The 69,817-nt window shown below is 43.5% G+C and overlaps 5 protein-coding genes and 4 long non-coding RNA genes across 12 annotated transcripts; all 9 read right to left on the bottom strand.

Moving 5' to 3' along the window:
• Positions 1-24,025: 24,025 nt before the first annotated feature.
• LOC129110864 (proline-rich protein HaeIII subfamily 1-like) lies at positions 24,026-25,546 on the bottom strand. The gene is made up of 2 exons (XM_054623110.1): positions 24,281-25,546; positions 24,026-24,204 (listed from the first exon to the last, which is right to left on the bottom strand). The coding sequence occupies exon 1, from the start codon at positions 25,450-25,452 to the stop codon at positions 24,319-24,321; it is 1,134 nt and encodes a 377-aa protein (XP_054479085.1). The 5' UTR covers positions 25,453-25,546; the 3' UTR covers positions 24,026-24,204; positions 24,281-24,318.
• A 145-nt stretch (positions 25,547-25,691) lies between these two features.
• Positions 25,692-28,001, bottom strand: LOC129111086 (adhesive plaque matrix protein-like). The gene is made up of 3 exons (XM_054623382.1): positions 27,974-28,001; positions 27,157-27,926; positions 25,692-27,012 (listed from the first exon to the last, which is right to left on the bottom strand). The coding sequence occupies exons 1-3, from the start codon at positions 27,999-28,001 to the stop codon at positions 25,777-25,779; spliced, it is 2,034 nt and encodes a 677-aa protein (XP_054479357.1). The 3' UTR covers positions 25,692-25,776.
• Positions 28,002-28,023: 22 nt separating this feature from the next.
• On the bottom strand, positions 28,024-28,469 carry LOC129110863 (uncharacterized). Its single transcript, XR_008532297.1, has 3 exons — positions 28,374-28,469; positions 28,242-28,288; positions 28,024-28,173 (listed from the first exon to the last, which is right to left on the bottom strand). It is a non-coding gene; the product is annotated as an uncharacterized LOC129110863 (long non-coding RNA).
• A 4,461-nt stretch (positions 28,470-32,930) lies between these two features.
• On the bottom strand, positions 32,931-33,382 carry LOC129110788 (uncharacterized). The gene is made up of 3 exons (XR_008532290.1): positions 33,285-33,382; positions 33,153-33,199; positions 32,931-33,080 (listed from the first exon to the last, which is right to left on the bottom strand). It is a non-coding gene; the product is annotated as an uncharacterized LOC129110788 (long non-coding RNA).
• Positions 33,383-35,024: 1,642 nt separating this feature from the next.
• Positions 35,025-37,795, bottom strand: LOC129111085 (uncharacterized). Its single transcript, XM_054623381.1, has 4 exons — positions 37,725-37,795; positions 36,955-37,435; positions 35,300-36,861; positions 35,025-35,109 (listed from the first exon to the last, which is right to left on the bottom strand). The coding sequence occupies exons 1-3, from the start codon at positions 37,793-37,795 to the stop codon at positions 35,338-35,340; spliced, it is 2,076 nt and encodes a 691-aa protein (XP_054479356.1). The 3' UTR covers positions 35,025-35,109; positions 35,300-35,337.
• Positions 37,796-37,817: 22 nt separating this feature from the next.
• LOC129111106 (uncharacterized) lies at positions 37,818-38,268 on the bottom strand. Its single transcript, XR_008532307.1, has 3 exons — positions 38,171-38,268; positions 38,039-38,085; positions 37,818-37,967 (listed from the first exon to the last, which is right to left on the bottom strand). It is a non-coding gene; the product is annotated as an uncharacterized LOC129111106 (long non-coding RNA).
• Positions 38,269-41,299: 3,031 nt separating this feature from the next.
• On the bottom strand, positions 41,300-42,782 carry LOC129111084 (adhesive plaque matrix protein-like). The gene is made up of 4 exons (XM_054623378.1): positions 42,756-42,782; positions 42,535-42,618; positions 41,844-42,214; positions 41,300-41,699 (listed from the first exon to the last, which is right to left on the bottom strand). The coding sequence occupies exons 1-4, from the start codon at positions 42,780-42,782 to the stop codon at positions 41,300-41,302; spliced, it is 882 nt and encodes a 293-aa protein (XP_054479353.1).
• A 73-nt stretch (positions 42,783-42,855) lies between these two features.
• Positions 42,856-43,309, bottom strand: LOC129111107 (uncharacterized). The gene is made up of 3 exons (XR_008532308.1): positions 43,212-43,309; positions 43,080-43,126; positions 42,856-43,006 (listed from the first exon to the last, which is right to left on the bottom strand). It is a non-coding gene; the product is annotated as an uncharacterized LOC129111107 (long non-coding RNA).
• Positions 43,310-44,974: 1,665 nt separating this feature from the next.
• On the bottom strand, positions 44,975-47,361 carry LOC129110954 (uncharacterized). Of its 4 annotated transcripts, XM_054623230.1 has the most exons (6): positions 47,264-47,361; positions 47,132-47,178; positions 46,901-47,059; positions 46,739-46,812; positions 45,252-46,546; positions 44,975-45,175 (listed from the first exon to the last, which is right to left on the bottom strand). In XM_054623230.1, the coding sequence occupies exons 1-5, from the start codon at positions 47,278-47,280 to the stop codon at positions 45,290-45,292; spliced, it is 1,554 nt and encodes a 517-aa protein (XP_054479205.1). In that variant the 5' UTR covers positions 47,281-47,361; the 3' UTR covers positions 44,975-45,175; positions 45,252-45,289. The 4 variants fall into 4 exon arrangements, with proteins under 4 accessions (XP_054479205.1, XP_054479203.1, XP_054479204.1 ...); XM_054623228.1 differs by having other exon boundaries at positions 45,252-46,812; XM_054623229.1 differs by having other exon boundaries at positions 44,975-45,061; positions 45,252-46,812.
• Between the last annotated feature and the right edge of the window lie 22,456 nt (positions 47,362-69,817).

The raw sequence follows: 69,817 nt of genomic DNA, 5'->3' as shown, positions 1-69,817 counted from the left end.
GCGCTCACTCCCACTAGCACCAGCGACGTGTGCTCCATGGAGCAGACCTCGACGGGGTGAAGAATCAAAACCCTGCAAAGTCAATTTCTCTCCGCTCATTAAATCACCCAGGGCACAATCAGCAGCAGGGTGCTGGAAAATAAACATCCTGCTGATGGGGTGTGATGGACGTCGTTATCAGGCTCCTGGGGAAGAGATTTTCTGACTGAGGAAACGCATGTTGGTTCTTTACTGTCGTGGAAGGAAAACTTGTGATTTTAAAAGTATTTAGGAAGGTTTTTGTTGTTTTTTTCAACAGTCAGAGGCCTTCAACAAAAACGATTGAAATATCTCAAACAAGCACGATTAGGTTAGGTGTATCTATGTCAGACATCACAATCATATCAATGTAGTTTTAATATGCAAAAGTAAATACTTTATAAACCAGCCCTTATAGAAATGTTTGATTAATTAGTATATGTATGAGGAATGCATATTTGGGATACTGGGGAATACTTTGATAAAACATGAGAATGCATCCTTCTCTCGATCCATCTTGCCCCCACTTAGTATTTCTCTAAATGTTTCTAATAAAGTCGCCTCAAGTTGTGTTATTTCCCTTTTCGACCTTTCAAGCATAAAACTACTAATATTTTGGTGCTGGTTCCATTATGGATCCTTCCTTGAGCCGGAAACTCAATTAAGATGCGATTCTCACATCAATTTTCTCTCAGAATGCTTTCCTCAAGAAAAAACACCACAGGCAACTAATCCCGGCATAATAGCAATATACATCTGTTTTCATGATTAATATGCATAAAAGAAAAATCACATATATTTCCATTTCCCAGTTACCAGAGATTAGGTTTTGATAGGTCAAATATCTAATAGGTTTTGTACAGGCAATCAAGCTGAAGGCTTCATTTCTTTTTCTTGGCAATTTGTGTGAGAGGAGAAATTTAGCAAGTCCCATACATATTAAGAAGACTAGGACAAAACACTGATTTAATGGAAACCGCAACAGAAATAACTTGATGACAAATGCCTTTAATAACTCGTATACATGTTACTGCTTTGTTTCAATGAAGAATGAGTATTGGTTCTGATAACTTGTATGTACAAATCAATCTAATCTTCGCTACTTGTTAAATAACAGCCAACTCATTTGTTTTATTGGCTTAGATAACATCAGGATTATTGTACAATGAGGGAAAGACAACACAAGGATTATCTCATTAATTACACTGCCAATAAAATGTCATAATTACTGTAGAGGTTGTTTGATTAGAAATGTGTAGATGAGATCATTCATGAAGAAGAGTGTAGGAGTATCATCCAATCCTATTAAATATTTAGCATTTTGTTTCATTTCAGCGAAACATATTAGTGAAATAACAGTAATTAAAATAAATATTGGTACGCATGGTTTACAATCTTGCTTATTTGACATTGTAAAACAACAACATCGAAAACAACTTTATCAATTCATGCTGCACTTGTTGACAGGTTTGCCAAGTTAAGAAAAGTACATTTTATTTATAGAGCCCAGTATCACAAATTTGCTTAACGAGGCTTTACAATCGGTACAGCATACCACAATTCGGAATATATGTTTGTAGAAAAAGTGAAATGATAAATGTTTTAAACAACAAAAATGATGCTGTGGAATAATGTAGGGGTCATTCTGGAACATCTACAATGACTTCTACAGGTTTCAAGAGAGACATGAAAGCGCATCATGATATATGTAGACTTATGAAAAGGCCTTTTTAATTGTGCTTCAAATTCCATGGAGTTTGGTTAGAATGGGTTGAGTGGCATTTCAACCCCTGCTCATTCCCAACCTGTGACATACAGATGATTCGTCGGGAACCCTTTGGCGTCACTTTTAAACGCATTGGGTTCCCCTCGGCGTCAACTATGTTTAGGCAACAAAACTACTTGGGTTAGGTTTAGTAAAAGTTTTGTAACGCGCGAACGTAATGTAAAGTTAGTCAACTTGTTAGGTATGTATATATAAATATGTATATTTATGTTGTTTTTATATATTTATATTTTGTAACACGTGAACGTAATGTTGGTGAACGTTAATATATATATCATGTTGTTTATATATATATTTTGTTGTTTTATATATAAATAATAACATATATTTATTTATTTATGTATTTAAATTTTATATGTATTTATATATAAATGTATATATGAAGATCTCAATAGATAAAGAGAGGTAACAGGCTTGAAATGAAGGCACAAAGTGGACAGACTCATCTCACATTTACAGACTACAGACCATGAATAGTATATACGAGTAGGTTGAGGGTAGATTCATGATTATAGTAATTACTTTAAATGAGACAATAATTGATGATTACTTATTTTAAGGGAATTGAATCTGCAATTACTACCATTAGCAGTCAAATGATTAAGAGGGTTACCCATAAACCAATAATTACTTTATAATTTGACAACTTTTTCCGATGACTGAATTGTGTGCTTTATCAGGGTCACTTAGTGACACAGGGAGATTCCTCGACACCTCTGATTTTGCATTCTGTTGTTGGATCTAAAATGTAAAACCGTCACCTTTCTTCTCCCCTTACTGTAATTCTTTGGCTGTGGGCCAGATCCCATTATCCCGGTGAAACCTTTTTGATTTGTTGCGCTATGACCCACTCCGCTTTCCTCAGCTTCAAAACCTCATTATGGACCTCAGCTTCCTCTGTTTAAAAAAAAAAAAAAAGGTTTCTCTTGATGGGCCCAGCACACAGTATGAGTCTCCAGGACGGACAAAGCCCCCTGGCACAGATTGCTGAGAGCGAGCAGCGGAGCCGGCGAAGCAGCAGACGGTGGCTAAGCCTCGCTGCTGAGTGAACAAAATTGTTTCATTTAGTTCCGGTTCATGTGAACGGGGAAAGACGCAAAAACACAATGACACATTCAGAATCAACCGCGTGGTGTGTTGCAACCGCAGCAGAGTAGCTTACTTTGTTTTTTAATTTGCAGTCATGCATCATGCTGCTGCCATTGTTGGTGGTGTTTGCATTCATGCCTCCAAATCAATGCCAAGCACAATGTAAATCCCACATTCTAAAGGCTGACCTGAAGGGTTCTCATTTGTGAAAAATGTCACAAATTCATCTCGACCACCCAGTAATGTTGTCTATTAAAGCAGGCACTTTACACTTATATACCTGCACCATGGGCGTAATTATTTATCACTTTGGGAGAATAAATATATGTAATATTAACATATCTAACAATATATTGCATAACATTTTTTTTAATTCCATTTCCCTCATCTCAATGTTTTTTGGTTAGAGGCCTGAATTTTAGTACGATAAAGATTATTGTCTGCAATAATCCAAAACCCAATGGAACTATCCCATTAGCTTTTTGTCGATGCTAACTTCCGAGGTTGGCAAATATATATATTTAAATATGGCAACCCTGCACCTCTCTATTATGAGCATGTTCGCGTTAGCATTTAGCTCAAAGCACCTCTTTACCTTAGTACAGACTCACTGCTGCTAGCGTGCCTGCAAACTGTTTTTTAGTTCTATTATATGTGCTGTATATCTATATCCTGCAAAGATGAAATCAGATTCATAAAGGGAGCTTTGCAATACAAGGTATTATATTTTACCCTGGCAGATGAACCCTGGAGCAACATATTCACAAATTTAGTGCCAAACCCTATAAATATTTAAAAAACACCTTTCACTAGTATTCATTTAGAGTTCTCTTGTGCTTTTGAATATTTCAGAGGGTCTTGAGAATGTGGAGGTGTGGATTTCGTTCAGTGTTATTCAGCGCAAAAAAGAACAGTAACGATTGCTCCTCTCCGGCTGCACAGATGGTAGCAGCAGGCTGACCTCACCCCGTATCCTCCCAAGTTCATTCTTTTTCCAAGTGTTAATTATGCAGGGAAAGGTTTGCTGAGCACACAAGCTTGGGCACAGCACGACTGTGGTTTTTCTACCCGATAAGGTTACACATTGTCACACTTGGGAGCTGCCCCGTACAACCACGGTCTTCTGCTTACTGCCCAGTCGAGCAGCTCAAGGCCAGATGTCTTAAGGGCACTTTGACTGAAACTCTCTCAACCTCAGCAACCAGATTGGTCGGCGAACTGGTCGGATTCGAACTCTTGACATTACAGACACAAGCCTGCATCACTTTGGGCTACAGCTGTCCCTAATGCGCAGCTGTCTTTTTCACTAAAGGGGCTGGAAGAGACGTTGTTGTTATTATTAGGGAGACCTTATTCACCTCCTCCAGCTTCTCAACATGTCATCCTTAGCTGACCATAAAAGACATCACATACGGTATGATAGAGTGCTCATTATACTTTTACAAGCGCAGCCAGAAGGCAACAAAAAAAACCTGGGGAAGAATTCACACATGCATTTCTCGTTCCTCCGCTGCTATTTTAATGTAATGTATGCAAGATGTGGCCCCATTACAAACATGCATCTGTCACATGAGGAGAATTCTCAGATTAGCTGGAAGAAAGCTATTCTTAGAGGATAATGTAGTGGTATATAGGGCTGCACGATTATGGCCGAAAAGATTTTTCACGGTTGTTTTGATTGGGATCAATATTATTCATTGATTTAAGGGACCTTTAAGGGATAATTGCCCTGTGATAGGCTGGCGACCTGTCCAGGGTGTACCCTGCCTTCGCCCATTGACAGCTGATCGGCTCCAGCACCCCCGCGATTAACTGGATAATTGGATGGATGGATGGATTTAAGGGACAACATATTTTTATTGCACTTTAACATTTAAATAAAGAGAGCACTGCTTTCACCTTCACGTTGTGCTACATTACGGCTAATTACACATCTTTGCATCAAAATTGTAGTTAAAATTTGGTTATTTTTCATCTGAATTCAGTGCATTTTTGTGTTGCTTGTCTGACGGGCAAAACAAGTAATATTCAGTATATTATTCTACTCTGGACCGCAGCAGCAACATTCAGTAACATTTTTCCCAGGCATTCGATCAAGTTCAGATGATTGTGTGATGCCAAAATCGTAATTGCTATTACTATTCGATTAATTGTGCAGCCCTAGGGGTAAAAAAATGTAAAGCTAGCTTATATTTAAAAACTAAAATGTAAATATTCATAAATTATACATGATGTGTCACAAAAGGTATCTAAAATCCAACCAGCAGAAGAATATCGCTTTTGGAAATGCATGGATTGTATTTTGTAATGAACAAATTTTATTTGAAATAATGAAAAAAAAATCCAGTTAAGTTTAGTATCATTTCAGGTATCATCCACATTAGTATAACTAGGTTTCCTTCTTTACATTCCTCATACGAAAAAAATATCACCACATGGTCTTTTTAGTAGTTTTGCTTTCAGTAATATCACATAACCTTCATTTACAGACAGGGTTTGCCTTAACGTTTGTCCTTGATGTTTTGAAGGGAAAAAAACGAGCTGTCTCTTCTTCCCTTTCTTCCCCTCAGCTGTCACCTTGCACTTGATGGCTGTATACATGATTAGGTGGTAAAAGACTGAGGCTAAAGCTCATATGTCCTCACCAGCTGATGATCCATGTCGAAATCATGGAAGTAAAGAAGCAAGAAGTTAGATAAGGATGTGCTACCTGACCTCCAAAGTAATGATCCGTTATACTGTGGGCAGTGGGCATACGTTATCTGGAAGTTTGAGCAGAACATCCTAATTTATTTCTTAAACTTTTTCTGTTTAGTATTGGGTCCTCCTTTAAAGAAATATAGTATCTGTTTTATTCAGCCCCATGCACAAGGCTTCCTGCCTAGTAAAGGTTGCTATGCTGTGATTGTCACTTGAGGACTAAAGTTCACTAAGACCATTCAAATTGAGTTTCATGTGCTCAGATACTCAAAAAGATTGGAAAGAAGAGTGGAGATTAGGAATAAAGAGATGAGGTTGGATAATCCCACAGAAAATTACAAATAGTGTTTAAGAGACTAACACATTGATTCAGCAGATGCTATTCTATGTTAGTATATTTTCCTTTTTCTTGTTGGTTTGTGTTACTCAGTGAATTTCCTGCTTTATTTCGTAAATCTGAACCACATGAAACTGGACAACACCCTGGACTAAGAGAGAAAGATAGACCGAGAAAGAGGGGTTAGAAAGCTAAATGGTCCAGCCTCCGGTATTGGTCTAGTAATGGAATATAATTGGAGAATAAATGGAGCAAGTCTGTGGGAGATGGAGAGGAGGTGAAAGACAGGTTAGTGAAGTCAGGTAAAGCTGCAGTTGGAGAGACAACCTTCATAAGAGGGGTGAAAAGACAGAAATGACAAAAAGCTATGGTGCAATAGATAGTATATGTGTTTATTACAAGCCATATGTCATTATGTGTCAGTACAGAAACAAAGGGGAATATCAGCATGTAGTATCCTTCCTTTTTTTGAGAGATTTTTCCCTGCACCATATGCCCTGTATAATACAGAACTTGACAAAGTAAAAGTCTTTTGTAAAGCAACCAGCAGCCATTAAACCTTGCAGCTCCCAGCAGAGACCTAAACTTGAGAAAATGTGCACACTCTTATTTCCAGATGTTGTAGGCTCATGTGGAGACATCCCCGACTCCAAATTCATAGTGCAGCTTCACACTGAGATTTGTATTTCATTAGTCAGATGCTGTATAGCCGCTGAACAGCTTTTTATCTGACAATGTTCAAATTCACACTTTGCCCTTGAGACTTTTTGAAAAATCACCTCTATTTCTGCACCACAGGAACACTGCGTGAGAGGAAAAGATCCAATGATCTCAAGATATTTTCTTTTGAGTAAACATGGTTCCAGGTAAGATGTTCTGCATGATATGAGGGGCTTTTAGTAACTGGCAAAATGTTTGCAGTCCCACAAGTCAAGCAGATAACCGGAATATTTTTGGAGAAATGTTCTTGAAGAAATTGTTATTGTGTAGATTGATGATGTACAAAACTTTGAGGACACAAAAACTTTGCCAGAAAACAACTGCTTTTTGCAATAATTCCACTACAATTACACATACATATCATTAAAACAAGACTAAGAGTCGACATCCAAGCAGCTCTGTGAAACTGTACTTAGGCAAAGTATTGTCAGCTAACATGCTCATAATTACACGCTAAAATGCATATATTAAGCAGGTAATGTGTACGATGTTTACCATCTGACTTTAGCATGTTATTATGTTATAATAACATGTTAATGCTATAATGTTGTTGTTGTTCATTAGTCTTTCTGAGGCTATTGCCAAAATGCTGCTCTGATGGTCCCGCAAATTTGGATAGTGCAACTAAGTCTACATGTTTATTTATTCATGCTTACTAGTAAAAATAATTATTTTAATTACATTTTTTAACCAAAATAGGCTTTATGTGATGATTTATTGGGAGAAACCAAGCAATTCTATGTAATATCCAACATTCAGCAACACTATATAGTCCAAATGAAATGATGTCTTGTTTCATAACCACATATCACCAACCGATGCTTTGACAGTAGAATCAGGCTCCTTATCTAATTCTCGAACATTCAACTTCTCCGGGTCACCACTACTTATTACAACCAACGTACGTATAGGACTGTCAATCACAGAGATACATAAAGTTAGTGGCAGCATTTAAATAACATTATTTAAAGAACTATCCAAGAACTAACTCAATTGTATTAACTGAGTTAATGCATTATACTAAAAAAACAGTTTTTACTGTAGTATCTGCAGCCCATCCGAAAAAAACAACCTAATATGTGCATTGGCTGCTCTGCTAGTCTATACCTTTCACATGAAGGACTTCAAAGTGGGTATCAGAGTTGAAAGACAGAGCACCGGTATAGAGAATGGGGAGCAGAAGGCAATTTAACTATGAACTCACCCTGAAAGAACCTTCAGTCTGTCAATCAGCCGGCCCACCGCCTTCAGAGAGCCTCTGCTGGCAACACTGAAAGTGTAATGCTTAGCGTCCCACTCCACACCTGTAATAAGATCTCTGGGCAATCTGATTGAATTATTCTGATGGTTTTCAGTAGGTTTGTGCCTCGGGCCCTGACACCCCTCACTGATAAAGCCTGGCTATGAAAGAAAATAAGCTTATGTGATGGACGTACAAATACAATCTGAGGATGGTCTATTTATACAGGATTGTGGGAGGTCCTCAGTGAATGGCCAGACCAGTGGGGTTTCTCGTATTAGGATTAACCTTGCAATGTGTTCTTTTCAACTGTTATTTTCTATATAGTACATTACTTGTGGATTTATAAGACCAGTGTTACTGTATTATTCTCCATCTCTGCTGCCAGGTGTTCAACCTTTGAACTGCCCTTTATTTTAGCATCTAACTAGAATTGGTAATGAGTCTCTGAGGACCAGAGTGAAAGACATAAAAGTTAGTGTTGCTTGATAAACACTGAATAGCAGCCATCTGCTGGCTGCCTCTGGATTCTTTTTGGAAGCTGGAAATTGTAAGGAGCTTTAAAAATGCAAATGAACAGAGGCTCACAAACAAACTTAATCAACAACTAATAACGCAGCTGTTTCAAAGACTGAGTGTGCGAGCCAGAAATAGGTTTTTGCCTCTTTAATTGGATCAAATTAATGATTTAGCTGAGCATTAGCTGACTCAAGGCACTCATTGTGACTAATCTTTATCAAGCTATGCACTGATGGATGTGGAAACGGTAGCATATGAATGACTAGATGGAATATGTAGATGCGTATTTAGATGGGATGCATTTCCATGTTCAGTCTTGGCATGTCTTCTAGTTTATAAACTAATTCCATTTGATTTATGGCTGAGGCGACGTGCTGTTCCTTGGCTACTATATTAGGAACTCTGAGCTAATTGAAAGAGCTGTGAATCATAATTTGCTTGCTGAGCAGCAAAGGTGTCAGAAACGTCTCCCTGCAGCTATAGCACACGGCAGAATTTATCCATGATCATTTTAGACCTTATATTACCAATATTTCAGCTGCACTTAGGAAATACATAGCAAAACAACAGTTTGTTGGGATGTTAGTCAATCTATGGGTCATTTAACCTGCATCACATCTACAAGCCAAGGAAGTTGGTTGAAGTATTCATGGTCCCCAGAGGATGATTCTTGGTCATTTTCATGACATTTTGACCATGTGTTGCTAACCACCTTCATGTCCAAGTTTCCTCTTGAGCAACACTTGGGTCCACGACAAAGTATCTCAAGCATCAATGGCCAAATTTTCATAAAATGGTCCCCAGTGGATGGACCCTGATATTTTGGTGACCCCCTTTTAATCACTACAAATAGGCCAGAATTTTCTGTAGACTTATAGTTTTATAATCTCACTAACGTACTCTGAAAGTTATTCAAATGCTACATTTACCTCACCACAGCCATGATTCCCATATGATCAACTCATTCAACCCAATTTTAAGGAAATTGAGGATCACTGCTGTTAATATCTTTCACTGAAAATGCTTTATTATTAAAGGTAGAAGCTCCATTGTATTGGGGTTAAGCAAGAATTCCCATAGGCAGATCCATGGAAACCCCAAAAACAAACTACTACTTCTACATACTACTAGGGGTGAAATTAGTTTTTTAAATTATTATCATTCTTAATTTGGTTGAGCTGACCCTTTACGATCACAACAGTATAGTAAACATTGACAAAATAAACAAAAATAAGTTATTAACATCTTGTGATAACCTTTTTAATTTCGAACTTGACATCAATTATTTTATCCATTACTGAGTAATTACTACAGCAGAACATGTTGTATCACCCAGCCTTTCTCCATTCATTCCCTTTCTATTTGCCTCTCCTTTATAAAAGAGTGAATGTGTGAGCAATTTCATTCACCTTCAACATCAGTCGCTCCATTTTCAACTCCTTTGGATTTGGTTTCAGTCAGAGAAACTTCAGAGGCACAAATCCGGTGTTTGATCATATGCAGCCTGGGACCGTTACTTTGGTGATAATGGGATTGGATCATGGGATTGGACACGTTCCTAAAGAATACAGTTCATCCAAGGATTGGTAGCTTTAATATCTGGGCATTCATTGCTCACCTGTGATGCCGGAATTGATTAGGTGCTCTGATGTTTGAAAAGAGCAAACTTCCATTTTGGCGAGATTCATCAGATGATTTAGACATTTCCAAGCGGTTATCAGCCGCTAACGAGCAAACTGGAGACTGTAATTGCTTTTCAAATTGCCTCTTTGAGCAGTGGCTGACCCAATTAGTTTTTGGGATTGTGTTTGTTACAGTATCACCGTCTAACTGTTGCGACTCATCTGTATGAATATTTCAAATTCACATTGGCAGTCAATTACATCTGTATATTTAACATGTCAGCCAGCATGATTAGTTAATTATGTTTGCACTCTAACGATGGCACTGCCAAGTGTCTCTCAGCTGATTCTCCAGCTCTCAAGTTACACTTCTGGCACCAACACCCCTTTGGTTTATTCCAATGTTTAAAAGCATGGAGGGAAAATCAATAGAAACAATGATTTACATGTCAACATGTGGACTGTGGCTTGCGGCAAGATGTCAACAATTCATTAAAGGAGAATTAGTCGGACTCAAAATTCAAATGAGAGGAATGGATGAATATATTTACAAAGATATAGATGCTCATATATAAAACACAACAAAACCATTTATGTCTTTCAATAGATACATGTACGACATCATGGAGTATGGCAGCAGATATCAAGTATAGTTTGCAGTCAAATTAAAGTATCCCATGCGGCGCCTCTGTAGGGTTCCAGAAAAAAGCAGAAAAAAATTGTTTTAAGATTGAGTATCTAATTTGGATTTAAATATAGGTCATAATTAAGCCTAAAAGCCTCTGGCCTTCATCATTTTGGAAGTTACATTGATACGCAAAATGACCACATCAGCAATAATCATCAGTCCCTCAGTGTGCAGGCAGTCATGTTCCAATTAGGTTAACAGTGTTAGCTGATGAAAAGATAGAGGCCTCGCTGCATGAGTCAGAAATGAAATGTTTCCAATCAGCAGCCATCAACACAAACTCTCTACCCTCTAATCAGTTTGTTTATAAAAGGTTTAGTCAGTTTATTCTTAATGCTGTATGTAAACACATAAAATCATTGAGGAAAAGGCTCAGTTCTTATACTCTTTGACATGAACATTTGAGGTCAGTTTAACTGCACTACACGTCAATGAATTGAAAGTGCTAACAAAGCACCTGATGTATATTCATACATTAATCCAAATCTTGAAAATATTCACCCCAAAATACACTGTTTACTCTTGTTCAGTGGGAACAAATGGGTTTGGGACTAAGTAGTATTGTTGTATTTGGTCTTGCAGGGGATGTATCAATTAAAAACTTTTTTTTAGATACACACCTTATTTTTGTATTAATGAAGATGCAAACATAATTTTCCATAATTTACAGCAAAATAAAGTCTACTATATTAAACTATGATAACTAGTGTGCAATCAAGACACTTGAAGTGACACAAATTGACAGAAATCATCTTGTCAAAGTCAGAATGTTTCGTATCCACCAGCTAAATTACTAAAGCTGCCTACAGATCTATTAGAATGACTTACATAACTGGTGTATTACAATGCATGGTGCTCTAGCAAGAACAACACAAACATGGGACTGTCAAGTCTGCTGCAACCCTTGAATGACTCCATGCTAATTTATTGCTTCGTCAACAGGAAATCATACAAGAAAGCGCCAGCCCTTAGACACATGTTGTTTGACAACATGTGTCTAAGGGCTGCAGCTCAGACACATGACTAACTAACACAAAAAAACATGTATATCTAGCTCCTTTTTGTTTTGATGCAACAGAATACTTTACAGCACATTATCATTTCCTAAATGGATATGTGACATCTTTGACATGAATATTTGATTTCACAACACATAAAGATGTTTTCAAACCTCTGTTTGGGGACAGATGAGACCTTGGACCATCAGGAGGACAGTGGGAACAGCTGATCCCTGCAGAACCAGCTTGGAGCTGACCCAGATGAGACGCTCCACTGTAATCAGGCCCCGGAGGTAATCTAGGCAGGACATTATCTGCTTCGCTGCTCCTCCGCAGCATCTGGACGCCTCTGCCACCTGACCAGGAAAGGCCTCACGCCTCTCCTCTGCCTCTTTTTCACATTGTTTGTTTTCCTTCTCGCCCTGATTTGCTAAACGTTAGATTTAGCCGTGTCAGATGTGCTCACAGGAATCATGGATCAATTTTGTTGGTTATTTTTGGGCATTATTTTCTTTGATTTATCCTTCATACCAGGTGCCATTTCTTGGATTACAAATAGATTTTGTAACAAGATCTTTTTTCCCTTGACATTGTTGAAGTGATTTATCAGTGTCTTTTTAGATCTGTTATTGGTTCATCTGCAAAACAACAAATATTAAACAAATAATTGCTTAGAAGAATATTCAAAAAAGATTTCAGGAGTTTTTGAGGAAAAATATACGATACTAGTGACCATTTTTTACTGGGCTCACACCAGCTGCGATGCCAGATCTGGCTATGGGCGTAAAGTGGTAGGCCAATGACCCCTTCACCACTTCCTACCCCCTTACTTCCTGCGCCCTTGCTTTGACCACACCCATATTCAGACTCTGCCTACATTTTTATTTCAACTACACACCTGTTATGTTTTGTGATTGCCTCTTGCACAGTTGCGATGCTATCACAGTCACAAAATCTTTCCACACACAGACAGAAAGATAAAGAAACACCTGTTTTAGTGCTCAAAACCCCCTCTGTGGTGGACGCATGATGACACAATCACAAGGTGACAACAAGACTCACACTGTGAATACAATACAAGCTGTCACATCCGGTAATGAAAGGTTCTTCAAACACTCCAACCCACGACAAGAAGACAACATAATGTCTGAAATATTAGTCTGATCTTGACAATTTGTCTCCAGATCAGATTTACAGTCAGTTTAATAAACCTTTCTACTTTTAAATATTCTGCAGCTTTGTTTCATAAATCAAGTGTTCTGCCAAAGCTTATTTTTCTGTTGCTTATTTTTCATACATATTAACATCCTGTTTAGCAAATGAGCACGCTGACAGCGAAGTTAAAGGCTATCACTAATTAGCACCATTGGTTGTGACACTGGAGTAATCACTGCCTTCTTTTGAATCAATCCTTGTTTGTCTGGTGCTAATTTTAGCTCACAGTTTCTAATCTGTTTGTGAAAGTAATTGCACAAAGATGCGTCAGACATTTATTTAAAAAAATGGCCTTTTAAATTCTACATAACTTGTCAGCTTGTCACAACTTGTCTTAGGAGGCTATTTGACCCTGTGTGCTGTGATTATTTTGGCATGCAGTTAACACTTTTTTTTTATTTTTTATGAAATCTCCTGGCAGTCGTTCTAAGTTTCCTTTACTCTTGTTTTGGAAGAGGGAAAATTGAGAGGAACAGGCCAACCAGCTTTAAAAGTAACACACATATATATATACAGTGTATATATATGTATATATATATATATATATATATATATATATTTTAAAGAGGTACTATGTGGTGGATCTTATTTATTCCCAAGTGAAGAGTGGTTCATGAAGATTTCCAAAAATTAATTTGTGAGGAACATCTGATGTAAACAAAACTTATTTAGTTTTTTTACTTATTTTGGTATACAAGGGCATTGTTAAAAATGTAATGGTATTATTAAATATTCATATAGATACTCAGTTTCTCAGGTACTCAAATGAAAGTACTTGTACTTGGTCTGGCTTTGGTGCATCCCTACCTAAACCAACAATTAGCTCCAGTTTCATAACGTTGCCCCCTCCAGTTGAACACTCATTCGTTGGCTCTATATTTATCCATTGCTGATAAATGCCATGATTTAAAAATATGTGCCGACTTATGAAAAGAGAAAGCGAAGCGGCAATGTGTAGTTGTAATGTCACTATTGCTTCTGTATGAACGCCGTGTGCACTCACATCCTGTCGGCTTCAGGTGGCAGACACATCATCAGCATCCACACAGACAGGGAGCAGTCACTGTCAGCCCGCAAATCCATCAAAACAACAACCATCTTCAAAACAAGTCAGTCATACTTATGGATGACTCTGGAAAGAAAAAAACAGCCCTGATTGTTATTTCCTGAAATATTTATAGCCGGTTCAGCTCGAGCAGTGAGTTCTGCAGTGCTTTCTGACAGATCCTTAGTATTCCACGTCTGTCAACACTACAGTGTGTGAAAAGAGAGACTGCTGCTGTCATCCGCATCAACGCCGGCCCCGCTCTCCCAGGAGACCCATTGCGAGCCTTTTCGCGCTAATAAAGATTTTCCGAGGGCAAATATGATAAACTGAGGAGTGTAGGTACAGTACGCGGGGAAAAAATGCTTGTGCACTGAGACAAATCATTCACCAAAATGACATTCAGACTGATCTTGCAGGAGGATGCTGCTGTAATACACTGTGAAATTGATTCCATGAAGTGAATCATGATCTAATCCTGTTTACCAAAACAAGGTGGCTCGTTCCACGGATACAACACCTAGACGGAAACAAACCACACGATGTGCCATCCCATTTCTGCTTCTGTTACAAAGCTTTTTCTGTTTTGTTTTTTTAAATCACAGAAAATAGTTTCCTGCACTGTTTTTGACTGGGTTATTTTTCCTATTCAGATATGTAAAAGTACTATTATTATAAACTCTTTTAAAATGTAGACATAACTGCTGTTTGTTTCTTTAAGAGTGAATTAAATTGAAGTAACAAACTTCCAAAAAAAAGCTTCAGCTTCAGTCATTTAAAACCCTTATTTAGTTGCAATCGCATCATGCTGTTCATTTTTTGGAAAGCAACGAGTGACTAAACCTCCCATCATGAATGTCTAATGAAATCGGTCAGTGACATGCCCGTAGAGTATTTTCTCCTACTGAGCTGTGATCACACAACTGACTCACTCGCTTAAAAAAAAAGTAACTCTGAGAGATTTTGAGGGTCCACATATAGTTTGATAGTTTCTGGACTTGAGGCTTTCTATCAGTGCAGGGGAAATATTCATCACTATTATATGAGACCCGGCCGACCCAGCTGTCAGGAGGCGATGACGTTTGACGGATCTCTGTGCACTGTGGGCTCTGCTGCCTGTGTTTATCCAGCTGTTCAATAGCCTCATAGTTCTTCATTTGTCATGTTGGGACGGAGGGGGAAGTGGCCGTTGGTGGTGGGTTTGATCTCAGATCAGACAGGTCGATGTGCCCACGAGCCTTCCTGCTGCTTTACTGAATTAATTTAGAGAAGTTAGTGGATCATTTCTTTGTTTTTTTTGTTTTTGCAACCCTGATCTTTCATTTTTTACTTCCTACTAGTTTTAGCCACCAACAGGACAGGAACTAGAGGTCTTGCCAGTATTGAGACCCAATCAAATTACACTATGTTCAGTCTAATCAGTTGAGGCAGGGTTACATTGTATTGTTGTAGGTTTTGGGTCTGTGTGTCAGTAGGTCCACTACCGGAGGGGATCCAAGCAGCACCTCTGATCATGTGTCTTGTTGTAATCGTTACAGCAGAAAACCTGTTTTTTAGAGGTGAGACTGAGGGTGTGAAGTATGAAGTGCAGGAAAAACAACAAGTATTGCATTGTTTCTTCATGGATGTCCAATAGAGCCGCTGGCAGTGTGGTCAGTTCTCTCTCTGTTATGGTCTGTTTGGGTTCACCACGGCTTTAATCAGGTGTGTTCTGACCTTTGGCCCTCTCAGATTGTGTCCCTTGTTGAAAAGAAGAAGAATTATACACCTGAGACTTGGGTTTGTTGTGGGATTTGGTCAAAAATGTTGTACCCACTAATGCTATCATGAACATAAGCTTCCGAAATGTTTAAAACAAACCTCCCTTTTTACCATACTTATTTGGAAGAGAAACAAAAGGCAAACATTAAAGGTGATACACACTGTAGTTTGGAATTTTGCAGTGACTCCCTAATTCAACTATGACATATTCGCACTTAGCAAAACAAGCTTTGGCTGACACTTTTACGCATTGAAAACCCTTAAAATATAAGGAGTAGAATGTGAAGTGGGTTTTAACCAAGAAAAAGCAGGTAACATGGAGTGACGGTGTTGCAAAATGAGTTTGAGGAAAATATTTTTTTAGCAGTGGCATTATTCTCAATCGATGTACGCGTTTATTAAGCAACCAAATAGGCGCAAAATATCCTCATACAGCTGTCCATATCATATCTTACAAAAGTAATTTTCCATGCGTTTTCCTGCAAATATCCAGCATTACGAAAACAGTGTTTTTTTGTAAGCCCCTTCATTGCAGAACCTGTTTAGTTACACAAAAAAAAGTAAGTCTTCTGGGTGAAAGTCCTGTGTTTGTTTAACCCATCCATCCACCCCGACCTGCAGGGAATGAGAATAGACTAATTATCATAAAAAGTGGGTCTTATGCTAGCTTTTCGGTACATTTTATGCATTTCATGTTGTATAACGATTGGTTGGTTTATAAACATGGATTGTAGCAGATAGTTGACGTTAATTCATTTTTTTTTCTCGCTGGGTTCTTTGTACCGAAGTCACCAAATTCTCAGATCCCGGTAATTAACTGGGTGAGTAAAAATGTTTCACAAATGATGACCAAAACTACAAAAAGGTTGTTTAAAGAACAAATTTCCCTTCGAGAGAATATAAATAAACTGAGTGAATTTACAATGGACATCACCTCAGTGATAGAGTATGTCCCACAGCGTTTAAATTTAAATGAAGTAAAGATTAAAAACCACGTCGGAGTATCGGCGATGGCTCTCTGACAAACAATGGCTCATTTCAACAGAATATTAGACATTAAGACAAACGGTTCCACATAATTGGCAGTAAAAAGCCCTCCAGACAGGCCCTATTCTTCAGATATGGGTTTAATTGTCCAGAATATGATTGCTAAGTGAGAGATCCCCTCACTTATCAAATTAACGGCTTTGAAAAGTGGGACAGTGGAGTACTCAGTGCTTATTAAAGTGGAATGGGTCATGCCAAAGGTAAGCTGTTTATCTGCAGAGGGAGAGCATAGAGCAGAGGAGGAACGCTTCATGGAGAGAATGAAAGAAATATAAAGAGTTCTTTCCTCCACAATCCAACCTCTCATTAAGATATGACTGGAACTGCAGAGTGCCATTATAATACAAAATGGGAGTTTGATGCCAAAATAATTTGAATTTTGTATGTTTATGGAACAGGAACAGGGCTAGTGATCAACACACAGACACACAGACCCTCATAAAATTGGACTCATATTTCTTGCATAAACGGGTCTATACTTCCTCATCTTTTATTCATGAGAGTAAAGGTAGTGTATGGCCACACATGAGCTATCACATTTGTCAGCGCTCATTTATAGCTCTCCTGTGAGAGCCTGGCTGGGCCCAGATAACAGTGAAACCGCCTGGAGGGCAGACACAACACAGTAATACAGCCCGTCATAACACCCAGCAAGGAACATGGTAATGCAGGTAAACTCAAAACTCTTATCAAAATGCCATACACCTTTCAGCGGGGTGAGTGAGCGGTGTGGACCGGCTGCCAGCTGGCCTGATAACGGCCGAGACATCTCAGCTCCAAGTGTCCCAGTTTTACCAATACTGGTAAGGCAAACAAAAAGAAGATATTTGTGCCTTTAAGTGCATTGATTTTCTATAAAAATCTCTCATGACAGGAGCCTGAGGTTGTTATTCTCAAAACTATTCCCCCAAAGGCCTTTGGTCTTGTAGTTTAAATGACTGGTCGTTCTCCAGACCACAACTTAAACCTCAAAACAGCTGTCTGACCCACCAACTTTATACCCACATGCTACAGTATGCTTTAATCTACAAATCTAAATCCAATCTTTACCTTAGATACCTTATACCTCAAATATTCTTCAATGAAAGGATTCTATCCAAAATATTCTGTTTATACACAAGATTTTCCTACATTTTATTGGAAATCACATGTTACTTCCTTTCATATTGCTTTCTGGTCATGCTAATAGCTGATTGTCATATCTGACTAATTTTCTGTTTATTTCCCCCTCAAAACTTGTCTCTTGAATATATAACGCAACAGCTCATTTCTCCTGCTCCACACTATTGTGATTATATCAGCCTTTATAAATGTACCATTTGTCGACCTCCAGTTTCATGTTCATGCTAGACATTAACAGCGCAAAATGTTGAAATGTTAAAACTACATGCAAAAAGTAAAGAAAAGATCATGGCTTAATGGAACATAACTTACGTTGCGTGCGTAATTAAAAAAATTGTCAACATAGACTTTTGATCTCACACGATTCACAAACCCAAGTCTCCTGAATAAAATACTTCATTTGACCCATCATCCATCCATCCATCAAACAAACTAAAACATATATCTGTTGAGCCTTGGAATTTTAATTTGTCTACCACAACAAAAGTTCCTGATTGACGTTCCATTCTCACTGTTTCTTTGGTGCTGGCACAAAACTTTAACACATTACGCGCCACCACCTCATTATACGCTGTTAAGAAGTCGTGGTCATTTTATGTATTTTTATGAGATCAGACTTGTAAAAATGGAGAAAAAATAATGGGGGCAATCATGTGCATGTTTAATGTAATTGTTCATTTTGCCTTCGGGTCACACTAGAAGAGCACTTGAGTTCACCAGAGGGTCCTTTGTACCAACCAGAGGGGCACTAATGGTGACCAACGGGGCATTTTAGGCCGCCCACATGCCACTATGGCCAGACATGTTGGCACTCAGAGCAATGGGGGCACACGCGGTCAGGTTTTTTGCGTGGCAGTGCAATTTCCATATTTTCACACTTAGAGACTTTTCCAGACCCCTGAAGGTAATCACAGATCAAAATGCTCTGGCATTAGCACAGACAACACTTCCTGTTTGACCAGCTTACAGAGAGGAGGACTAAAATGTCGCAAATATTTTTCGAATAAAATCCCTTGTACACATACAATACATTTCCATTCTCTCACCCTCATGCCCGGACAATGATTCAAGGCAGCCACTAATCTCTTTCTAATATTAACCATATGTTAAGAGAGATAAGGGTGGTCATTTTGGAATATGTAACACACAGGGCAAATTCTGCCCAGTGGGTTGTCCCAGAGTCATCCATCTTAGAAGAATTTTGCTTCTGAAGTTGTTTGCAGACCCTTCAGTGTCACAACTTTAATGGATGCAAGGATTTGGTTTCCTCGTGCCCAGTCCTATTTGGGTGCAAGGCATCAACAGTGAGGCAGGGAATGTAAACCAGACAGCGAGAGCTTTCCTCCCCCCGTAGTGATGCAGAAAGCGGAACCAAACCGGACCAATCTTTTCACTGTTTTCCCCGGTTTTTCTTTTTCCTACATACATGATAAAAATACCTCACTGCCACTGTTGCAGAATAACAAAATAAATCAGCATCTAAATACAATGTGTATTAACTCACTTAAACCCAGTCAATGCATTTATTAAAGTAATAGTTTTGATAACTGAATTAAGATAATGTAATATTAAATAGCTTTCCATGTTATGCTCCTTCATACTTCTCCACAACATTTCTTTGAATGTTAGTTACTTGTTTCTTTTTTACATAAATGTTTCAGGCATTTTAAATCCAAAACCATTTGCTATATTTCCCAATAATAAAAAAAATTGAATTATAAAAAGAACCAGTATTTGAACGCTCTCCAAACATTCAGCCCTTCAGTTAGTGTGGTTACACACAGCACAGAAAATGATGTGGAATTAGGAGCATGAGCACCTCGTTGTCAGGCATTCGCCGAAAGCTTTTAATTTATGAAGGTTTTGCTGCAGCAGCATCACTCTGTATGGATATGACTTTACAGGCCACAGATATGAGTAAGATAAAAAGACAGAGGTGACGCGATTATCTGAGCAGCCGCTCACAGGTTCAGAAAAAAAAAACTATTATCTGAGTGAACAGGGAAATGAACCCAGCAGTATCTCCTCATATATATATATATTTTTCGCCGTCTCCTTTCAGGTGCATGTAAGGGCATCTGGTTCGTTAGCTGTCCTTCAGCACTTTGTCAAAGCAACAGTACAGGGAGAGAGTGGGAGATTCATTTACCAGAGTGATTCTCCCATTCACAGCACTTTCACCAATCAGGTTCCCACAAACACAATAAAAGAATCTCGAGGCTCACGGCCTGCTGCTACAGTGAATCATTTTAGGAAAGTCATCACTCTGGATTGATTTTACTTTCTTAGACCATGTCTGACAATCAGCTCTTGATCTATACAGAGGACACATTCAGTGGGAGGTAGACGGATGGAGGAGGATGAATTATATTCAGAGTGTAACGGAGGAGAGAACGCCATCACACTGGGATAACAAAGGCAAAAAAACAAATCTGACATGCTAGTTTGCTTCGGGGCGTCTCAGGATGTCACAGATGCTGCATCGACTGTCTTCTATTGTGTCACAGTACATTGCAATTTAAATAACCAACCGTCTTTTTTTACACTTTCTCGCGTCTGTGGCATTTCGACCATTATAAGGCTGATAGTGTGTCGTCTTATCATGGCACGCAAAGGGCAAAACTGTAAGCTCTTTGTTACTGGATACTATGTGTTAAATGAAAAGAGAAACCTTTCACGTTTTGTAGATTTTCAGATCATCCTCATGTAATTCAATGTGGGCAATCGTGTTGTGTTGATGTCAAGTTGTTCCAAGAAAAGTGCAATACTACTGATTAAGGAGTGTGCAGAAACTAATTTCAGAACATGAAAAGAAGTCAGTCACTTATGTCATGTGTTTCCAAGGTAAGCCTTTATCACAAAAGAGGTTTTACTCTAACACTGTCAGTAGTTAATTAAAAACAAGTTGTTAGAGTTACAAGGCAAAAAATAACTAACATTTATTTAATTTTGAATAACATGGAGTATTTTTTTCATCTTTAATTGAAATGGAGATGAAAAACCAATTAGTCAAAGTGTCACAACATGCCTCAACCATCTGCCTGCGATTGCTGCCTTTATAAAACCAGTAGTTGTAAAGTGTTAAACATCGACTATGTTTAAATGCACACTAATATAATACTATTATTCTGAATAAGACAATATTAAGTGATTAAGTTATTTTTTTGCCAGACTTTAATAAGAGTATGCACAGCTGCATGTAAAGGGCATTATTAGTGGAATAATTCATTTTCATTAACATTGTAAACAGCTTAACAGGAATATTGTCTTTTTTTCAGAAAAAGGTCAAAAAATGAAATATATGCATGTAAACATAGTCATTGAATCAAAGGACTAAAAGTTAAATAAGAACAGATTTACATAAGGGAAATTAAGAAGTGAAGTGGTTTATGATAAATAATATATATTTCATTTTAGATATATATCTAGTTCAAATGGAAGTCTATTTACAATTTACAATCGCAAAGGTCACCTCCTCCAGCTTTCTAATCTCAGGTGAGTTTTCGCTCTTTCTTTATTTCAGTGCTCCTCTAATCTCATCTGCAATCAGTTTAGGAAGCTGAGCAGGAAACTGCATTGCAGCTCACATGAATTTTATTTTGTTGCCGTGTGGCTCACTGCAAGCATCAAATGACACCTCAACACTTTCAGATCTCAACAGCTGGTCCCCTCTGTTCAGATTTTTTTTGCCATCTGACCATTTACCGTCGAGAAGAAAGCAGATGCAGAGTGGATGTGAAAGATGTGACCGACTTAAACCTCAGCCAGATTCACACTCAGTGTGTTGAATATATCACCAGGCAGAATGTCGATGCAAACATGTTGCTCTAGAGATAGCAATGATTGTTGTCCACTACTTTGGTCCAGACTGAAGTATTTCAGCTCTTGAGTGGATGACATTTTGTACAGATATTCAAGGGCGCCAGCAGATCATGCCTTCTGACTTTGGTGAACCCTCTGCCTTTAATCTAGCGCCACCAACAGGTCTAAATCTTCTCTTTTCTGGTTAAATATATCACAATATTAACAAGATGGTTTGGCAGAATTCTTTGTCCAGACATTCATGGTCTCGAGAGGATGTACAGTATCTTAATGACTTTGGTAATCCCCCGACTGTTTCTTAAGCGCAGTCAGGAAGTCTACATTGTAAACGACTATTGGCTAGATTTCAACGACATTTGATTCAGACGTTCATGTTCCCCACAGGATTAATTCATCAAGCACTGTCATTTTGTCCAACACTTTTATTCATGACCAAATACCTCCAAAACGGACATTCCCATCAACCTCAGTTGTACTTAGAAAACACACTAAATTTAGATGGTGAACATTTTAAACCTGCTAAACATGTATGTTAGCACTGTCATTGTGTTAGGATTCGGACATTGGCATTTAGCTCAAAGCACTGCTATGCCCAATTAATGCATCTCAGCCGTGCTACTGCTGCTACTGTAGCACGGCTGCAGACAATCATTCTTGTTAAATGTTAACCTTTCCCTACAATATCTGTGCAAAGTGCAGTATGGTTACACCATCAAACATACTGTCTTTCCACCTTGCTTCATAAGGCAAACAACCACTGCATTGGCATAGTCTGTCATTAGAGGTAAATTTGACTCTGCAGAATCATCTATTGGGGATGTTATTCCTAAGGAGACTGGAATGAGTAAGTTACACTGAAATGTAAACTGCCAGATTGGACAGTAATGTATTCTTCATGCATTTACATAAAGAATCAACATGTATTTTTTTTGTATCAAGATAAGATAACCAGATACTAATTGCATCTTTAATTTAGTTTTTCTATTCTTCTTACAACTGAGGTGGCTCTCGTTGCAGAATAAAAAGTGTTTACCTAATTAAGTGCCCATGCCACTTTGTATAGAAATGTTTGGTCCGGGAAAAGCATCAGACAGGCCCTGAGGGCAGGCAGCCAGGGGCAAATGAGGGAGTGTCTCAACGTCTGCAGTTCCAATTGAGCTGGAATCACTTTCCGATCGAATGACTTTCGAGACGGCCTTTTGTGGAGGCTTCCGAATATCCATGAGACAGCAGAGCTGCCCATCAAAATCATACTGGAGAGAGAAATCAAAGTCAAGTCTTGGCCTAAGCTTGTCCCTCATTAGGCTGAACAGCATCGTGCACTGACAGAGGCCGTGCTGTCAGCAGCACATTCAAGGCTACAGTATGTCGGAAAATGAATATCTTGGGTACGCCCATCAACTGAGACAAAATGACCACCAAAAAAGTATAAATTTGTTATTGAAATATTTGTTTTAGAAAATTACTTACAAGAGCTAACAAGGACAAGATTTAGATGGTGTATATATATTTTTATGAAGCATTTGTCTGTGTTACACAATTTAGAGTAAGGGTAACCTCCCAAAAAAAATGAGAACTGACAAACATCTTGAGGAGGAAGGCAAATGTACAAGACAGTTATTGCAACAGACTAGACAACTGTTAATCAAACATTGGCAAAGATTTTTCCCGGAGGACATTGACATCTTAGTAAAAGCACAGGTGTAAATAAGGAAATTAATGACAGAATTCCATTTAGCTGCTGTGAGTTTTAGCTTCCCATTATGCTGGCTCACTGTCACTCACTGGAATATCTGAGAACAGAGCCATGGTTAGGGTCATTAGTAACACCTGTGCAATTCAAAAATTCTCCAGTGGGAAGAGTTTGACATTTATCTCCATATTTCTGGCCAAGATGTCAACGGTTTGTTAGCGTTTTTAAAAAAAGGGTACCATTCCATGAAATATTGTGCATACATTCATGGTCCAACTTACTTTGGTGGTCACCTGACTTTTCCTCTAACACTATGACATTTTGTTTTTAAGTGAAAATGTCCCAATAGCTATCTAAATCATTTGAACAGACATTAATGGTTCCGAGACGATTCATCCCAAGTGTTTGATCCCGACTTTTCATCTAGCACCTTCATGAGGTTCACATTTGTAGTTTTGGGTCACGTTACACACCTCTCAAGCCCTGTTTTGTGCATATGCAAGGGTCATAAAGCAGACCCCTAGTCAGTTAGATCACTACTTCACACTAAACTTCAGTCTTAAAGAAACCAATTCATTGGAGATTAAAGGATACAAAGTGAGTTTATTGACAAGTCAAGACAATGGTTCAGTTGGAAGAAGTCTTTTAAGAAATGCCAGTGTTGCGATACCTGAAACACAAGACATGGATTTGAGTAAAGTCTGTATTTGAAAGCCTGAATCTCAGATTGCTGCTGTGGATTTAATTGAAGTTCATATCCATGATCTTCAGTGGCTCTGTACCTGGAAGTAATTCAAGTTGACCAGATTACTCAGATGCAAACGATATTGCTAAAACTATGACATGATCACAGCTTACCAATTTGAAGCCATTTGGAGAGCTCCTTGGGCCAAAGTTCAATAATTACTATAACGTGGCTGCTTGGCCAGGTAACGTGGCATCTGGGGCATGTAAAAAGACTCTTGGAACACCTGGGACTGCTGCTTGGGTCGCTGGGAAACCTGGGGGTGTTGTGGCCGCTGCTGGGTACGGTAGCCAGGCTGCTGCTTGGATCGCTGGGGCTGTTGCGGCTGCTGCTGGGGACGGTAGCCAGGCTGCTGCTTGGATCGCTGAGGCTGTTGCGGCTGCTGCTGGGGAACCTGGGGCTGTTGCGGACGCTGCTGCTGGGCAGGATAGCCAGGCTGCTGGGGAACCTGGGACTGTTGCGGCTGCTGCTGGGAAGGATAGCCAGGCTGCTGCTTGGGCCACTGGGGAACCTGGGGCTGTTGCTCGGGAGGATAGCCAGGCTGCTGCTTGGGTCGCTGGGGAACCTGGGGCTGTTGCGGCCGCTGCTGCTGGGGATGATAGCCAGGCTGCTGCTGCATCTGGGGAACCTGGGGTTGGGGCACCTGCAGCGGGGGAGGATAGCTAGGAACCTGGGGCACCTGCGGCTGGGGAGGATAGCTAGGAACCTGGGGCACCTGCAGCTGGGGAGGATAGCTAGGAACCTGGGGCACCTGCAGCTGGGGAGGATAGCTAGGAACCTGGGGCACCTGCGGCTGGGGAGGATAGCTAGGAACCTGGGGCACCTGCGGCTGGGGAGGATAGCTAGGAACCTGGGGCACCTGCGGCTGGGGAGGATAGCTAGGAACCTGGGGCACCTGCGGCTGGGGAGGATAGCTAGGAACCTGGGGCACCTGCTGCTGGGCAGGATAGCCAGGCTGCTGCGGTTGCTGGGGAACCTGGGGCTGTTGCGGCTGCTTCTGGGGAGGATACCCAGTCTGCTGGTGCTGCTTGGAACGCTGGGGCTGTTGTGGCTGCTGCTGGGAAGGATAGCCAGGCTGCTGCTTGGGTCGCTGGGGCTGTTGCGGCTGCTGCTGCTGGGGATGATAGCCAGGCTGCTGCTGCATCTGGGGAACCTGGGGTTGGGGCACCTGCAGCGGGGGAGGATAGCTAGGAACCTGGGGCACCTGCAGCAGGGGAGGATAGCTAGGAACCTGGGGCTGTTGCAGCTGCTGCTGCTGGGGATGATAGCCAGGCTGCTGCTGCATCTGGGGAACCTGGGGTTGGGGCACCTGCAGCGGGGGAGGGTAGCTAGGAACCTGGGGCACCTGCAGCAGGGGAGGATAGCTAGGAACCTGGGGCACCTGCGGCTGGGAAGGATAGCTAGGAACCTGGGGCACCTGTGGCTGGGGAAACCTGGGGCACCTGCGGCTGGGGAGGATGCTAGGAACCTGGATAGCTAGGAACCTGGGGCACCTGTGGCTGGGGAACCCTGGGGCACCTGTGGCTGGGGAGGATAGCTAGGAACCTGGGGCACCTGTGGCTGGGGAGGATAGCTAGGAACCTGGGGCACCTGTGGCTGGGGAGGATAGCTAGGAACCTGGGGCACCTGTGGCTGGGGAAGGATAGCTAGGAACCTGGGGCACCTGTGGCTGGGGAGGATAGCTAGGAACCTGGGGCACCTGTGGCTGGGGAGGATAGCTAGGAACCTGGGGCACCTGTGGCTGGGGAGGATAGTTAGGAACCTGGGTCACCTGTGGCTGGGGAGGATAGCTAGGAACCTGGGGCACCTGCGGCTGGGGAGGATAGCTAGGAACCTGGGGCACCTGCGGCTGGGGAGGATAGCTAGGAACCTTGGGCACCTGCGGACGCTGGGCAGGATAGCCAGGCTGCTGCGGGGGTTTCTTGGATACCTGGGGCTGTTGCGGCTGCTGCTGGGCAGGATAGCCAGGCTGCTGCTGGGGTTTCTTGGATACCTGGGGCTGTTGCGGCTGCTGCTTGGGAGGATAGCCAGACTGCTGCTGCTGCTGCTTGGAACGCTGGGGCTGCTGCTGGGCAGGATAGCCAGGCTGCTGCTGGGGTTTCTTGGATACCTGGGGCTGTTGCGGCTGCTGCTTGGGAGGATAGCCAGGCTGCTGCTGCTTGGAATGCTGGGGCTGCTGCTGGGAAGGATAGCCATGCTGCTGCTTGGGTTGCAGGGGAATCTGGGGCTGTTGCAGACGCTGCTGCTGGGCAGGGTAGCCAGGCTGGTGCGGTTGCTGGGGAACCTGGGGCTGTTGCGGCTGCTTCTGGGGAGGATACCCAGACTGCTGCTGCTGCTTGGAATGCTGGGGCTGCTGCTGGGAAGGATAGCCAGGCTGCTGCTGCTGCTTGGAATGCTGGGGCTGCTGCTGGGCAGGATAGCCAGGCAGCTGCTGCGTTTGCTGGGGAACCTGGGGCTGCTGCTGGGAAGGATAGCCAGGCTGCTGCTGCTGCTTGGAATGCTGGGGCTGCTTCTGGGGAGGATACCCAGGCTGCTGGTGGGTAGGATAGCTAGGAACCTGGGGAACCTGCAGCTGGGAAGGATAGCTAGGAACCTGGGGCACCTGCAGCTGGGGAGGATAGCTAGGAACCTGGGTCACCTCCGGCTGGGGAGGATAGCTAGGAAACTGGGGCACCTGCGGCTGGGGAGGATAGCTAGGAACCTTGGGCACCTGCAGCTGGGGAGGATAGCTAGGAACCTTGGGCACCTGCAGCTGGGGAGGATCGCTAGGAACCTGGGGCACCTGCTGCTGGGGAGGATAGCTAGGAACCTGGGGCACCTGCAGCTGGGGAGGATAGCTAGGAACCTGGGTCACCTCCGGCTGGGGAGGATAGCTAGGAACCTGGGGCACCTGCGGCTGGGGAGGGTAGCTAGGAACCTGGGGCACCTGCGGCTGGGGAGGATAGCTAGGAACCTGGGGCACCTGCGGTTGGGGAGGATAGCTAGGAACCTGGGGCACCTGCGGCTGGGGAGGATAGCTAGGAACCTTGGGCACCTGCAGCTTGGAAGGGTAGCTAGGAACCTGGGGCACCTGCGGCTGGGGAGGATAGCTAGGAACCTGGGGCACCTGCGGTTGGGGAGGATAGCTAGGAACCTGGGTCACCTCCAGCTGGGGAGGATAGCTAGGAACCTGGGGCACCTGCAGCTTGGAAGGGTAGCTAGGAACCTGGGGCACCTGCGGCTGGGGAGGATAGCTAGGAACCTGGGGCACCTGCGGTTGGGGAGGATAGCTAGGAACCTGGGGCACCTGCGGCTGGGGAGGATAGCTAGGAACCTTGGGCACCTGCAGCTTGGAAGGGTAGCTAGGAACCTGGGGCACCTGCGGCTGGGGAGGATAGCTAGGAACCTGGGGCACCTGCTGTTGGGGAGGATAGCTAGGAACCTGGGGCACCTCCGGCTGGGGAGGATAGCTAGGAACCTGGGGCACCTGCGGCTGGGGAGGATAGCTAGGAACCTTGGGCACCTGCAGCTTGGAAGGGTAGCTAGGAACCTGGGGCACCTGCGGCTGGGGAGGATAGCTAGGAACCTGGGGCACCTGCTGTTGGGGAGGATAGCTAGGAACCTGGGGCACCTCCGGCTGGGGAGGATAGCTAGGAACCTGGGGCACCTGCGGCTGGGGAGGATAGCTAGGAACCTGGGGCACCTGCGGAGGTGGCTTCTGTGGCTGTAGATCAGTCTGCGGTTGCTGGGGGGGCCAGCGAGGCTGCTGATCAGACACTGCTACCTGTTGAGGATAACTTCATGAATACCGGATTTCTGGCACAGACTTAATGATGGCAACTGGGAATTATTCATGCGTTGTAGCTACTTGCCTTATATGCATGAGAGGTTAAACCATCATCACCACCAAGAAACCAAGCGCTCCATAAAGAGCTTACTCCAGTGTTAGATCCACTTGAATATGGTTGATAGCCTGAAACTGGTACTTCATTATCTCCATGCTTCTTAGCAGATCCAATACTGAGACCTGCAGAGCAAACATTTTAGTCCATCTAAAAAAACCAATAAGTAGCTTTACAACTTCAGTAAACTTACCATGGGCTTGATGTCTTCCAACAGCTAGCAAGGACAACAGAAGCCATCTAGACAAGACATCCCAGAGTAACTATGCTTTACTAATGAGTTGCACAATTCAAACAATTAAACAGAATAATTATTAAAACTCACCTCAAGAGAAACCCCATGGCTTCAGCCAAAGTAGTAGTCCAGTGACACTGCAAACCCTGTCACTTCTATCAGCTCCTACCAAACCACACAACTGAACCAGACTGAAAACAGGAAATGACTGAAGACACACTGGAGCTCTCTTTAAGCTCATCCATCTTACCTAGTTGATTAACTGGACACAGGTGTGAGCAGTTGAAGGCAGGTGTGGCTAACTAGTTGGCAATAGGGAACCACTGTGTTATTTGAACAAGGGAAGTCTTGTTCAAAGGCTTTTTTGCATTTCATTCCTGAACATGACTGAAAAAGATTGCTATAAAAAAAGCCAAAGTAAATATTTGCCAAAAGTAGGACAGAGTTTAAGTATCAGGGACCACAGAGTGTAGGATCCACAATAAATGTTTGCGTACTTTCAAAGGAGGAATACTGATTTACAAAACCTTCCGCAATTATTTTTTAGAAATTCCAAATCCACCTGCAAATGATTGCAGCTGGTTAAGCCTCACATCCCGTCCTCTACACGCACACATTCAACCATTAACGGTCAATGCAAAGCACAATATGAACATTGATTCATAGAAATGAGCCTGCTGATCAGTGGTTCCTTACTCTTCTAGACACAGAAGTCTAAGTGCTTTTGGATGAGGGGATCCCTGAACACTCACAGCCCCAACAGTGCCAGAGTATCAGGCAGCATAATCGCACAACAATCCTAGGTATCACCACCCTGGATATCATTTTGATATAATTTTGATAGGTGAACACTATTTACTTATTGCATTATGATAAGAACTGATGGGGATATGAAGTCTAATGATTGTGCATTAGCTCTCACTGGCTTTATTTCCAGACTTTACACAATCCCTATGTGTAGGTTGTTAGGATTTGTGAGGAGACTGGAGGCGTCAGAGTGAATGAGCTGATGGGGGCAGCTGTGGCTCAGTGGAGAGCAGGGTCGTCCTCCAATCAGGATCGGCGGTTCGATCCCTAGCTCCGGCAGTCCATGTCGATGTGTCCTTGGGGAAGACACTTAACCCTGAGTTGCTCCCGAAGGCTGTGCCATCGGTGTATGAATGGGTGTGAATGATTAGAGAGACCCTGATGGGCAGGTGGCACCTTGCATGGTAGCCCCTGTCTTCAGTGTATGAATGGGTATGAAAGGGTGAATGATTAGTAATGTAAAAGCGCTTTGAGTGGTCAGAAGACTAGAAAAGCGCGATACAAGTACAGTCCATTTACCATTTATGATACTCTCATCAGTTAGCTGTTGTCAGTTTGTCTGTAACGAGAAATCTAAGAAGGTAAATATGGTACTCTTTATACCTACTAAACATCAGAATGTCGGCATTGTTGTGATTGACTGGAGACTTGTTAAAAAAAAAAAAAAGCCATGGTTCAACTGTCAAGTGAATTTTAAGCATTTTATTTGTAATTGCCCTAAAAAAAAAAAAAAAAAAAAGATGACAGGCACTTTTTCTTTGACCGGTATGGAATGAATAAACTTCAATAAATTTCAGATAGCTATCTAAATCATTTGAACAGACATTAGTGGTTCCGAGACGATTCATCCCAAGTGTTTGATCCCGACTTTTCATCTAGCACCTTCATGAGGTTCACATTTGTAGTTTTGGGTCACGTTACACACCTCTCAAGCCCTGTTTTGTGCATATGCAAGGGTCATAAAGCAGACCCCTAGTCAGTTAGATCACTACTTCACACTAAACTTCAGTCTTAAAGAAACCAATTCACTGGAGATTACAGGATACAAAGTGAGTTTATTGACAAGTCAAGACAATGGTTCAGTTGGAAGAAGTATTTTAAGAAATGCCAGTGTTGCGATGCCTGAAACACAAAACATAAATTTGAGTAAAGTCTGTATTTGAAAGCCTGAATCTCAGATTGTGTGACTGTCGATTTAATTGAAGTTCATATCCATGATCTTCAGTGGCTCTGTACCTGGAAGTAATTCAAGTTGACCAGATTACTCAGATGCAAAAGATATTGCTAAAACTATGACATGATCATAGCTTACCAATTTGAAGCCATTTGGAGAGCTCCTTGGGCCAAAGTTCAATAATTACTATAACGTGGCTGCTTGGCCAGGTAACGTGGCATCTGGGGCATGTAAAAAGACTCTTGGAACACCTGGGACTGCTGCTTGGGTCGCTGGGGAACCTGGGGGTGTTGTGGCCGCTGCTGGGGATGGTAGCCAGGCTGCTGCTTGGATCGCTGGGGCTGTTGCGGCTGCTGCTGGGGACGATAGCCAGGCTGCTGGGGACGGTAGCCAGACTGCTGCTTGGATCGCTGGGGCTGTTGCGGCTGCTGCTGGGGACGGTAGCCAGGCTGCTGGGGACGATAGCCAGGCTGCTGCTTGGGTCGCTGGGGCTGTTGCGGCTGCTGCTGGGGAACCTGGGGCTGTTGCGGCTGCTGCTTGGGAGGATAGCCAGGCTGCTGCTTGGATTGCTGGGGCTGTTGCGGCTGCTGCTGGGGATGATAGCCAGGCTGCTGCTGGGGATGCTTGGGAACCTGGGGCTGTTGCGGACGCTGCTGCTGGGCAGGATAGCCAAGCTGCTGGGGATCCTGGGACTGTTGCGGCTGCTGCTGGGAAGGATAGCCAGGTTGCTGCTGCTTGGGCCACTGGGGAACCTGGGGCTGTTGCTCGGGAGGATAGCCAGGCTGCTGCTTGGGTCGCTGGGGATGGGGCTGTTGCGGCCGCTGCTGCTGGGGATGATAGCCAGGCTGCTGCATCTGGGGAACCTGGGGTTGGGGCACCTGCAGCGGGGGAGGATAGCTAGGAACCTGGGGCACCTGCGGATGCTGGAAGGATAGCTAGGAACCTGGGGCACCTGCGGCTGGGGAGGATAGCTAGGAACCTGGGGCACCTGCGGCTGGGGAGGATAGCTAGGAACCTGGGGCACCTGCAGCTGGGGAGGATAGCTAGGAACCTGGGTCACCTGCGGCTGGGGAGGATAGCTAGGAACCTGGGGCACCTGCGGCTGGGGAGGATAGCTAGGAACCTGGGGCACCTGCGCTAGGAACCTGGGGACCTGGAGGATAGCTAGGAACCTGGGGCACCTGCGGACGCTGCTGCTGGGCAGGATAGCCAGGCTGCTGCTGCGGTTGCTGGGGAACCTGGGGCTGTTGCGGCTGCTTCTGGGGAGGATACCCAGGCTGCTGCTTGGAACGCTGGGGTTGTTGTGGCTGTTGCTGGGAAGGATAGCCAGGCTGCTGCTGCTTGGGCCACTGGGGAACCTGGGGCTGTTGCAGCTGCTTCTGGGGAGGATACCCAGGCTGCTGCTGGGAAGGATAGCCAGGCTGCTGCTGCTTGGGTCGCTGGGGAACCTGGGGCTGTTGCGGCCGCTGCTGCTGGGGATGATAGCCAGGCTGCTGCTGCATCTGGGGAACCTGGGGTTGGGGCACCTGCTGCAGGGGAGGATAGCTAGGAACCTGGGGCACCTGCGGCTGGGAAGGATAACTAGGAACCTGGGGCACCTGTGGCTGGGGAGGATAGCTAGGAACCTGGGGCACCTGCGGGGGCCTGGAACCTGGGGCACCTGCGGCTGGGGAGGATAGCTAGGAACCTTGGGCACCTGCGGACGCTGGGCAGGATAGCCATGCTGCTGGGGGGATGGGAACCTGGGGCTGTTGCGGACGCTGCTGCTGGGCAGGATAGCCAGGCTGCTGCGGGGGTTTCTTGGATACCTGGGGCTGTTGCGGCTGCTGCTGGGCAGGATAGCCAGGCTGCTGCGGGGTTTCTTGGATACCTGGGGCTGTTGCGGCTGCTGCTGGAACGGGATACCTGGCTGCTGCTGGAGTTTCTTGGATACCTGGGGCTGTTGCGGCTGCTGCTTGGGAGGATAGCCAGACTGCTGCTGCTTGGAACGCTGGGGCTGCTGCTGGGCAGGATAGCCAGGCAGCTGCTGTGTTTGCTGGGGAACCTGGGGCTGTTGCAGCTGCTTCTGGGGAGGATACCCAGGCTGCTGCTGGGAAGGATAGCCAGGCTGCTGCTGCTTGGGTCGCTGGGGAACCTGGGGCTTTGGGCCGCTGCACCTGCTGCTGCATCTGGGGAACCTGGGGTTGGGGCACCTGCAGGGGGGAAGGATAGCTAGGAACCTGGGCACCTGCGGCTGGGGGGGATAGCTAGGAACCTGGGGCACCTGCGGGGAGGATAGCTAGGAACCTGGGGCACCTGGATAGCTAGGAACCTGGGGCACCTGCGGGGGGAGGATAGCTAGGAACCTTGGGCACCTGCGGCTTGGAAGGGTAGCTAGGAACCTGGGGCACCTGCGGACGCTGGGCAGGATAGCTAGGAACCTGGGGCACCTGCGGTTGGGGAGGATAGCTAGGAACATGGGGCACCTGCGGTTGGGGAGGATAGCTAGGAACCTGGGGCACCTGCAGAGGTGGCTGTAGACCAGTCTGCGGTTGCTGGGGGGGCCAGCGAGGCTGCTGATCAGACACTGCTACCTGTTGAGGATAACTTCATGAATACCGGATTTCTGGCACAGACTTAATGATGGCAACTGGGAATTATTCATGTGTTGTAGCTACTTGCCTTATATGCATGAGAGGTTAAACCATCATCACCACCAAGAAGCCAAGCGCTCCATAAAGAGCTTACTCCAGTGTTAGATCCACTTGAATATGGTTGATAGCCTGAAACTGGTACTTCTTTATCTCCATGCTTCTTAGCAGATCCAATACTGAGACCTGCAGAGCAAACATTTTAGTCCATCTAAAAAACAAAAACAATAAGTAGCTTTACAATTTCAGTAAACTTACCATGGGCTTGATGTCTTCCAACAGCTAGCAAGGACAACAGAAGCCATCTAGACAAGACATCCCAGAGTAACTATGCTTTACTAATGAGTTGCACAATTCAAACAATTAAACAGAATAATTATTAAAACTCACCTCAAGAGAAACCCCATGGCTTCAGCCAAAGTAGTAGTCCAGTGACACTGCAAACCCTGTCACTTCTATCAGCTCCTACCAAACCACACAACTGAACCAGACTGAAAACAGGAAATGACTGAAGACACACTGGAGCTCTTTTTAAGCTCACCCATCTTACCTAGTTGATTAACTGGACACAGGTGTGAGCAGTTGAAGGCAGGTGTGGCTAACTAGTTGACAATAGGGAACCACTGTGTTATTTGAACAAGGGAAGTCTTGTTCAAAGGCTTTTTTGCATTTCATTCCTGAACATGACTGAAAAAGATTGCTATAAAAAAAGCCAAAGTAAATATTTGCCAAAAGTAGGACAGAGTTTAAGTATCAGGGACCACAGAGTGTAGGATCCACAATAAATGTTTGCGTACTTTCAAAGGAGGAATACTGATTTACAAAACCTTCCGCAATTATTTTTTAGAAATTCCAAATCCACCTGCAAATGATTGCAGCTGGTTCAGCCTCACATCCCGTCCTCTACATGCACACATTCAACCATTAACGGTCAATGCAAAGTACAATATGAACATTGATTCATAGAAATGAGCCTGCTGATCAGTGGTTCCTTACTCTTCTAGACACAGAAGTCTAAGTGCTTTTGGATGAGGGGATCCCTGAACACTCACAGCCCTAACAGTGCCAGAGTATCAGGCAGCATAATCGCACAACAATCCTAGGTATCACCACCCTGGATATCATTTTGATATAATTTTGATAGGTGAACACTATTTACTTATTGCATTATGATAACTGACGGGGATATGAAGTCTAATGATTGTGCATTAGCTCGCACTGGCTTTATTTCCAGACTTTACACAATCCCTATGTGTAGGTCGTTAGGATTTGTGAGGAGACTGGAGGCGTCAGAGTGAATGAGCTGATGGGGGCGGCTGTGGCTCAGTGGAGAGCAGGGTCGTCCTCCAATCAGGATCGGCGGTTCGATCCCTGGCTCCAGCAGTCCATGTCGATGTGTCCTTGGGCAAGACACTTAACCCTGAGTTGCTCCCGAAGGCTGTGCCATCGGTGTATGAATGGGTGTGAATGATTAGAGAGACCCTGATGGGCAGGTGGCACCTTGCATGGTAGCCCCTGTCTTCAGTGTATGAATGGGTATGAAAGAGTGAATGATTAGTAATGTAAAAGCGCTTTGAGTGGTCAGAAGACTAGAAAAGCACTATACAAGTAGAGTCCATTTACGATACTCTCATCAGTTAGCTGTTGTCAGTTTGTCTGTAACGAGAAATCTAAGAAGGTAAATATGGTACTCTTTATACCTACTAAACATCAGAATGTCGGCATTGTTGTGATTGACTGGAGACTTGTTAAAAAAAAAGCCATGGTTCAACTGTCAAGTGAATTTTAAGCATTTTATTTGTAATTGTCCTAAAAAAAAAAAAAAAAAAAAAGATGACAGGCACTTTTTCTTTGACCGGTATGGAACGAATAAACTTCAATAAATTTCAGATAGCTATCTAAATCATTTGAACAGACATTAGTGGTTCCGAGACGATTCATCCCAAGTGTTTGATCCCGACTTTTCATCTAGCACCTTCATGAGGTTCACATTTGTAGTTTTGGGTCACGTTACACACCTCTCAAGCCCTGTTTTGTGCATATGCAAGGGTCATAAAGCAGACCCCTAGTCAGTTAGATCACTACTTCACACTAAACTTCAGTCTTAAAGAAACCAATTCACTGGAGATTACAGGATACAAAGTGAGTTTATTGACAAGTCAAGACAATGGTTCAGTTGGAAGAAGTATTTTAAGAAATGCCAGTGTTGCGATGCCTGAAACACAAAACATAGATTTGAGTAAAGTCTGTATTTGAAAGCCTGAATCTCAGATTGTGTGACTGTCGATTTAATTGAAGTTCATATCCATGATCTTCAGTGGCTCTGTACCTGGAAGTAATTCAAGTTGACCAGATTACTCAGATGCAAAAGATATTGCTAAAACTATGACATGATCACAGCTTACCAATTTGAAGCCATTTGGAGAGCTCCTTGGGCCAAAGTTCAATAATTACTATAACGTGGCTGCTTGGGCAGGTAACGTGGCATCTGGGGCATGTAAAAAGACTCTTGGAACACCTGGGACTGCTGCTTGGGTCGCTGGGGAACCTGGGGGTGTTGTGGCCGCTGCTGGGGATGGTAGCCAGGCTGCTGCTTGGATCGCTGGGGCTGTTGCGGCTGCTGCTGGGGACGATAGCCAGGCTGCTGGGGACGGTAGCCAGACTGCTGCTTGGATCGCTGGGGCTGTTGCGGCTGCTGCTGGGGACGGTAGCCAGGCTGCTGGGGACGATAGCCAGGCTGCTGGGGCTGTTGCGGCTGCTGCTGGGGAACCTGGGGCTGTTGCGGCTGCTGCTTGGGAGGATAGCCAGGCTGCTGCTTGGATTGCTGGGGCTGTTGCGGCTGCTGCTGGGGAACCTGGGGCTGTTGCGGCTGCTGCTTGGGAGGATAGCCAGGCTGCTGCTTGGATTGCTGGGGCTGTTGCGGCTGCTGCTGGGGATGATAGCCAGGCTGCTGCTGGGGATGCTTGGGAACCTGGGGCTGTTGCGGACGCTGCTGCTGGGCAGGATAGCCAAGCTGCTGGGGATCCTGGGACTGTTGCGGCTGCTGCTGGGAAGGATAGCCAGGTTGCTGCTGCTTGGGCCACTGGGGAACCTGGGGCTGTTGCTCGGGAGGATAGCCAGGCTGCTGCTTGGGTCGCTGGGGAACCTGGGGCTGTTGCGGCCGCTGCTGCTGGGGATGATAGCCAGGCTGCTGCATCTGGGGAACCTGGGGTTGGGGCACCTGCAGCGGGGGAGGATAGCTAGGAACCTGGGGCACCTGCGGCTGGGAAGGATAGCTAGGAACCTGGGGCACCTGCGGCTGGGGAGGATAGCTAGGAACCTGGGGCACCTGCGGCTGGGGAGGATAGCTAGGAACCTGGGGCACCTGCAGCTGGGGAGGATAGCTAGGAACCTGGGTCACCTGCGGCTGGGGAGGATAGCTAGGAACCTGGGGCACCTGCGGCTGGGGAGGATAGCTAGGAACCTGGGGCACCTGCGGCTGGGGAGGATAGCTAGGAACCTGGGGCACCTGCGGCTGGGGAGGATAGCTAGGAACCTGGGGCACCTGCGGACGCTGCTGCTGGGCAGGATAGCCAGGCTGCTGCTGCGGTTGCTGGGGAACCTGGGGCTGTTGCGGCTGCTTCTGGGGAGGATACCCAGGCTGCTGCTTGGAACGCTGGGGTTGTTGTGGCTGTTGCTGGGAAGGATAGCCAGGCTGCTGCTGCTTGGGCCACTGGGGAACCTGGGGCTGTTGCAGCTGCTTCTGGGGAGGATACCCAGGCTGCTGCTGGGAAGGATAGCCAGGCTGCTGCTGCTTGGGTCGCTGGGGAACCTGGGGCTGTTGCGGCCGCTGCTGCTGGGGATGATAGCCAGGCTGCTGCTGCATCTGGGGAACCTGGGGTTGGGGCACCTGCTGCAGGGGAGGATAGCTAGGAACCTGGGGCACCTGCGGCTGGGAAGGATAACTAGGAACCTGGGGCACCTGTGGCTGGGGAGGATAGCTAGGAACCTGGGGCACCTGCGGCTGGGGAGGATAGCTAGGAACCTGGGGCACCTGCGGCTGGGGAGGATAGCTAGGAACCTTGGGCACCTGCGGACGCTGGGCAGGATAGCCATGCTGCTGGGGATGCTCGGGAACCTGGGGCTGTTGCTGCTGCTGGGCAGGATAGCCAGGCTGCTGCGGGGGTTTCTTGGATACCTGGGGCTGTTGCGGCTGCTGCTGGGCAGGATAGCCAGGCTGCTGCGGGGGTTTCTTGGATACCTGGGGCTGTTGCGGCTGCTGCTGGGCGGGATAGCCAGGCTGCTGCTGGAGTTTCTTGGATACCTGGGGCTGTTGCGGCTGCTGCTTGGGAGGATAGCCAGACCAGACTGGATACTGCTGCTTGCTTGGGAACGCTGGGCTGGGCAGGATAGCCAGGCAGCTGCTGCTGCTGGGGAGGATAGCCAGGCTGCTGCTGGGAGCTGCTGTGTTTGGGTCGCTGGGGAACCTGGGGCTGTTGCAGCTGCTTCTGGGGAGGATAGCCAGGCTGCTGCTGCATCTGGGGAACCTGGGGTTGGGGCACCTGCAGGGGGAAGGATAGCTAGGAACCTGGGGCACCTGGGGCTGGGGAGGATAGCTAGGAACCTGGGGCACCTGCGGTTGGGGAGGGTAGCTAGGAACCTGGGGCACCTGCAGCTGGGCTGGATAGCTAGGAACCTGGGGCACCTGCGGTTGGGGAGGATAGCTAGGAACATGGGGCACCTGGGGTTGGGGAGGATAGCTAGGAACCTGGGGCACCTGCAGAGGTGGCTGTAGACCTGTAGTCTGCGGTTGCTGGGGGGCCAGCGAGGCTGCTGATCAGACACTGCTACCTGTTGAGGATAACTTCATGAATACCGGATTTCTGGCACAGACTTAATGATGGCAACTGGGAATTATTCATGTGTTGTAGCTACTTGCCTTATATGCATGAGAGGTTAAACCATCATCACCACCAAGAAGCCAAGCGCTCCATAAAGAGCTTACTCCAGTGTTAGATCCACTTGAATATGGTTGATAGCCTGAAACTGGTACTTCTTTATCTCCATGCTTCTTAGCAGATCCAATACTGAGACCTGCAGAGCAAACATTTTAGTCCATCTAAAAAAAAAAACAATAAGTAGCTTTACAATTTCAGTAAACTTACCATGGGCTTGATGTCTTCCAACAGCTAGCAAGGACAACAGAAGCCATCTAGACAAGACATCCCAGAGTAACTATGCTTTACTAATGAGTTGCACAATTCAAACAATTAAACAGAATAATTATTAAAACTCACCTCAAGAGAAACCCCATGGCTTCAGCCAAAGTAGTAGTCCAGTGACACTGCAAACCCTGTCACTTCTATCAGCTCCTACCAAACCACACAACTGAACCAGACTGAAAACAGGAAATGACTGAAGACACACTGGAGCTCTTTTAAGCTCACCCATCTTACCTAGTTGATTAACTGGACACAGGTGTGAGCAGTTGAAGGCAGGTGTGGCTAACTAGTTGACAATAGGGAACCACTGTGTTATTTGAACAAGGGAAGTCTTGTTCAAAGGCTTTTTTGCATTTCATTCCTGAACATGACTGAAAAAGATTGCTATAAAAAAAGCCAAAGTAAATATTTGCCAAAAGTAGGACAGAGTTTAAGTATCAGGGACCACAGAGTGTAGGATCCACAATAAATGTTTGCGTACTTTCAAAGGAGGAATACTGATTTACAAAACCTTCCGCAATTATTTTTTAGAAATTCCAAATCCACCTGCAAATGATTGCAGCTGGTTCAGCCTCACATCCCGTCCTCTACATGCACACATTCAACCATTAACGGTCAATGCAAAGTACAATATGAACATTGATTCATAGAAATGAGCCTGCTGATCAGTGGTTCCTTACTCTTCTAGACACAGAAGTCTAAGTGCTTTTGGATGAGGGGATCCCTGAACACTCACAGCCCTAACAGTGCCAGAGTATCAGGCAGCATAATCGCACAACAATCCTAGGTATCACCACCCTGGATATCATTTTGATATAATTTTGATAGGTGAACACTATTTACTTATTGCATTATGATAACTGATGGGGATATGAAGTCTAATGATTGTGCATTAGCTCGCACTGGCTTTATTTCCAGACTTTACACAATCCCTATGTGTAGGTCGTTAGGATTTGTGAGGAGACTGGAGGCGTCAGAGTGAATGAGCTGATGGGGGCGGCTGTGGCTCAGTGGAGAGCAGGGTCGTCCTCCAATCAGGATCGGCGGTTCGATCCCTGGCTCCAGCAGTCCATGTCGATGTGTCCTTGGGCAAGACACTTAACCCTGAGTTGCTCCCGAAGGCTGTGCCATCGGTGTATGAATGGGTGTGAATGATTAGAGAGACCCTGATGGGCAGGTGGCACCTTGCATGGTAGCCCCTGTCTTCAGTGTATGAATGGGTATGAAAGAGTGAATGATTAGTAATGTAAAAGCGCTTTGAGTGGTCAGAAGACTAGAAAAGCACTATACAAGTAGAGTCCATTTACGATACTCTCATCAGTTAGCTGTTGTCAGTTTGTCTGTAACGAGAAATCTAAGAAGGTAAATATGGTACTCTTTATACCTACTAAACATCAGAATGTCGGCATTGTTGTGATTGACTGGAGACTTATTGTTAAAAAAAAAAAAAAAAAAAAAAAAAAAAAAGCCATGGTTCAACTGTCAAGTGAATTTTAAGCATTTTATTTGTAATTGTCCTAAAAAAAAAAAAAAAAAAATGATGACAGGCACTTTTTCTTTGACCGGTATGGAATGAATAAACTTCAATAAATTTCAGATAGCTATCTAAATCATTTGAACAGACATTAGTGGTTCCGAGACGATTCATCCCAAGTGTTTGATCCCGACTTTTCATCTAGCACCTTCATGAGGTTCACATTTGTAGTTTTGGGTCACGTTACACACCTCTCAAGCCCTGTTTTGTGCATATGCAAGGGTCATAAAGCAGACCCCTAGTCAGTTAGATCACTACTTCACACTAAACTTCAGTCTTAAAGAAACCAATTCACTGGAGATTACAGGATACAAAGTGAGTTTATTGACAAGTCAAGACAATGGTTCAGTTGGAAGAAGTATTTTAAGAAATGCCAGTGTTGCGATGCCTGAAACACAAAACATAGATTTGAGTAAAGTCTGTATTTGAAAGCCTGAATCTCAGATTGTGTGACTGTCGATTTAATTGAAGTTCATATCCATGATCTTCAGTGGCTCTGTACCTGGAAGTAATTCAAGTTGACCAGATTACTCAGATGCAAAAGATATTGCTAAAACTATGACATGATCACAGCTTACCAATTTGAAGCCATTTGGAGAGCTCCTTGGGCCAAAGTTCAATAATTACTATAACGTGGCTGCTTGGGCAGGTAACGTGGCATCTGGGGCATGTAAAAAGACTCTTGGAACACCTGGGACTGCTGCTTGGGTCGCTGGGGAACCTGGGGGTGTTGTGGCCGCTGCTGGGGATGGTAGCCAGGCTGCTGCTTGGATCGCTGGGGCTGTTGCGGCTGCTGCTGGGGACGGTAGCCAGACTGCTGCTTGGATCGCTGGGGCTGTTGCGGCTGCTGCTGGGGACGGTAGCCAGGCTGCTGGGGACTTGGCCAGGCTGCTGGGGCTGTTGCGGCTGCTGCTGGGGACCTGGGGCCAGGCTGCTGGGGAGGATAGCCAGGCTGCTGCTTGGATTGCTGGGGCTGTTGCGGCTGCTGCTGGGGAACCTGGGGCTGTTGCGGCTGCTGCTTGGGAGGATAGCCAGGCTGCTGCTTGGATTGCTGGGGCTGTTGCGGCTGCTGCTGGGGATGATAGCCAGGCTGCTGCTGGGGATGCTTGGGAACCTGGGGCTGTTGCGGACGCTGCTGCTGGGCAGGATAGCCAAGCTGCTGGGGATCCTGGGACTGTTGCGGCTGCTGCTGGGAAGGATAGCCAGGTTGCTGCTGCTTGGGCCACTGGGGAACCTGGGGCTGTTGCTCGGGAGGATAGCCAGGCTGCTGCTTGGGTCGCTGGGGAACCTGGGGCTGTTGCGGCCGCTGCTGCTGGGGATGATAGCCAGGCTGCTGCATCTGGGGAACCTGGGGTTGGGGCACCTGCAGCGGGGGAGGATAGCTAGGAACCTGGGGCACCTGCGGCTGGGAAGGATAGCTAGGAACCTGGGGCACCTGCGGCTGGGAAGGATAGCTAGGAACCTGGGGCACCTGCGGCTGGGGAGGATAGCTAGGAACCTGGGGCACCTGCAGCTGGGGAGGATAGCTAGGAACCTGGGTCACCTGCGGCTGGGGAGGATAGCTAGGAACCTGGGGCACCTGCGGCTGGGGAGGATAGCTAGGAACCTGGGGCACCTGCGCCTGGGGAGGATAGCTAGGAACCTGGGGCACCTGCGGCTGGGGAGGATAGCTAGGAACCTGGGGCACCTGCGGGGACGCTGCTGCTGGGCAGGATAGCCAGGCTGCTGCTGCGGTTGCTGGGGAACCTGGGGCTGTTGCGGCTGCTTCTGGGGAGGATACCCAGGCTGCTGCTTGGAACGCTGGGGTTGTTGTGGCTGTTGCTGGGAAGGATAGCCAGGCTGCTGCTGCTTGGGCCACTGGGGAACCTGGGGCTGTTGCAGCTGCTTCTGGGGAGGATACCCAGGCTGCTGCTGGGAAGGATAGCCAGGCTGCTGCTGCTTGGGTCGCTGGGGAACCTGGGGCTGTTGCGGCCGCTGCTGCTGGGGATGATAGCCAGGCTGCTGCTGCATCTGGGGAACCTGGGGTTGGGGCACCTGCTGCAGGGGAGGATAGCTAGGAACCTGGGGCACCTGCGGCTGGGAAGGATAACTAGGAACCTGGGGCACCTGTGGCTGGGGAGGATAGCTAGGAACCTGGGGCACCTGCGGCTGGGGAGGATAGCTAGGAACCTGGGGCACCTGCGGCTGGGGAGGATAGCTAGGAACCTTGGGCACCTGCGGACGCTGGGCAGGATAGCCATGCTGCTGGGGATGCTCGGGAACCTGGGGCTGTTGCGGACGCTGCTGCTGGGCAGGATAGCCAGGCTGCTGCGGGGGTTTCTTGGATACCTGGGGCTGTTGCGGCTGCTGCTGGGCAGGATAGCCAGGCTGCTGCGGGGGTTTCTTGGATACCTGGGGCTGTTGCGGCTGCTGCTGGGCGGGATAGCCAGGCTGCTGCTGGAGTTTCTTGGATACCTGGGGCTGTTGCGGCTGCTGCTTGGGAGGATAGCCAGACTGCTGCTGCTTGGGCGCTGGGGCTGCTGCTGGGCAGGATAGCCAGGCAGCTGCTGTGTTTGCTGGGGAACCTGGGGCTGTTGCAGCTGCTTCTGGGGAGGATACCCAGGCTGCTGCTGGGAAGGATAGCCAGGCTGCTGCTGCTTGGGTCGCTGGGGAACCTGGGGCTGTTGCGGCTGCTGCTGCTGCTGCTGGGGATGATAGCCAGGCTGCTGCTGCATCTGGGGAACCTGGGGTTGGGGCACCTGCAGGGGGAAGGATAGCTAGGAACCTGGGGCACCTGCTGGGGAGGATAGCTAGGAACCTGGGGCACCTGCGGTTGGGGAGGATAGCTAGGAACCTGGGGCACCTGCAGCTGGGGAGGATAGCTAGGAACCTGGGGCACCTGCGGCTGGGGAGGATAGCTAGGAACCTTGGGCACCTGCGGCTTGGAAGGGTAGCTAGGAACCTGGGGCACCTGCGGACGCTGGGCTGGATAGCTAGGAACCTGGGGCACCTGCGGTTGGGGAGGATAGCTAGGAACATGGGGCACCTGCGGTTGGGGAGGATAGCTAGGAACCTGGGGCACCTGCAGAGGTGGCTGTAGACCAGTCTGCGGTTGCTGGGGGGGGCCAGCGAGGCTGCTGATCAGACACTGCTACCTGTTGAGGATAACTTCATGAACACCGGATTTCTGGCACAGACTTAATGATGGCAACTGGGAATTATTCATGTGTTGTAGCTACTTGCCTTATATGCATGAGAGGTTAAACCATCATCACCACCAAGAAGCCAAGCGCTTTTTAAAGAGCTTACTCCAGTGTTAGATCCACTTGAATATGGTTGATAGCCTGAAACTGGTACTTCTTTATCTCCATGCTTCTTAGCAGATCCAATACTGAGACCTGCAGAGCAAACATTTTAGTCCATCTAAAAAAAAAAAAACAATAAGTAGCTTTACAATTTCAGTAAACTTACCATGGGCTTGATGTCTTCCAACAGCTAGCAAGGACAACAGAAGCCATCTAGACAAGACATCCCAGAGTAACTATGCTTTACTAATGAGTTGCACAATTCAAACAATTAAACAGAATAATTATTAAAACTCACCTCAAGAGAAACCCCATGGCTTCAGCCAAAGTAGTAGTCCAGTGACACTGCAAACCCTGTCACTTCTATCAGCTCCTACCAAACCACACAACTGAACCAGACTGAAAACAGGAAATGACTGAAGACACACTGGAGCTCTTTTTAAGCTCACCCATCTTACCTAGTTGATTAACTGGACACAGGTGTGAGCAGTTGAAGGCAGGTGTGGCTAACTAGTTGACAATAGGGAACCACTGTGTTATTTGAACAAGGGAAGTCTTGTTCAAAGGCTTTTTTGCATTTCATTCCTGAACATGACTGAAAAAGATTGCTATAAAAAAAGCCAAAGTAAATATTTGCCAAAAGTAGGACAGAGTTTAAGTATCAGGGACCACAGAGTGTAGGATCCACAATAAATGTTTGCGTACTTTCAAAGGAGGAATACTGATTTACAAAACCTTCCGCAATTATTTTTTAGAAATTCCAAATCCACCTGCAAATGATTGCAGCTGGTTCAGCCTCACATCCCGTCCTCTACACGCACACATTCAACCATTAACGGTCAATGCAAAGTACAATATGAACATTGATTCATAGAAATGAGCCTGCTGATCAGTGGTTCCTTACTCTTCTAGACACAGAAGTCTAAGTGCTTTTGGATGAGGGGATCCCTGAACACTCACAGCCCTAACAGTGCCAGAGTATCAGGCAGCATAATCGCACAACAATCCTAGGTATCACCACCCTGGATATCATTTTGATATAATTTTGATAGGTGAACACTATTTACTTATTGCATTATGATAACTGATGGGGATATGAAGTCTAATGATTGTGCATTAGCTCGCACTGGCTTTATTTCCAGACTTTACACAATCCCTATGTGTAGATCGTTAGGATTTGTGAGGAGACTGGAGGCGTCAGAGTGAATGAGCTGATGGGGGCGGCTGTGGCTCAGTGGAGAGCAGGGTCGTCCTCCAATCAGGATCGGCGGTTCGATCCCTGGCTCCAGCAGTCCATGTCGATGTGTCCTTGGGCAAGACACTTAACCCTGAGTTGCTCCCGAAGGCTGTGCCATCAGTGTATGAATGGGTGTGAATGATTAGAGAGACCCTGATGGGCAGGTGGCACCTTGCATGGTAGCCCCTGTCTTCAGTGTATGAATGGGTATGAAAGGGTGAATGATTAGTAATGTAAAAGCACTTTGAGTGGTCAGAAGACTAGAAAAGCACTATACAAGTACAGTCCATTTACGATACTCTCATCAGTTAGCTGTTGTCAGTTTGTCTGTAACGAGAAATCTAAGAAGGTAAATATGGTACTCTTTATACCTACTAAACATCAGAATGTCGGTATTGTTGTGATTGACTGGAGACTTATTGTTAAAAAAAAAAAAAAAAAAAAAAAGCCATGGTTCAACTGTCAAGTGAATTTTAAGCATTTTATTTGTAATTGTCCTAAAAAAAAAAAAAAAAAAAAAAAAAAAAAAAAAAAAAATGATGACAGGCACTTTTTCTTTGACCGGTATGGAACGAATAAACTTCAGATAGCTATCTAAATCATTTGAACAGACATTAGTGGTTCCGAGACGATTCATCCCAAGTGTTTGATCCCGACTTTTCATCTAGCACCTTCATGAGGTTCACATTTGTAGTTTTGGGTCATGTTACACACCTCTCAAGCCCTGTTTTGTGCATATGCAAGGGTCATAAAGCAGACCCCTAGTCAGTTAGATCACTACTTCACACTAAACTTCAGTCTTAAAGAAACCAATTCACCGGAGATTACAGGATACAAAGTGAGTTTATTGACAAGTCAAGACAATGGTTCAGTTGGAAGAAGTATTTTAAGAAATGCCAGTGTTGCGATGCCTGAAACACAAAACATAGATTTGAGTAAAGTCTGTATTTGAAAGCCTGAATCTCAGATTGTGTGACTGTCGATTTAATTGAAGTTCATATCCATGGTCTTCAGTGGCTCTGTACCTGGAAGTAATTCAAGTTGACCAGATTACTCAGATGCAAAAGATATTGCTAAAACTATGACATGATCACAGCTTACCAATTTGAAGCCATTTGGAGAACTCCTTGGGCCAAAGTTCAATAATTACTATAACGTGGCTGCTTGGGCAGGTAACGTGGCATCTGGGGCATGTAAAAAGACTCTTGGAACACCTGGGACTGCTGCTTGGGTCGCTGGGGAACCTGGGGGTGTTGTGGCCACTGCTGGGGATGGTAGCCAGGCTGCTGCTGCGGTTGCTGGGGAACCTGGGGCTGTTGCGGCTGCTTCTGGGGAGGATACCCAGGCTGCTGCTTGGAACGCTGGGGTTGTTGTGGCTGTTGCTGGGAAGGATAGCCAGGCTGCTGCTGCTTGGGCCACTGGGGAACCTGGGGCTGTTGCAGCTGCTTCTGGGGAGGATACCCAGGCTGCTGCTGGGAAGGATAGCCAGGCTGCTGCTGCTTGGGTCGCTGGGGAACCTGGGGCTGTTGCGGCCGCTGCTGCTGGGGATGATAGCCAGGCTGCTGCTGCATCTGGGGAACCTGGGGTTGGGGCACCTGCTGCAGGGGAGGATAGCTAGGAACCTGGGGCACCTGCGGCTGGGAAGGATAGCTAGGAACCTGGGGCACCTGTGGCTGGGGAGGATAGCTAGGAACCTGGGGCACCTGCGGCTGGGGAGGATAGCTAGGAACCTGGGGCACCTGCGGCTGGGGAGGATAGCTAGGAACCTTGGGCACCTGCGGACGCTGGGCAGGATAGCCATGCTGCTGGGGATGCTCGGGAACCTGGGGCTGTTGCGGACGCTGCTGCTGGGCAGGATAGCCAGGCTGCTGCGGGGGTTTCTTGGATACCTGGGGCTGTTGCGGCTGCTGCTGGGCAGGATAGCCAGGCTGCTGCGGGGGTTTCTTGGATACCTGGGGCTGTTGCGGCTGCTGCTGGGCGGGATAGCCAGGCTGCTGCTGGAGTTTCTTGGATACCTGGGGCTGTTGCGGCTGCTGCTTGGGAGGATAGCCAGACTGCTGCTGCTTGGAACGCTGGGGCTGCTGCTGGGCAGGATAGCCAGGCAGCTGCTGTGTTTGCTGGGGAACCTGGGGCTGTTGCAGCTGCTTCTGGGGAGGATACCCAGGCTGCTGCTGGGAAGGATAGCCAGGCTGCTGCTGCTTGGGTCGCTGGGGAACCTGGGGCTGTTGCGGCCGCTGCTGCTGCTGCTGCTGGGGATGATAGCCAGGCTGCTGCTGCATCTGGGGAACCTGGGGTTGGGGCACCTGCAGCGGGGAAGGATAGCTAGGAACCTGGGGCACCTGCGGCTGGGGAGGATAGCTAGGAACCTGGGGCACCTGCGGTTGGGGAGGATAGCTAGGAACCTGGGGCACCTGCAGCTGGGGAGGATAGCTAGGAACCTGGGGCACCTGCGGCTGGGGAGGATAGCTAGGAACCTTGGGCACCTGCGGCTTGGAAGGGTAGCTAGGAACCTGGGGCACCTGCGGACGCTGGGCTGGATAGCTAGGAACCTGGGGCACCTGCGGTTGGGGAGGATAGCTAGGAACCTGGGGCACCTGCAGAGGTGGCTGTAGACCAGTCTGCGGTTGCTGGGGGGGCCAGCGAGGCTGCTGATCAGACACTGCTACCTGTTGAGGATAACTTCATGAATACCGGATTTCTGGCACAGACTTAATGATGGCAACTGGGAATTATTCATGTGTTGTAGCTACTTGCCTTATATGCATGAGAGGTTAAACCATCATCACCACCAAGAAGCCAAGCGCTCCATAAAGAGCTTACGCCAGTGTTAGATCCACTTGAATATGGTTGATAGCCTGAAACTGGTACTTCTTTATCTCCATGCTTCTTAGCAGATCCAATACTGAGACCTGCAGAGCAAACATTTTAGTCCATCTAAAAAAACAAAACAATAAGTAGCTTTACAATTTCAGTAAACTTACCATGGGCTTGATGTCTTCCAACAGCTAGCAAGGACAACAGAAGCCATCTAGACAAGACATCCCAGAGTAACTATGCTTTACTAATGAGTTGCACAATTCAAACAATTAAACAGAATAATTATTAAAACTCACCTCAAGAGAAACCCCATGGCTTCAGCCAAAGTAGTAGTCCAGTGACACTGCAAACCCTGTCACTTCTATCAGCTCCTACCAAACCACACAACTGAACCAGACTGAAAACAGGAAATGACTGAAGACACACTGGAGCTCTTTTTAAGCTCACCCATCTTACCTAGTTGATTAACTGGACACAGGTGTGAGCAGTTGAAGGCAGGTGTGGCTAACTAGTTGACAATAGGGAACCACTATGTTATTTGAACAAGGGAAGTCTTGTTCAAAGGCTTTTTTGCATTTCATTCCTGAACATGACTGAAAAAGATTGCTATAAAAAAAGCCAAAGTAAATATTTGCCAAAAGTAGGACAGAGTTTAAGTATCAGGGACCACAGAGTGTAGGATCCACAATAAATGTTTGCGTACTTTCAAAGGAGGAATACTGATTTACAAAACCTTCCGCAATTATTTTTTAGAAATTCCAAATCCACCTGCAAATGATTGCAGCTGGTTCAGCCTCACATCCCGTCCTCTACACGCACACATTCAACCATTAACGGTCAATGCAAAGTACAATATGAACATTGATTCATAGAAATGAGCCTGCTGATCAGTGGTTCCTTACTCTTCTAGACACAGAAGTCTAAGTGCTTTTGGATGAGGGGATCCCTGAACACTCACAGCCCTAACAGTGCCAGAGTATCAGGCAGCATAATCGCACAACAATCCTAGGTATCACCACCCTGGATATCATTTTGATATAATTTTGATAGGTGAACACTATTTACTTATTGCATTATGATAACTGATGGGGATATGAAGTCTAATGATTGTGCATTAGCTCGCACTGGCTTTATTTCCAGACTTTACACAATCCCTATGTGTAGGTCGTTAGGATTTGTGAGGAGACTGGAGGCGTCAGAGTGAATGAGCTCTGATACTCTCATCGGTTAGCTGTTGTCAGTTTGTCTGTAACATGCTGTAATGAGAAATCCAAGAAGGTAAACATGGTACTCTTTATATCTACTAAACATCAGAATCTTGGCATTGTTGTGATTTACTGGAGACTCTTATTGTAAAAAAAAAAACATAGCCATGGTTCAACTGTCAAGTGAATTTTAAGCATTTTATTCGTAATTGTCCTAAAAAAATGATGAAATAGGCACTTTTTCTTTGACCGGTTTGGAACGAATAAACTCAGCTACAGCGTACTTGGAAATTTCAGATTGCGCATAAACAAATCTCAATGAAAATATTTCTAGTAATTGACTGCCAGTCGTCTTTATGCTTCTGGCCAACTGATTCACACACTTTATTTATGTTTGACCATTTTTTGTATTGTGCTTTGGGATATAAATGCTCTTTATTAAGTCCTTAGTGCTTTTCCAACTATATTCATGATTTTTTTTTACTTAAATATCTTGCGGCTAAACCTTGGCCAAATACTTGCAAATGTTGTAGATAGAGATGAAGAAGAACAGGCCATTGTAATTCTTTTTTATTATCACAAATTCTGCAACATTGGAAGATTAAAGGTTACAGTACATTCATATATCTGTCTTTCAAATTTGAAATATTAGCCTGCTCTGATTGTTGCAGTAGTCGTGAAAGATAGATACAGCAGGATGAAGGAGCAGCGTCCATAATTTATGAAGTTCACAACAGCATAAGGTTATATCCTCACACCATGACTGTATTCTTAACCTTAGTGTCTAAGAATCTTCAGTTGCTTTCACATAAAATGCCTGAATATCCACCCATTCAACGTCACCCATTGCCATTCAGTAGCAGTTTCATTCCTCTCATTGTGAGTCACTTTCAAGAAAACCTTCACAACCTTCACCAGAACATGTCCAACTCAATGAAATGATTCAGAGGGTTTGATATTAAGCTACAGAACATCGTTTCTGGAAAAAGTTATGTTACATCAATAGGGACCTGGGGGAAAGTTCGTAGTGGTGGGCACTTTCATCCCACCTTTAAGCAGTGGTTTGTCTGTGATTGGCACCCTGTATCCTGCTGGTTTTCATTCTGGCCATATAATCAGGGATTCACACACCTGGTTTGCAAAGGAAGAGCTATATAGCTTATATTAAAGGGAAACAGCAGGGTTTATAGGTGGAAAAGTATGGCCATCATACTTTAATGACCACATGGGGAAAAAAGGTTATAGTCTGTAAAGGCGCAAGACGTTTGTATTAGACCAACATGACAGGAAGTAAATTATAATTAACTTTCATAAGATAAAATAAATGTTGGCCTTTTTTGGTGAAAATACATTAAAAATAAGACTAAGAATGTATTTAAAGGAAATATTGCCTATTTAAGTGGAAAATGATCATACACAAAAACAACAGCAGTGGTTCACATTTGATACACCCAAAATCTCACACTAGTGGTAATCTAGTGGTAATCAGATCTGTAATGTTGGCAAACGAGCTACAAATGAACAGATGTACAAACCAACATAACACAGCCAGGGGTAATAAACAGCAAAAGCTGCTTTGATTACAGGAACAAATAAACAAGTTACAAACAAACATGAAAATAGAGAGCTTTTGATGACGTTGGACAATTTGGTGATGAAAGCTGATATTCAAATGTCATATTCTGTCAATGGTAAAAGGATTTTATTTTTTAATCTGAATTGATGTGTTAAATATATTTTTAAGATTGCACCTCTTTTGATAAATGAAAGGAAATGAGTAACTAAACCGTCAAAAAACCTCCACAGACAGGGAACAGTACATCTGTATTAGTGTTTTATAGTCTCCTAACATTTGCAGTTACTCTGACATAAATAGAAGGACATGTCCTTCTGTGGGGGCCGTTCATCCCCTCTGGGAGCAGCCAGGTAAGAGTATAGAACATGACAGCCAATCGCATGATGACAGGCCTCGACATAAATCTCTTGAAGCCCTTCCCTAACTTATATTTAGACCTGACCTATAAAACTAGCGACAATCTCTCCTGAGAACTTTACTTGCTCAGTTTTTTACTTTAAAAGATTGCCAGGACAAAACTACAGTGTAGTCGTTCTTAACTTTACTGACTTTAAATGGAAGTTTTGCCCAGAGTCTTATAAGAGAGATAATGTTGGTTAGAAGTAAAATGATATGTCTGGGGATATTCTACATTAAGAAACTAACCTCGAAGAATCCCATGAAAAGACCAATATTAACGATAAATCAATCTTTCTAAAAATACTTTCCGCACAGACATGAGCTGACTAGGATCCATGACGAGGACGCGCTTGGAACTTTTATACCCCTCCCCCTTTTTCTCATTGACTTCTATACAATCAGACAATACAGAGGAGTCGCCCCCTGATGGCCATTAGAGATAATGCAGGTTTAAAACACCTCCGCATTTGCCACCTGGGGAACCATGAAGGTCCAATCAATAGTTGTTTTCAGTCTGGACAAACTGACACTGCCATCCATAGAGCTAGAGTAGCTAAAAACGCCTAAAAACTAAAATTATTCAGCTTTTATTTTAAAATGTTGAAGGACCGACTACCAGGATTTGTTGACTTTGATAGAAATGTAGCATATCGACAGCTTTTTCCCAGTGGACTCATCGTTTAGACTCTTTATGGATTTTGGTCCAAATCCTCTTGTTGCATATTGGGCCACAATCCCCTAAAATCAGTGTGGTTTATCATCCAATGCTGATCATGTCTGCAAAAACCGACATACACAGTGTATAGATGACTGTAGACAATCTGCAATGAATTTTTGAATGCTCATTTAATACTGCAATTCAACAGATTATGGTCTTCATTCTGCCAGAATGAATGACACACAATAAAACAACACATTAGTGCTGTGCAAAGAATATTAACAGCAGATATATGCACAGTCTGATAACATGGTAATTACTCCTCCAAGACCTTTTAATTGCATTTCCTTGATATTTTATAATACTAAATAAACCTTCCTTTGTTAAGTACTACTAATGTATCCCACCTTATCACTTGTAATTTCACGGAAACCATTTCACTGGTTTGATTCAGTGTGTAAGTACTGTAATGTAAGCATGTTATTGTCATTTAATGGGTTTATTTTGACAGCAGTGACGCCACTTTGACAGTATTTTGATCGCCTAATACGTAATCTATTACTGTAGGTGCGTAAATTATGAAAAGCCTTGAGATTTAACTGCAGAGGCTCCGTTTGATTTAAGAACCACAAGTTGCTGCAAATGCTTGTTCACAGTAGGAAAATGGATGTAAGACATTTTCAGCTTTAAAGATTTACGTCGTCCTCGCTGTTATCTGCTTCAATTTTGGGGGTTTTAAGCGCTCACTCAATGTAAAAAACACCTTTAGCAAAATAAAATGAGCATAAGAGGAACTATAAAACCCAGTGAAAGGTGACATGAGAAGGTGCTCTGCTTTGGTCTCGAAGCTTTGATTTCTGCTCCACAGAGACACATTTTAGATGTACATTTCTAGACTGTAACCTTCAGTGGGTGCAGTCAGGAAAGGTGATGTATCATCTTTTTTTCCAAACCGTGCTCATTACTGTCAGGCTCCCTTTGGCTTCTTTTTAATATCAAGACAAGTGAAATCAGAGCTGTCTCATTTTTTATTTATTCATCATTGTTGTGTGTACTTTTGCGGATTTCTCTTGAATCCTTCAAATAGTATGCCTTTGCTTGCTGGTGTAGAATCTTTGTAAAGGTCTGGTCTACTGTTAGTGGGCTGATATTTGTTTAAAATGCATGAAACTGATTATTCTACATGACTGACACTTAATATATTTTTTGAATTTTAACACCTTTGAAGTCAAATTGCAGCTCAAACTCAGGGGATAAAAAAAACATTGCTTTTTTAAACTTGCACTGTCATAAAAACACTAAGTGGGTACTCAATCATAGGGCTCATTTTATACTAGGTGAACTGATGAATCCACACAAATGACTGCCAATACACATATATACTGTTTATGGAACCTGCAGGGAGTCTTTGGTACATCATGAGTAATTGAGGTTAGATATAGTAACAAAAGTGCATTTACATCTTTAAGATTTCGGGCATGGGGATCTTTATTTCAATCCTCCATCAGTCCATACGGTTGCTTTCTGCTTATGAAGGGCCGGGTTTCCAGAGGTGTTTTTGCGGCCAGCTGGGAGATGTGGTGTCCTGGGTCTGCCCTGGGGTTTTCTCTCAGTCAGCCAAGACGCCTCGGGGGAATCCTTACACGATGCAGAGGAGCAGCATTTTCCCTCAAAAGCCCTCCTGGTTCATTGAGCTCCTCACACACTTACGAATGAGTCAAGCTGACATATTTTGCCCTCTTGTATCACCAGTCCAATTCTTTTACTTTCTGCTGATCACAAGCCAACCTGTGCTTTGTGTCTAATCTTGAATGATTACAGCCACTGCACCCTGGTTCTTTTTTTTTTTACATGATTTATGACAACTATAATGAAATACCGTCCAATGAGGCCAAAGGGAAAACATCATATTCACACCATGTGTCGTGTCGCAGCCTTTAGATCTCAGCAGGGCTTTAATATCCTGTCAGTGTTCTTCACAAAGAAGAGAGGAGACAAAGCACATTCCTGTTAAAGCATAACAGCCAACTCAGCAATTACTACATAATATTTGCAAAAGAATAGTTCCACATTTTTTAGAATGCTTAGTTGCTTTCTTGTCGAGAGTCACATGATCTAACCATCGGGGAAAAAATGAATGAAATAATAAAATAAATAACTATCTAATAAGCATCTTTGCTGCATGCATATTCGCAAATATAGTTAAAAACAGAGAAATAAAATTTGTCAATGGAGCAAGGTAGCTTTGAACAGAGCAATATAACCGCCTCAGTACTCCCCTTGGAAAGGGCTGTCTGACAGCGAGGTAAAACTCCTGTGGACGAGAGCTGTAGAAAAAAAGTAATTTAGCCTTGTAAACAAAGGCCTTCAGAAAAAAAATCAGTATCAGTTCAAGTGTACACCATCATTTGAATATTTCCCCTGCTTTACCTTGCCATGAGACAGCCCTTTTGTTTCCTTAAAAAAGAAACTGTAATTTTACCTTGCAGAACACCGGAGAGGCTGGTCTGCTGTCTTTGTTATTGTGTGACTTTTGGAACCCGACCAACGTAGCGTCCATAGCAGCACATTGCAGAGCTTCCACGGTGGTACTCCTGTCTGCTTCTACTGGGTAGTTACTGTATGTAATACGCTGACTATAAGGATATTCATATACATCAGGTCATGTAGGAAAATGTTTTTAGAAGGGCTTGATAACATAGCATTTTGACGCTAAAACATATGTACAATGTTCAGATTTGAACACATAAAGAACAACACTTGGAAGCTACACACTGATACAAAAACCTTCAAATGAAATGATAATAATAATGGCCCCTTTCTTTAATGGCTTGAAGAGGTAGATCTAGAACTCAGTATTCCCCCAGAAAACCAGGTAATACTATTTGAGCCCTTTTCCCAACCCACACAGCACATATACTATAGACAGGATTAACAAACTCCCTTGGTCCTTATTTTATCTCTTGAAGTCTGGTCTATTCTTCCGTGACCAGGACAAAATCTACATTTTTTTCTTTGCCATCAGGCAGAGTCTCCTCTTGCAAAACCTTGACAGAGGCTTTCCCAGGGAGACAGAGCAGAGTAATCCCTTAACAATTCTAATGGATCGCTGAAAAGATATGAATGATATTGACTCGAAATAGTGGAATTAATTCTAGTGCTACTTGTTAACAAAAGGTTGCCATGTACTACGGTCGCAAATGTAGAAATCTCTGATACCAGTTGGGTGACAGTCTGACAGACACTGTGTGCACACAGTCAATTGGATTATTATCTGATGATATAACGAGTTCGGTCAAGTGTGTGCGTGCGTGCGTGTGTGTGTGTGTGTGTGTGTGAGTGAGTGTGTGTCACTGTGTCTGTCCATGAATAATCTTGCATTCTGCTGCAACATTCTGCATCCATTTTTGGGTGTTCATTTGTGGCTTCAGGCTCAAGGTCCTCCAATGGTTGCCTTTTTAATACTGACAGTTTGTCTCGAGGCACCAAGGCGCAATACATTGTGGGGAAGTTGAGTACCCAGATATTCTTGCTTATTTTATATACATCCTGGCATTTGGAACGTAGACAAAATCAACGTACTATTGAAAAGTAAAGTAAAAAGTGAAGCCAATGAATTATCTCTACTGGCCATCAGTGGGTAACTGCAAAAAGATATCAGATTGTATAGAAGTCTATGGGATAAATATTGTAAACCTGAGTTTATGGTCACAATCGCTACTTTGAAGTCTTCTTCAATACAGCGTGATGTTCATTCAGTCAAGTACAAATTGCTGTTGCAAAAAACCAAGATGGCAACGAATGGTTTACCTCACAACGACTACAATGACAGTGTATCTGTTGTACCACATGTACAAGTGAAAAACCCATCTGAAACACTTGCAGTTTAAATAGGCAGATGGTCAATTGTGGGTTGTGTTGATTCAATCAAACGTTACAGCTGTGGTCGTTGCAGACACTGCACTATACTCTACTGTACTGAGTGCACCTTTCTTCTTTTAAAGGTGATCCAGTTGCATTTCAGCCGTCTGTGGCCTATTTATTTTGACTGTTGACTCCTCTAGTGTGAACTTACATCATCATCAGTCATTGCACTCCACATGCAAGATGATAAAAACTGCCACCCACTGGGGTAAGAAAAGAAGCCACCAAGCCAAGGAAACATGGATTGATGTAAGTCTGGGCTCCAGTTTAATAAATAATAGAGGAAAAGTAGCTGCAAGAACGTTCTGGTGTTTCATGGGAAACATTGTTCACTGACAAAAACACTGGAGCTTCTCACCAGATTGGGGGATATCTGTTTCCACACTGTAAAACAAACTGTTATTGTTGCTGTTGGTTGCAGACAAAGGACTTCCTGTTTGTGTTGAAAAATGAAAAACAGCATCTGATTCTTTGATGAAAAAGCTGTCAACAAAACTTCTATTTTCTCTTTCTGTGTTTCTGAACTTCTTTGCCAGTCTTGGCTTCTTTTTTCTTCCAAAGGCACAGCTGATGCAATTGCAAGGAAAATGTGCTTCAAGGCAACAGGCAATATTTATTTAAAAAAAACAAGTGCTGTAGTCGCCTCAGAGAGGGGCCCGGGTTCAATTCCCGGGCTAGACAACCTTCTGTGTGGAGTTTGCATGTTCTCCCCGTGTCAGCGTGGGTTCTCTCCGGGTTCTCCGGCTTCCTCCCACAGTCCAGTGATAGGCTGGCGACCTGTCCAGGGTGAACCCTGCCTTCGCCCATTGACAGCTGGGATCGGCTCCAGCACCCCCGCGACCCTTAACTGGATAAGCAGTAACGGAAGATGGATGGATGGAAGTGCTGTAGAGCTTTTTGTGAATCACTACAACTTCACAACAAGAATAACTTTTATTCTAACAAAACTGTATGTGCATGTAAAGGTTTGTGTATGTAAAGGCTTGTCATTCATTTTAGTTTGAAATTATTGAAATTAATTTTTAATTTAATATTGTTTGCCTTTATGGGATTCATTGGCTGTAACAGGGCCTCAGGCAATTTCCAGTTTTTGCAAACACAAAGACTAATGAATAATTTACTATAATCTTTACTTTCTAATCAGAAAACACACACACAAACACAGCGAGCTGTAAGGAAATCTGCACATCTGATACATTGAACCTACATTCCTACAAATATTATGATTGTCAGTCTTTACACTACAGTGTTGATCTCAAGGTGCTTCTAATTGCTTTTAAATCACTCCACAGTCCGATTAAATCAATGACCTCCTCACAGTTTATGTCCTGAACTCTCAATCTGCCTCGCTGCAGCTTTCGGTGATGTTGCATTTACTTCATTCGCCCCCAGACTCTGGAAAAGCCTCCCTGTAGATTTGAGCGCTTCTCTTTTAAAGGAAAGACTTAGACTTTCTTCGACCCAGGATCCTTCACTGCACCTTTCCTCAACTACAGCAAATTATATTATTTTAATCTGTATGTTCTCTAAATTTTCTTTTTTGGTTTGTCCAGTCTCATCAACCTTAAAACTGCATCAATTGTTTTACATTAACAACGGATCAGTTGACAGTGTGTAGCATCAAACTCAACAAAAACAACATGGCTGCATGTGGCTATTCTTGGTATAAAACCCTTTTTCTCAACATAAGGAAGGAACTAAATTGCCAAAATGACAGCCCAAGCAGCAGCAAACTTGGTTGGTGCTTCACAGCGCTGAACAAAGTCAATTCGGCTGGTTGGATTCTGTCCGAAGAAGGAGTGAAACCAATCACACACGTATTTCATGTTCAAATCAGCTGGATGTTCCTCCTGAGTTCAATCAGGACTGCTCAAAGAAAACTTGAGTTACGACTTTTTGATTGATGGTGGCCATGTTTTTGGCCAATCTTGCTTGCTATACCAAATTTGGTGTTATGTTTCAAGTCATAATCCCACAGAGTCTATTCACATTACTGTTTTTCACATTATACATATTAACCCAAAAAAACCCATCATGGTGGACTTCTATGGTTCCAAAGTCAGTTGTACTTATGGTGTGAGGGGTATCGCTTGATCAATATTACATTTTTGGGGGTTGATTACAGCTCAACCATGTGCATGATTCGAGTAATATTTCTTGGGAAGCATTTGCGCATCATTTATTGGACCAAGTTCCATGTTTCTGGCTCATTCCATCTCATGGCAATTTAAGCCAACCAAAACATCCAAAAAGTTCAGAAGGGTTCTACCCCTTTGGGGTTTGAACCCTTGTTATCACACAACTCTGCAGTTTCTCTCAGTGCCACAGTAAAGAGGTTTTAATATCTTTCAGCTCATTGTTCATTTTATGGCCCATAACTTTGCTGTTTTTGTTCATCAGCGTTGTTTAAAGTCCCAGCAGGAGGATCTTTGAGGCTCTATTGTCACACTGTTGGCTACCTGCCCAGCACAACACAGAATATATAGTTAACGACTATGAAGTGAACACAGCGGAGAATGTAGCAGTCAAAAAAAGCACATTTATGTTAAAGCAGTAAAACAAAGCTAAAACAAAAGGGAATATTGGACAACAGTGTACCATGTTGATAAAGGACTCCAACTAAATTATAATGTTGCTCTATTAGATGTGTAAATAGGCTGTTTGCTAACATGTTCTCCATGTCAGCTGATCATTTTTAATGTCACGCTTACAGCTTTCTAGTTTCAATTTTCGAGTTTCCAAAAATATCAGTGCAGGATTAAATGTTAGACCTTGCCATAACTTGCTGTTTTTAGAAATCCTCATCCAAAACCAAAATTACAACAAACTTAACATGTCCTTACTTACTACACTTACCCGTTATCCATCTTTCTTAACTAAATGTTAAATGAGGGTATATAAACCCTGCATCAATTAAGTGTTTCCTATTTGTCAGACGGATCATAATAGTTTCGTTATGCATACTGCACAGTATGAACAGTTTGACTTGCACTCTGAGCTCTTTAAAATACATTCAAAGGAAAAAAAGACTGCTGTGTTTTTGCCCGCGTTTCCTTGTTACAGCCTCAGTTGGGGTTACAGTCAGCGGGATACAACAAAGATGGTGTTTGACATTGAAACATGAAAATACATTTTTTTAAAGATTGAGCGTAGCAGAGAGGTAGACCCTTTATGATCTACAGTAGAACATCAGAGACATTTTACACCCCTGACCGGATTTTCTCGCCCTATATTCGCTAATATGACACTCTCAAGATGACAGCACATGTGATGTACGAGCAGCACTAACCTAATGTCTTCCCTACCTGGTACCCCCCCCTCGGGTGTCAAAGCCATGTTCCCCCACTTTACTTTAAGCAGCCATCTCTCTCCCCTCCCACCCGTGACAATTTTCACTGGCCTTTAGGTTACCATGGTAACAGGCGGAGGAGCTAATACGGGGGCACTCGTTGATTTGATTTGCTGAAGATTAATATAGACATAGCATAAACTCCACAGGGAGGAACCTGATATAAAGAAGCTGAGACGTTAGGGGCGGAGCTGACTTAACTTCCTCGCTGTCACCGAGATGACAAACATTATCTTATAATTCAATAAATCACTGAACAGCATCTGTTCAATATTTGATAGCATATAATTAGACTGTATGTTTGAAAAAAACAGATGAGAGAGGAAGTGTATAGCTGTTTCACTGGCTTTAATTAGGAAGCTGTGAAATGTGTTTTGGTTCAATTAAAATTACCTTGTTAATATAATACCATTATAAAATTATTATCACGAAAATACATTACATTACATTACAGTCATTCAATACGTATTATTTACGCTCACACAAGACTACAATATGAACATTTAACTCTCACGCCTTACTAGGAACATGTTTGGCTTTTAAATGTTTCATTGTTCAATTATTTTGACTGTGCATGTATATGGCACACACTTTGGCATGATCAATCTCAGCCCCTATAAGAAGTCTATCATAAGCTGTGTAACCAAAATACTGACACTCAGACCCTTAAGGACAAATATGTCCCAATTGAATCTCCACTACAACATTAAATCATGCATTCCATCATATCAGGTTTTCAATCTAGAGCCTTGGCTTCAAAATAGTAGTTTTGTGAGCAATTTTCTACCATTGAGCCCTATGGGACAAATACATGCTATTTTCCAAGTTTCCACTAGGGGCATTGCTGCTGTATTGTGGAGCACTGATTTATTTAATGCAATGCATCAAATCAATGTTTTGTTTATCATTTATATATCCCAGACTAAAACATTACCCCTTGCATATACTTTACAGAAAGTATATAAATGTTTGTGTTTTTTTTTCATTAAAAACAACAGTGGCTTTCTGTAAAGGATTAAAAATCAGTAAAAAGATTTAATTCAGTGAAAGTTGAAAATAGCAGTTTCTGACACAAACATTTTGTCCTCTAAGGACATCATATCAACTTTTTTAAGGGGATTCACAAGAGTTAATGTAAAGGACAGATTATTGTTGTGGACACCGGTCTCTTGAATGAAAGTCTGAACCACTCGAAACTATTCACATTTGTACTTTCAGCTTTACTACTATGTGGAAATTATACTAGGGATACTGAGTGAAAAATACTACACAGCAAAATCTATGGCTTGATGAATTGAACTATAAAGATGAATTGAAGGAAGAACAAACTTTAGAACAAAACATCTGAATTATATTAAGTGTTTCTTAAGCCATTTTTGTTTACTAGTATTGCACTGCCTCTAGGATGATATGACCCTTCTCAAATCCAACTTCAAAGAGCTCGACCCTAAAAACTTCACCAAAATCTCAAAAGCTTTGAATTACCATAGAAGCGACAAATCGTCGTTAAAATCTCCTGCAGCCTTTTTCACCCTACAGTCCCGAGCACATGAAGTGAATGTTAGAGTGATTTAGCCCACGGTCACAATCTGATCATGCCTGTGAGGCAGCCGTCTTCAAAGGGAAATCGCAGCTGAAGTTTAGGTAATTAGAAAGAAGAGCTATCTACAGCAGGCATCATCATACAGTACGGGCTGTTGAAAGCCTGCGTTGTCTCATCTCCTCTCTCCTTCTCCTCTCGGTAACACATATCAAAGGGAATTTCAAGGGTGATTAAAAGTTAAACTGGATCCTTAAAGGGGAATGCCAGTGCTCCTCAACTTCATGTGTTTCACTTTTGTGCCCCTACGACAGTTCGGTTCATTAGCGCAAGATGTGCTGTGGAAGGAAGAAAGAGAATACACACATGAACTATACATGCTAACAGGTATTAACGTCTATGCACTCCATTAATAATGCATGAGAAAAAAGGCTTTCAAAGGACTGATTTTTGCTGTAATGTAACTAAGTTTGTTTACTCAAGTATTGTACTTAAGTGCAATTTTGAGGTACTTCTACTTTGTGAGTATTTCCTACTTGCTACTTCTACTCCACTATATTTGGGAGACAAATATTATTATTTTGATAAGATGAGATCCAAAAACACACCTGCAATTACAGCTTTTTGCCATAGGGGCCGCCAAAGAGAACCAAACAGATTCAAATTGATTCAAATTGTAACTTTAGTAATTTTTTGATGAAAATCCTTTTTTTCTTTTACTTAAAGCTAGGATTGGTAATCGAAATAAACTAACAAGACGACACCTGAATTTTAGAATCCAACTGACATTTATTTTCCAATGGTAGTAGCTAGCAGCAATGGGAAAAACAAGCACTTTTAGTGGATGTAGATTGACATTGCGCATTTGCCTGATATGATTACATTCCAGCCTATTTATTGGCTGCTGGCTGCTTCGTTTATTCTAAATACTGTTCATTTTCAAAAATTGCTGTCCCCGTTAGTAACTTTGGCACAAATTCTCCGAACTTGCCCTTTAAGTTAAAGATCTGAACACATCTTCCGACACTGGTTGTTGGATACAAAAGTGGAATAAATCCACAAACAGATTGTCAGCGGGGTAGCTTCTGCTTATTCAGAGTGAAAACACAATAGTCCTGGTTTACATGTTTCTTTACTTTACCAACGTTATTTCTTTCTCATTTGACCACAACCAAAACAATTTACCCTTCAATTCCACTGCTGGGCACGGCTCTCAAAAATGCTTCTGTTTCCATCAGTAAAGTGCACTCAATACCACATTCTGGAGGTAATTTCCCCAAGGATGTGATTCTCTTTCCCTATCGCTCTCAAACACTCACATCCAGAAGCACACACACAAACACACACATGCCTGCACACACTCTACATGCATGCATGCATGCTTATGAGCTTTATTTATCTTTGTGCTGAGCAAACACCCTGCTGTGTCTCACTTGTTTCTTGTGTCACGATGATGAAAGGCACCTGCTGTTCTCAGCAGAAACCCCTCTCCACCCTATGTTACTCACATCCAGCCTGCATTATTCACTAGTCGAGTGGTAATTCGGTCACTTCTCTCAGAGTCTCAACTTTTGTGACATGGGCTGAAGGGAAATGAAGGACAGCCAAGTGGATCCGTGTGCTTATGTAACCTTTCGCAGAAATTAAATTGGGCAATAATGTGGATGGTTTCCTAGTCACTTTATGTTCACCTTATAGAATACAACAATTACTCTCCCTCTGCTGTCTGAGATAATTCTTTTTCAGACTGTATGAAATGTTTTTCCAATAATTTTATTTGGTGCCCTTTAACTTAATTACTTTACTGTGGTGCAGTGCAGAAATTGCAGCACAGAATTCACTAATATAAGATTCACTGTGGGCTGTTTGTTTTTAGTCATAATTTGTTGCGGAATAAGCATATTGCAGAGGGCCTTATGAAACCTTGACACAGCAGCTCAATCCTGAATTAGCATTTTTATGAATGGGTTTTTCTGTTTTTTAATTTTCTGTTCTTTTATAGTTGCTGATGTTGCTAGTGTTGATGGTTTGACCTTCTTTACTGTATCTATTGGCCCTGAAAACCAATCTTCACCATTTACTTTCCGACAACATTGTCTGCCAAAGTCACAATAGTTTCTGATGTTTCACAGGGAGATATTTCCGTCTCTGATCTTTTCACTGGTTTAAACTGCGTTAGGCTCTGTTAGAAAATCATGATGTCATTTATTTAGATGGAAAGATAGCTACTTAATTACTCCCTGCAGAGAAATTAGCACCTCATAGTAGCAAGCACAAACAAACCACACATTAGAACAATCCAAAAACAAATGTCAAACACAATTAGGCTACTTAAAAAAAGAATGCCCTTTGCAACTGCAAGATCTGAGATTGTGACTACATATTATACCATTATTTCACTGATTTCATGCATTCATGAACAATTGATGCTTGAAATATATTGCAATACTGTAAGCAAGGCCATATATTGTGACTTTCTTTTTTGGAAATCCGTCGTAGTATAAAGAAGAGACCACCGTATGCATAGAATAGAGTAAAAAAGTTTACTGTTTTTATGCAATCAGAACAATTGGATCTGCATTTGCATTTATTACAGTCCCTGTACCATCCTACATCAAAGCCCTACTTTTTGTGCGTTTTGAGCCACTGTCTGCCAAGAATCTTTATTTATTTAAAATCAACAATTGTGTTCTTTGAAAATCGATACAAACATAATTTTGTGATACTCTAATGTATCTCTATTTTCTTACACCCCTATTAATAATTATGTCACAGTGTAACTCTTTTAATCATTGTTATGTTGTTAATTTATGTTCGTTATTATCTGGTGTACAGCCTTGTGTGTAACAGGGGATTCTGGCATGAATCCAGTTAGAATGAATTTGGACGAGTATTTCAATCCCAAGGCCATTGAATAAAAAAGAGAAACGTATCATTACCCACAGCCCAGAGTGTCAGGTGTATATTAAATTCCAGGTTTTACTGGTGCAATGTAGCTTAACTGTCAATGGTAGCCAGTAAGAGGAGAATATGTATGCAGTTGTTTTTTTCGACCCTTTTCAATATGTTGTGTTTAATGCTACATACTACATTGAGTTTGAACAATTGAAGCACAATGTCAAAGTTCTCCGTCCAACAAAAATCTAATTGAAAGACATTTTAAATATCCAGCATCAAATGATTTATACATTTTTTTTATTGTTTTTCTCTGTGTTTTACTACTGTGTTTATGATTTGGTTAGATTGTTATATGATGCAGATGTTTTTTTATGTATTTGCTTTTTACCTTTTTTTTGGATTAGTATGTAATTGGGGCACGGTTGAAGAGTCTACTCAGCCTCCCTTCCTGGTTTGTTTGACTGATTTGTAGAATTTGTAGACAAATCATACAAAGTCGGAGGACGTTTTTTTTTCTCCATTTTTACCCTTTACCATTCTAATACCTGATCCTAAGACAGAAATAAGAAAATCCATTTTGAAGTCAGAGTCACATCTTTTTAAATTCCCTCTCTACAAAGCTGTGCTCTCTTATGGCCAAGGACTGGGGATTGAAACAGACTCCTTTGTCTCACACTGTGAATGCTGAGTGACGGGCTGTTAGAGCATAGCAAAGAAATAGTGTAAAACTAATGTTCAGAGATGTTCCTCTTTGACATTTAAATAAGGTGTCAAGGACTGAAGAGAGGTTCATCCGTCCCTCTGTCATCAGAGACTGGAGAGTTTTCCCCGGCTAATATTAGACATCTCTTTTATGTTTTTTAACTGTCAAATAGTGGGATGTGTGCATCACTGACATGTACTTTTTAAAGCAAATTCATACAACACACTAAGTCCTGGTAAATCAAGAGCCTTACATAACAAATTATGTGCAAAAATCTCCACCTTGTTTCCTGCCTGATGTGATAGTCATGTTAAAATATTTCCAACCAGCAACGTTTTTCTACTTGACATGCAGCACTCATGCTGTACGCCTATGTTACCACTTATTGTTATAACAGCAGTGATGCGTACAACCTGTGTTTTTCTGTTGTATTTGATGAGATTCTCAGCAGGCTGCAAAAGGACTCTCCCACCGCTTTCACACCTACCTTCACTCACTGCTACGCATTTTCCCCTCACAAATAAAAGTACTTTCTCATTTTAATGTATGCAAAAAATGGCTTAAAGGCATGCACCAGCAGACACAGTTTGCCATGCAGGTGTGGAGATGAGAGAGCAGCTAATGTGTTATTCTCTGTCCTCTGAGGCTTGCCTTAGGGAAGAGAAAAAATCCGACTTGACTGTCAAAACAATACTGTGTTTTGAATATCTATCCATCTATCCATCTATCCATCTATCCATCTATCCATCTATCCATCCATCCTCTTAGCATATTTGATAGAAAATGTATTCACTCATTGTGAAGGAGACACGGTTTCCGATTAAAGTGATTCTCCGCCCTAGATCTAAAACACGCCCCCTCGCAGGCTTTAAACGTGGCTGTGAACAATTCGTAGTTTTATCCTTCACATTGCAGGGCTAGCTGTGGTCCTTAATATACATTGGTTTCAAAGAACTACAATATTTACTTATTTCAACATTGGGGAAAAGTGGCAAAATGTCAGTTTGTTATCTATGCTCATACAAATGAAAGCATAAATGTTCTCCAGTGCGAAAGAGACTTTGGCCACCCGGCAGAGCTACCACCTAATTTACTGACCCATAATCTAGTCAAACCTTGATTTGTAAGTGTTCATTTTAAAGTAAATTTGATGCGTGTGTGAGAGAGAGATAGAGAAACTTGGGTTTTTTTTCACAAAATTTGTCCATTTGAGTATATAGAGGAATCATAGAGGAAGATCTTAAGAATTAATCACAACCTATTTTCTATAACTAAGCAACCAATCGACTTCCTGTTTACACTGGCACACTCATACCCAGCTTACGTGAATAGTCATGTGATATTCGTTTTCAGGCGTGTTATGGTCTGAAATAATTTTTAAAACGCTGTTGAAACGCTCGCGTGGACAGAGGTCGTTTTCGTTATTTCATTAGTGTTGAGGAAGAAGATAGTTTTATTCACTCGCGTCATTGTTTGAATCCGAAAATGTGACTCTGTGATCTGAACGTACATTGAACAGGAAAGTGTTTGAGTAATGTCAAAATACTATTATATTTAAAATGTTGTGTTAATTGCTTCATCACCGATATTTGAAGTGTTTGGCTGCAGTGTGAATTGCAAGCCAGCAGTTTCAGTGTTGTTCAATTCTTTACACAAATTCACAAATTCCCTCATGAAGGAATTCACATGCAGCGTGGGTGTTATATTACTGCGTGTTGAAAGCTTCAACCGCTTTTTGAGTTTGGCAGTTGGAACGTGCTACAGTGCAGCAGCACACACAGTATTCATGACAAAAATGTGAAAAGATGGAAAATAACCAGAATTATCCTTGATCACCTAAGTAGTAAGGCGTAAGTGCAAAGTTTCTGAGCCAAGTCAATGTTGAAAATCCTGAATATTTATGACAAGCAGCAGCAGGTGGAGGAAGATGTGACATTTTTGTGACATTACCTTAAAGTTGAAATTTGTAATTATATCTTTTTTTTTTAAGTCTCAATTATGTAAATCTGTATGCAGTGTGGTGAAGCAGTAAAAACTGTTTTGGAGATTCTCTCCCTGCTGTTGCGATCAGGATTGTCAGGTCCCACCTTTCTGGCTGACATTATCACTGCTGTCTCACCTCATCACTTCAATATGAACTAAATATTACAGTGCACATTATCTAGTTGGTAACTCAAAGCAATGATTTATTAAAAGGTTCAACTTCACTTTTGCACATGCAACGAATTCTAAGAAACAGGTATTGATACTGTTAGACATGAATGTATACTATACCTAGTATGAACACATCTTGTTATGACAATGAGTTTGTAATCAATGTGTGCATGTTTTAAAAAAAAATGTTGGCAGCAGCCCTAATTGCAACATTTATTAACAAATCTTCACTAGAAAATAATTATTATATTAATAATTAAAATGAGACTATATCATTTTAAAATAAAAAAATAAAACGCCAAGTTAATTACTAACACTCTGATTTTGCTGCCTCAGCCATTTTGAACAGTAGCTTATGGTGGCAAATTTTAGCAAGACTTGGCTTTGTAACTGACGATACTGAGTCAGTTAGCTGCTTTAACAGGTAATGCTTTAACAAAGTCTAGGACAAGCAGCATTAGCTACACACTCCCTGTATTGGAACTATGTTAAAGTGCATCGTCCATATCAAATTAAAATACATTCAAAGCAAGATATCTCATGCATGTAGAGAACTGAATACAGCGTTATTCCTATGAAAGTTGCTCAATAGGGCATGAAGCCCAAAATGTTTTTGGAATTCAGCTTTTACTGAATTTTACAACTTTAAGGACTAATGAGTTACATAAGGGCTATTCAAGTGTTCATACTTGGGAGTTGAATTACCTCAAGACAAATAATTACCAAACGTATCTTTTCCCAATGTAAGTCTATGGGGAAAAGTATTTTTGGCCCGATGGCGCACCCGGAAGTTGTTGTGTGCAATTGGCTTCAAAGTGTGGCTCTTCCTGTGGGCTTGAAAGATCAACCTAAAGTTTGCTAACATTAGCTAAAATATCTCCTATGGGATATGCTCATTTTAAAATCAGGCTCAGGGAAATGTTACTTGACTTAAATGTAAACTTAACGTAAGCTAACTATAGGAATGCTGAGTACTACCAAGTGCATGATTATAGTAAATATTATATATAGTATTAAACAAGTGTGTGTTGGGTCTTTCTGCACTTATTTCCCACATATCAGTCAACATACGGCAAGAGATTTCAATCCCCCAGCACACATTTATCCTTCCCCAACTTACTTTAAAGCTGCAGTCAATTCATTTTTGGGCCAAATCTGTATGTTGCAACACAAAAGTCTACCCTCTCTCAGCTGACTAGTTACCCAACTGTTCTGGAAGCTGGAAAAGATTTCTCTCTCTGAGTTCCTCTCAGGGGTAGAGTCAAAAGAGCAGAGATAGTTCAGTGAGATTGTATTAAAAGTGTAACTTTTACAATAGTCTCATCCGTATCTAGCAATGTATCATTTGTTCACACCTATTGCAATTGAATCGCACTGTTAAAGTGAGTCTCCGTGGAGCCTTGTTGCAGTAGCACAGCCCCATCTGACTTGCAGAGAATGAGCAACGTTATTGCCTGGCCTAGTTCCTCCAGAGGCATGCTAATGGAACTATTTGGCAGCTTGCCTCCGGAGGCAGGAAGGATGGACTTGTTTCACTTGATGTCAGTGTGGGGATCTGGAGGAGAGAAGAGAATTACAGGTTGGCATTGCTTCAATTGGCAGGTAGGGAGCAAAAAGGAAAAGACACCATGCAATGTTTCTTCGACCACTAGACAGAGAGCCGAGAGGCAGATTATTTTGGGGATTGTTTCAGTTCAATTATGTTTGGTGGCTTAAGGTTATACCACTGTGCAGGACCTGTTAAAACCATTCCCCTTGACCAAAAAGACATAAACACCTCAATTTATATCCAACTCAACCATCTGTGAGCCCGGTCTGTATGTTTCTACTACATACCCCAACATAGAAGCACTGCTGATTAGTACTGTAACGAAAACATTGAGCACTAATATCTCAAACATATGGTGCCGGCTTGTTGTTGGTGCCACTTGGTGTCTTCTCTGGCGCTAACAGCTGCGGGTGCTGATTACCAGGGGCGGCCTTGAAATGTCTTGCCAGGACTTTTTTATTTCCCCTTGCGTGGCTGTCACCTTGTTGCCTGGTTGTCAGACACATTGCAGTATTTTTTTTTTTTTTTCATGTCAATGCTGTCTTAATTTTCAAATGCACAGACTTTGCAATTCCCTCCAGTTCATGATGTCCTAAATGAGCCAAGACTAACGCCCGTTCATAAGACTATTGCTGGACACAAGGGTTATTTTTTCAGCTCAGTGAAGAAACCCGCATAACTATGACTGTGACACAGCCATGATGTGAATATTAACTCGTTACCTGTCTGTCTTCTCCACAGCACTAACACTGTCTCTGAATTTAGCTGCATAGATCTTCATTTCGAGTGCACCTTCTGGATGAGTGTTTCCAAGTACTATTCTCTATGGTGCAAGCTTGTAATGGCATTCTAATCTCTGAGAGTACTGGTAGTGCTCCAGTAGCTCTCCTCGTTGGCGTGTCCCAGGGCTGCAGGAGTGACATCGGAGTGAGCTGTGCGCTGATGCTTGGCAGTCCTAGATGCCTGCAGCTCCACCTTCTATCAGCTCAGCTTAGGTGGTTGCCTCTGGTCAGCACTGTGGCGCAGACTGACACAAACCGCCCTAACAGGGAAATCCAGCGACACATTACTCTTATACATGTTAAGTTTTATTAGCCAACAGGGAGAATTGTCCTGAAATGGAAAGTTATTCCTTTTTAGAAAAGCGACACGGTGAATGCTTGAACGTTGCAAAATCTGTCGGTACTCGACAGTGAATACAATCGTCATCTTCATGAAATGACAGTGCTGCAGAACTGCTCGTGACTCTGGTCGCCTTTTCAAAGAGGGTTAACACAGTTTGCGTGAACTTCTGACTGTCGTAGTATCATGTCATCGTAAAAGCAGACGTTTCCTTTTAATGGTTTGACAATCAAATCCTAACTCTGACTGTCAATGCGCTGGAGTTAAAAAAAAAATGCCAAATTCATTACCAACAGCTGCCACAGCCTGCAGAAAACTAAGCCTTGATATCAGAGGGAGTGGAGATAAGAGCGGAGGATTACTAGCCTGTCGACATGCTGGGGAAGAAATCAGAAGGCCCAGTGAAGCTGTCTGTGGCATCAAAGGTCGTCCTTATTAAAGATTATTATGAAAAGGCTTGAAGATACTGTCAGATGAGTGGATTACTGTGAAAATATAGTCGGAAATGGCAAACAGGAGGCAGGGAGGTGGGGGAAGGTCAGGTCGGCTGGCGGATAAAACCAGGGGGAGAGGGTTTCATCTCGGGGTGCACACAATGCTTCTGTCAAAGGGGCCCACAAGGTGCTCCTAAGTATATTTGTCACCGATGATTAGGAATCGCCGGGCTATGGAGCGGGGTTTATGAATGCCAATACTGACTGCTTAAGGTGCTTCATCACTGTTTACTTAGAATCCAATTTATTATCGACCTGCAAAAGGAAAGTCAGCAAAATTGCCCACTTAAACAGAAAGTGCTGCATCAGAGAAAGTTTAACAGTCACACTAATGCCTGCATCCAGAAAACGGCTCTATCATCGAGTATTGATTAAGATGGACTAAATATAGAGAACCAGCGTAAGTAACATTGCTCGAATCCAAGGCTACTTCAGCCACAGAGGATCAAACTGCAAAGGGATATATCATTCTTTTGTGAACTCTAAAATCCAGCTTGCCACTTGCAGTATTTTTCGTAAAGATCTGGCAGCAAAGAGGCCGTTTTATCTGATTTCTTCCAGTTTGAAGATTTCCTGCTAGTGAATGAAAAGCAGAACAGAGCGAAGTTAATCCATGCTGATGTTAGCCGTTGGAACAAACCATCGATTCAAATCAGAATCCTAACAGTATTTTTACACTCTACCTCCTTAGGATGCTTCCAAAATGCAAAAGAGGACAGGAGGAGTGTTGCATGGCGGCTTTGTAGAGATTATCTGGGCTGTAAAAGGTGATAGAGGATATTTTTTTCCCCCTCTCTTCTTCCTCTATGGTGCTCTGCTGCTGCTCCAAATTGGAGCACCTGTAATGGGATGCAGAACAGTGACAAATGGCTTCTTTTACAGTATATAGGCTCATCCCTCTGACTTTGCCTCTGCCCTTGACATTTACTGTTGGAGACCGATGTTCACTACAGTTTGACTTATAATGGCAGAGTGTTAATATACTTAAGCTATTCCGTTTTCCTCCAACGTCTAGCCAAACATGTTGATCAGGAGTGTGCTGACATTCTGCAGTCTCCCCCAATGTGTGTGTCCCCCATCAGAGGGACATTACTTCCTGGTTGTGGTTTTGCATCATGGCTGACAAGGCTGCCTGTCTCTGTCACGTCCTCTCCTCAACCTTTTCCTCGTTAGCTGTACTGAACATGTGTCCGCCAGTGTAATCATTTGATCATAATCAAAATGTGTGCATTTTACATGCAGCCTGTTTCTGGATTTATCTTGATCTGATCGCAGGCTT

Source organism: Anoplopoma fimbria, chromosome 21 (genome assembly GCF_027596085.1).
Source record: "Anoplopoma fimbria isolate UVic2021 breed Golden Eagle Sablefish chromosome 21, Afim_UVic_2022, whole genome shotgun sequence".
Classification (NCBI taxonomy): Eukaryota; Metazoa; Chordata; class Actinopteri; order Perciformes; family Anoplopomatidae; genus Anoplopoma; species Anoplopoma fimbria.
Note: the sequence above shows the minus strand (reverse complement) of the source record. Positions and strands in the feature narration are given on the sequence as shown.

What these genes read in the sequence shown, in the direction of transcription:
- LOC129110864 (XM_054623110.1), bottom strand. Translation starts at nt 25,452, where the DNA reads ATGCAGCAGCAGCCTGGCTATCATCCCCAGCAGCAGCAGCTGCAACAG.
- LOC129111086 (XM_054623382.1), bottom strand. Translation starts at nt 28,001, where the DNA reads ATGAATAATTCCCAGTTGCCATCATTAA. An exon ending in TTCCCAGTTGCCATCATTAA is followed by an intron (nt 27,927 to 27,973) that starts GTCTGTGCCAGA and finishes CTCAACAGGTAG; the next exon opens with CAGTGTCTGATCAGCAGCCT. An exon ending in CCCAGCCGCAGGTGCCCCAG is followed by an intron (nt 27,013 to 27,156) that starts GTTCCTAGCTAT and finishes GAGGTGACCCAG; the next exon opens with GTTCCTAGCTATCCTCCCCA.
- LOC129111085 (XM_054623381.1), bottom strand. Translation starts at nt 37,795, where the DNA reads ATGAATAATTCCCAGTTGCCATCATTAAGTCTGTGCCAGAAATCCGGT. An exon ending in CATGAAGTTATCCTCAACAG is followed by an intron (nt 37,436 to 37,724) that starts GTAGCAGTGTCT and finishes TTCCCCCTGCAG; the next exon opens with GTGCCCCAACCCCAGGTTCC. An exon ending in AGCGTCCGCAGGTGCCCAAG is followed by an intron (nt 36,862 to 36,954) that starts GTTCCTAGCTAT and finishes TATCCTCCCCAG; the next exon opens with CCACAGGTGCCCCAGGTTCC.
- LOC129111084 (XM_054623378.1), bottom strand. Translation starts at nt 42,782, where the DNA reads ATGAAGTTATCCTCAACAGGTAGCAGT. An exon ending in TATCCTCAACAGGTAGCAGT is followed by an intron (nt 42,619 to 42,755) that starts GTCTGATCAGCA and finishes CCCCAACCGCAG; the next exon opens with GTGCCCCAGGTTCCTAGCTA. An exon ending in ATCCTGCCCAGCGTCCGCAG is followed by an intron (nt 41,700 to 41,843) that starts GTGCCCAAGGTT and finishes TCCCAGCCGCAG; the next exon opens with GTGCCCCAGGTTCCTAGCTA.
- LOC129110954 (XM_054623228.1), bottom strand. An exon ending in TGGAAGACATCAAGCCCATG is followed by an intron (nt 47,060 to 47,131) that starts GTAAGTTTACTG and finishes TTTGCTCTGCAG; the next exon opens with GTCTCAGTATTGGATCTGCT. An exon ending in CTCTCATGCATATAAGGCAA is followed by an intron (nt 46,813 to 46,900) that starts GTAGCTACAACA and finishes CTCAACAGGTAG; the next exon opens with CAGTGTCTGATCAGCAGCCT.